At 39.9% G+C, this 62,073-nt stretch overlaps 1 protein-coding gene across 2 annotated transcripts; it reads left to right on the top strand.

Moving 5' to 3' along the window:
* Nucleotides 1–1,976: 1,976 nt before the first annotated feature.
* On the top strand, nucleotides 1,977–40,561 carry mtnr1aa (melatonin receptor 1A a). 2 transcript variants are annotated; one of them, XM_063476010.1, is made up of 3 exons: nucleotides 2,457–2,549; nucleotides 18,790–18,864; nucleotides 39,009–40,561. In XM_063476010.1, the coding sequence occupies exons 2-3, from the start codon at nucleotides 18,852–18,854 to the stop codon at nucleotides 39,875–39,877; spliced, it is 882 nt and encodes a 293-aa protein (XP_063332080.1). In that variant the 5' UTR covers nucleotides 2,457–2,549; nucleotides 18,790–18,851; the 3' UTR covers nucleotides 39,878–40,561. The 2 variants fall into 2 exon arrangements, with proteins under 2 accessions (XP_063332079.1, XP_063332080.1); XM_063476009.1 differs by lacking the exon at nucleotides 18,790–18,864 and having other exon boundaries at nucleotides 1,977–2,549.
* The last annotated feature ends 21,512 nt before the right edge of the window (nucleotides 40,562–62,073 follow it).

The following is a 62,073-nucleotide window of genomic DNA, read 5'->3' as shown; positions in this document are numbered from 1 at the left end:
TTCTTCAGCAAACCATGAGTTTCCTTCCAATTCCATCAGTCAGCTGCTCATTCACAGTTGATATCAAATCACAAGCAGGACCACTAATTCGCACAGATAGGTCTTTAAAAAACAGGAAATCCTGGTTATTAGCATGTTCTCAGTTGCCAATATAAGGATGGAGACAGTGAGAAGTGTGCATTATGGGCTTATTATCAGTTTAGATAAAAGTCTAAATGCTACATTGTTCTAAATCTGTGACTCTGTGGGCATTAGGGTAGCTGTCAGGTTGTCAGACAGTTCCTCTTCACTCAAACATTCATTATGCATTACTGAACTACTGTATGACAACATCTCCATGCTGTAATCAGTCACGGTTGGTAAAGCCATATTAAACGCAGTTTGACATAAAGTTTGGAATCCAGGCTGCAGATGTCACGAATGCATCTGGACCGCATTTTTGTGCTAAAATATGTTCACGTGTTAATTACAGTTAATATTCAAAGGCAAAATCTGGAAGGATTACAGATTTTGCCTGTTAAAGAAACTTCACGGTGGGTAAATGATGACTGATTCGTCCAAACTGACATGCTTTCATATTAATCGGTCCCCATGGATTAAAATGGAGGCTGTGCTCTTCATTTATCAGCTGCCACAGTGAATCAGGGTATGGCATCACGAGTTGGTTTCTCTACTCACGCACTTAACTCAGGATGAGCATGCTCAGAGTTGACTGAACCTACTGTGATCAGCTTTTCTGGGACTAAAAACTTAAAGTTTTCAACCCCAGATTTAACTCAAACTCAGAGTTTAGTATTAAACTGTGAGTTTGCTTGACTTTCTTTCTGGAACACGGCCCAGGACTCTTTATAGAGTTGGCCATCTGGTTAAACCAGGCGACCATCTCGGCAGAGTTCCATTAATCAGGCCTTTGAAAGACACACGACAGCCTGTATTTAAAGTGCCCAGGCGAAATATGAGAGCAGGAGAAAAAAAAACTGTGAGGATGAGGAGTATGAAGAGTAAAATTTAGCTGGGGGGTCTTGTGGTGCTATCGATTAATCTGCTGTTATTTTCTTAATTAGGCAGTCAAATCAATAGAGTAAATGTCAGAAACAAAATCTCAGATGTCTTACTTTGCATGACTTTGACTCTAAAACCTGATATATTAAACTTAAATTACAATTTTATATTTTTATATAAAAGTTTTTAAAAGTTTTATAAAGCTGTGTCTTTCTACTTGAAAACATCCCCCAAAAGATTAATAGATTATCTGAAAAGTTAACCCTTTTTCTCTGCTGTACTTCATACTGAAAAATCATCAGTGAGGAACAAGACTATGAATGTTTTTTTTTAAACATCCATTAAATATCCTCAAAATCAAAAACAAATATTTTTATTTATGTTTACTATTATTATTACTACTCTGACAACCCTTTTTAATGAGATAGCTCATGAAAAGGTACCAGGGCGTGCTTGTGTGTTTGGAACGGGGCTGACCCACTTATTTTCAATATCGTTAACAAACAATAGCATAATTGCTACTCTTTGTATAGAAAGCCGGCACTCTCTCAAACTATAGATGAGCGTGGACGCCAGGGGCAATCAGTATGTATGATCTAACAGAATACAAACAGAGAGAGGATTACTGCCTGCCTGTCTGTGTTATACTATTTTATATTAATTCACTGAGTTACAATCGTGTGTAAGTATTTACAGATTTTACAAAAATAAGAAGCATTATGGGAAATCTACATTTTGGATACATTAAACACTTTAAATCCAGTGCACTTTAGCATTCACGGAAAAAGTAGTAATTTTTCTGAAAGAGATCCAGGTAATATGAATGATTCTTCAAAAATAATCATGAATGGCTTCCCGAGATAAAACCAGCGAGCGACCGCAAAGGCATGAATGAACGCGCTCGATAACTAGGACGCTTCCTTAGCCGTGGAGTTGCTCTTCCACTGCTCGACCACGGAGCGACAGCATTTCTCCCTCGAAATAAAAGCGCTCCTCTGCGAACTGTTTGGTCACATGCTGCGATGGTTTGAAGTGGCGGCTTCATGTCACACATGCGTACCGACAAAGTGAATGGCACACGGACGCAGAAGTGACACCGAGGCGACCAGAGAGAGGGGGAGGCTGCCAGAGCTGATCCGCGGTAGTTGGGCAGAGCTCACTTTGGCGGAGAGGAGAAAGAAGAAGAGGAAGAAGAAGGAGCAGCAGCGGCGCGTGGAGGGGATGAAGATGAACCCCGCGGGAGGTTATAGGATCCCACCACCACCACCAGCAGCAGCAGCAGCAAAGACTCCGAGACCCGGGCTCTAGGAGTGCAGGGTGAATTTGGCTCAGTTTGAGAAAGTTCGGCGACTGTAGCTGTACAATGGTTATCAATGGGTCTCACCTGAACAGCTCCTCACCAGACCCAGCTGACACCGTCCTGAACCGCCCGCCGTGGGTTGCCACAACTTTGGGGTGTTTCCTCATCTTCACTACGGTCGTTGACATCCTGGGCAACCTCCTGGTCATCTTCTCCGTTTATCGAAACAAAAAGCTCAGGAACGCAGGTGAGCCCGGGGAAAGTATGCGCGCGAGGCGCCAGAGCGGCGCGCGCCTGATTACTCAGCTAGGTTTGGGGAGAAAATAAAATAAAGCGAAACAAAAACTCTGGTTAGCAATTTGCAAAGTGACAACGATAACAGTTTTAGCTAAAAATACGTGCTTATTAATTACAGCTCGTTTCCAAGTGTGTTATTGTCTTGTTTATAGCCACTAAATTATTTTAAGTGACAGAAACGTGTCGTTTTGTTTTGCGATTTTAACGGTTGTCATTTTCTTTTTTTGGTTTTGTTTGTTTTACCAGCGAGCTGATAATTAGAAATCCGAGCCAGCGTAAAGATGCTTGCGCTCGCGACAAGCTTGTCGCACAGTAGGCTAAAGACACAATCCATGTTTTTCTTCTTTCCCCCCACTTGTATTACTGACATGAGTACTTTTGCTTTGATATTTATTCCTTACAGAGGCCAGTTGTAGCAAATAGTCACACACATCAACTCGCCATAGCCTACTTTTGGAGCTGATATGATTTTACTGTCAAGTACGCGTCAGCTAAGCAGCCTCTGAGGAGAGCGAAGCGGAGAGAAACATTATAGCGATTATTGACAGTGTGAAGCGACGGGGAATGCCCATCACTCGTCCCAGAACTGCTCGCACTAATGCTTCCCAGGCTTCTCCTTTATCGCCGTTATTCCAGCCATATTTAACTCAGTTTAATAAACGATACTATCAGCCAAAATGTTATGATATTACCAGTCCGATGATGGAACTTTTGTCATATCTGTGTGGGCTTTTTATATACACGATCGACCGGGAATGCAATTATGATTTCGGCTGAGGATTAAATTGTGCGCCCCCGAGTTTGAAGGAGATTGACACAGCGGTGTTTGCCTTGCTCAGCGGAGGTGGTAAAACGCTCATAATTTAATAGTCGGAGGACAGAGCGCTGCTGAGAAAACCCAAGAGGCTCCTGTCATGCTCAGGTCTGCGCGCATTAGCTGGCAGATACGCGTACCAAGGTTGTCATCATTTGAAGGCTGTAGTTGGGTGATTTGCTAAACACACCCCTGACATTACAATTCCGCGTACTGCAGAAATGTTAGGGTCAGAATAGATTTCCATCATGTGGATCGAGACCCCCGGGAAGACCCTATGGGATGTACAAGGATATACAGGCTCTCCTTACTTTGAGAAAGCGCGCAGAAACCTCTGCTACAGCTGGATTAGAGCTGCTCACAACACAGTCGTTCTGAGGTGGATTTAGTCTCTCAGGCTGAAAATACATCTGTGCGATTTTGTAAGCCTCTCTGCTGCATGATATGTGGGACAAAGTGCGAGACAAGAGAGGAGATAAATTTAGGAAACAGCATCTTTTGAAGTTGCTCCATTAATTACAGCTAATTGCATGTAAGGAGGTCATAATGAACTTGCAGGAATTCGACCAAGCATGCAGCTGATTTATGTCATTTCAAAGCTTTAATGTTGCATACCAGCTTGAATGACACATATGTTTCAAAAATATGTTTTCCGTTTTCCATCCGTCATCCCTCCTCTAAGAAAGGTCTGACACGTGAATCTCCAGAGGAAGTTAGAGGAAGGATCATCAGCTTAATTGCGCTTCGCAAATCCTTCCCATGAATGCAAACAAGGCCTCTGGAAGCTAGTGACGTGGTTCCCCAAAGTTCATGCCTCTGAAGCCCCTTTGCTACTTTTCCATTCAACTTTCAAAGACGTGCATGACTAACTTAAGCTGCTTTCAATTTTATGTTCAAAGCCCATTGGCAAATTGTGTGCAAATTGGCAGACATATTGATTCAGACAAAAGCTTTTGCAGTCATACTTTAATCAGCATTTTTATTATCGGACCTTATCTGTGGGAATTTGAATCAGAAATGATTGTTTGACAACATATTCTACTGACCATCTCCTCTTAGGAAAGTGCTTTAATGACTTTAAAGTGCTTTAATCTCTCTCTCTCTCTCTCTCTCTCTCTCTCTATATATATATATATATATATATATATAGATAGATAGATAGATAGATAAGTGGGAATTATTTTTTTCTATGGCACAAACTAAATGTTGTTAGAAACTGCACAGCAGTTCGGCATCAGGGGGATAAATTAAATAACAAGTAATGAAATATACTCAGTGGAGAACCTGGCAGGCAATGCTGTCACATATTGCAGGCAGCAGCAGGACTGCTGCCTCTGCATGGCCAAACCCTCCGTCAGCGCATGAAATGGCCAGAGAGTGAGCGAACGTGAAGCCAGCAACACATGGTGAGCGCTTTGAGCTGCGTGGCTGGATGCAGAATCAATGCTGTTAGCTCTACTCAATGCCAATAAATCATCTTAACTGTACCTGTTTTCCAGTAGATGAAGGAAATTCTGAACAGGAAAATAAATAATGGCAACAAGGAAGTGTCTCAAATGACATTTTTGGCAGATTCTCACAAAACAGTGGAACATTAGCTCATGGAATATAATCTGTGATGGTTTTTATGTTGCTTTTTCTTTATAAGAACAAAAACAAAAACTTGACGCTGTGCCATGCAGTTCCTTTCCTTCCTAAATAATGTGGCACAAGACTCAGGGCTTCTCCGCAGTTTTTGAAGACGAGCCATGTACATTTTTTATTTTACAAAAGACAATGAGCTGGTTTGGCGTTCTGTGAAAACGGGTTCATACCCAAAGTTTTAAGCATAATGGAACAGTGGAAATAGAGCAGACCTCGTTGCCTCAGAGTGGCATCATGTGTTTTTAGTAAGCAGCTTCTTGAGTTTGTGAATGGAAATAAAAGATAAGTGTAGGGTCAGTTCTCAAAAGTGTCATTTATGTCCCAGTGTTTTCATACTGATCTCAAGACATAACAACAAGTTCAGCAAAACAGGCAAGTTAAGACAGTGATTTACTACTGTACCGTTCACAGTCTGAAGTGAGAAGTGTACTGATATCTTGGTGTGCTGGGATGTGCTGCTGCATAATAAACCGAAGAGCTCCACATTGGAGCAGGGCTGTCTGCGTTGGAGTGTGACGTAGTGTTTATCCTTTTTCAGCGTTGCGTGACTTGGCCGCGTGCCCGCAGAATGTTATTTCTGATCGTTTATTACCCCTCGAGTATCTGTTACAGTATTATTGGTCTCAGTGTAAAGAATATTTCCAGGAATTATGCAGAATTAGGGGTATTTGCAATTTCCTCAAATGAAAATGAATGTTTTAGGTTTCTAAATATCCATGGGCTTTGTTGGGAGATTCTAAATTGGCTCATCACTGTGGAGCTTAATAAAGAGATCATCCCCTTCTGTAGATGGTATACAGTAGATGTTGATTTCGCAGCTTCCTGTTTTGCTAAAGCCATTTGAAACACTTGTTTTATGAGAAGCTGAAGTCTTTTATACCTAGCTTTACTGGGGCTGCACACATCTCTGTACGATTACACAGAGGAATAACAACTGTCTTCTGTTTAAGTTGATATTTAAGAAGAAAGTTAATGAAATCATTTGCACATTCCTTTTGTATAATTGGAAAAAACTAACCTTTTTTTAATCATAAAAATTTGTCTAAGGATTTTTTTTAGAGAAATGAAACGAGATTGTTCTGCGAATCTAAAAGATGGATCTAGCTGATGTGAAGTTACCCCTTGATTTTTAAAGTCTTGATCTGTGGATTAATTTTTTAAAGTCTCACAAACAGGGGCTGGCCCAAAGCATGTTAACTTTTCAGTCACAATCGGATTCCAACCGATTTATCTCTAGGGTTCGTAACAAAGTAACAAAGTAACAAAGAGACGCAAGAAACACCCTTCAACAATGAGTGATGACATTGCATAATTTTTCCACCAGGGGGCATTCTGCAACACACGTGTTCGGAATGCCACAAGTAAAACAACCGGCTGATCCATACAGAGTGTAAACAAGTAAGCAAATAAGTACACACAGTTATCTGTTCATATTTTGCATTTCGGAAAGAAAAAAACTATCAGCTGACATGTCAGAATAATGTTTATTGGGCCATAGTTACAAAAATGAGTATTAGGACTGGGTAACGTAGCATCAAAATTATATCACAATATTTCAAGAAGATTTGCAACAATAATATTTATGACATTACCTAAAAAATACTTAATGTTTTATGGATGCCTGCAGCTTGCAGGTGACAACATTTATAAATGTAACTAAATGAAGGGTAATTTCAATCCTTCTTTTTCAGTAAGCTCCTGTCAGTGATAACACACTTCCTAATTCAAAGAGTGAATCTACTAAAGCAAGGTACCAGCTGCAGCATTATAGTGCAACAGTAGTGGCACAGCAGTATATCCAGTGATACAGCGTAAGTCAAGTCATGTAAGCTCAGAAGAAGCCAAGAAGTGTTAGTATTATTTCGCCTGGAAAATTTAAGCAATAGTAAAACATAACTGTTTAACAATTTGATTTAGCAATAATGTTAAATGAAAGTAACCTAACTCCCTAACTTTTTGGAAGTCTTTACATTATTGTCACATATTAAAAACGAAAAATGTTTTTAATCTTTGGTCACTAACTAATGAGTTGCATTGATGACATTAAATGTTGGATGTCTAGAATTTATTTTCTGAACTGAACAAAACGCAAGACAGACACATTGTTGGTCCAAAAAGTCCAAAAAGTTGTTTCATATTTAATATCTCTTTTTCTGATACACAGTAAGGATGTCAGATAACCTGGCATCATTTTCGACAGTATCTCTCGTAAAAACCACGTAAACAATCTATAAAAAGTTTGAAAATTCTTATCTCAAACTGAAAAATTGGTCTATGCCTTCAAGGGTGATTAGACTACTGCAACACTCTATTTGTTGGATTGTCCACCTCATCAGTGGGACAACTTCAGCTTTGAAGATATTCCATTTGAACATACTTTCTTAGTACTGAATAGAGCAGGGCGATATGACCAAAAATATTTATCACGATATACATTTGAAAATTTGCGATAACGATATAACTGACAATATAATTGACACTAGACAAAATACTTTACAACTCCACAACTTTATTAGTGCAAAAACCCCCATCAATGTATTTTCACTTAAACAAGCAGCTGTTTTTTATGTGCATTAAAGTTATATAAAAATTTAACAGTGCAAATGCAAATTCCTTGCTGACAGTTTAACCAAAAGGCATTTCCAGTGGAAATTGGCCGACATATCCTCAGCATAACCATGTATAATATCCACAAAACTTAAAAAGAGGTTATAAACATACCATACCTGTGTTATATGTTGAAGCACAGTACGTTTTACTCCGCGAGGCTCTGCCTACGATAGCCGTAATGCTCCGACAGTCCATCAAGCGGTGTGGGTTCGTAGCTTAGCAAAGTCGTACTAAAACATTTGACAGATTTTCGAGCGCCGTGTACCACATAAAATCGTTTCGAGGTCAGTAAACACAACCAGAATTCATACATAAGGCACACGGGATTATAAGGGGCACTGTCGATTTTCAGAAAAATCAAAGGATTGATTTTAAGTGAGCCGTATTTTCCAAACAACACGGTAATAACGACGGCCCGCTAGCATGCTCTACCAAAAATAGTGCTTTGTTGTGTATCTGACGGACGAAAGCTAAACCAGTTCCACACCACTGAAGTTGCAGCATTTTTACAAACCAATTCGGGTTCATCCGTTTCATTTAACGATCCACTTTCGCTCTTCTCATTCTGCGTCGCCGCCATGTGCGTATGTAAACATAAGCACTGCGCATGCGCGTTTTACCCATATTCTATCGCGATATTTCAGTTTCCTATCGTTGCCCAACATTACACCGGTATTACCGTGAACGGTATGATATAGCCCAGCCCTAGTACTGAAGTCAGTTTGGCTCACACTGGCTCCCCCCCCAGCACATCTCTGACTTGCTCTGTGTCTATAATCCGACTAGACTTCTCAGGTCATCAGGTGCAGCTCTTTTAACAGTTCCCAGAATTAAATCTAAGTGTGCTGAGGGGGCTTTCACTCACTATGGTCCTGTTCCTTGGAACAAACTGCCTGCTGACCTAAGGTCAGTTACATCCGTGCATACATTTATAAACAGGCTCAAAAGGTTTCTGTTCACACAGGTGTACCCTCAACAGCTGATTATGTATGTGTGTGTGTTAAATTATATTTTAATTATTTGTAAAGTTTTAATTTCCTATCTTAAGATTTTCTTTCCATAAAGTTCAGACATCCTCAGCATGACTCCAAACAATATCATCTTCTCATTTCATGCTGTGCTTTGGAACCATCTGCACCACCTCCTGCTTGAATGGCTGCGGTTACTATTTATTGTACATTCTGTAACTACACATTCTCTGCATGACCAAACACAGCCAGGCTAAAAAAAACCTGATGTGTAAAATCTAGATGTTGAGTTAAAAAAAAAACTGAAAAGATGTGCCTGAAAAGAGTCCAGGCCTTGTACAGCCACGCTGCATAATGCATCCACTCCCAGCAGCAGTAGACTATCGATATCGGTTGCCTGTATCATGTGTTCCCACCTCTGATGACAAGGCTGCCTCTTTGCAAACCCTGCTCAGCCCCCTTTTGGCTTACACAGTTTCAGTTTCACCCACAGTCACTGAAGGACAGGATCTAGGAAAACATTCTACTGTGGCTAGGAAGTTAAGCCGTTCATGTGCTGCTGGGTCCACACATTGTTTTGCTTCTTACTAACTCATCATCTAATGTTTTATCATAGAAACTGTAGGTTCAAATAGGAAACATTTTCAAGCAAAGTACTGTGAACTCCTTGTTTCAGTAGTAAAAGTTTTTAGTTCACATTACTTCTAATGAAAAGACTAAAGATTATCTCACCAGAAAGTTGTACTGCTGGTTTATGTGGTGTCAGATGAAAGCTTTTAATGTGAAGTAGCTGCCTTAGGATATTGTGTTTGTAATAGCATTAGTGTAACGTATTACTGCTCTGTAAGAACACTAAACAGGGAGGCTGATCATCAAGATAAAATTAAAAAGCATTGCTGCTGGATAGATGGAAAAACAAACTAAACCACACAAGCAGTAAACCACCACGTCGCTCCTTGTTTAGTGACTACTTACCTACAGGGGAGTGATTACTTACCTGAACAGTAAGGTAAACACAATTACTGAACATTCAGTATGCTTACCATTAAAAGTGTCTGATTTTTATGAAAATGTACTTTAAATCCCAAACATGTATGGAGGGAATCTCTGAAGTTTCACTTTAATCTGTCAGGGATTTGATGTTCTTTGAAGAGCAAAGCAGAGGTCAAGTGGGCTTCATAGTTTTAGTTATTAAAAGAGCCATAATAACTTGAAAGATCAGAGACTACGTGTGCTCCCAAGTCCTTGACATAAGAGGTATTTTATATCTTTTGCCAAGATGTAATCAGATTATATCCTATGAAAATAAACATGTTAGTCATTCACATCCTCCATGCTGCTCATATTAAATTAAACATTTGTTGTGAATTTAATACCGCCCCGACTATTCATCCCACAGATCGTTATCATTTGAAGAAAACCATGAACTAATGCAAATACTGCCTGTTTAGTTAAGGCCCATATTTGGCTGATAATTGGTCGATTGTGTAGAAGCCAGAGCTGCTTGCTGGGTTTGTTAGTTTCTGTGGTGATGGCTGTGATAAGCATCGGCACGGCACGCTACGGCGGAAAGTTTCAGCAGGTAAAAAACACAGATAAACCAGAGACACGTAACAGAGGGCAGGCTGCGACTTTGCAGTTAATTTATAGTTTTCCCAAGCTGAATAAGTGAACATTGAGTGGGAGAGGATAAAGATCTGCTCCTTTTACTCACGAGGCACTTAACTCGCAGGTATAGATTAGTTAATGTCCCTCCTGTCGGCCAAGACACGGAAATAAAGGAGCGCCTGCCAGCGCGCCCTGGGGCTGCTTTGCACTTGATAACTTCAGCACTGACTGCTCCTTTTAATCCTCCCGCGTGTCCTGAAACATGTAAAATACTTTATATGTTTTTCACTAATTAAGCAGATCTACTTTGTACAGATTTCCCACCAGAGAGCTTTTGCGCCTCTCATAAGGATTTAAACTCAAACATTAGATCACACGCAGATCTAATTAGGCAGCAGATATGTGCATGGGCTCTGGTTCCGGTGCTGGGATTGTGGGGATGATGCTATCATTGTTTGTGTTGCCAACCTTGTCTGGCTTGTTTGCGGCAGCTTTTCGTTGTTAGAAGAGGGTGAATGAGTGAGAGAGAGGAGTTCAACAGTGCATGATGGTAGAGTTAATGACGAGGAGTAAGGGCTGGTGCAAGGCTTTTGCACAAACCGGACGTACAGTGAAAGAGAAGGAGGTATATGTTAGTTTGCTGCTGGTGTGGGTTGGTTAATGCTCTCGTAACATTATTAGCAACAATCATGGGAAAATTGCTCTGTGACTCTCTTTTTTTTGTTTCAGTGTGACTGGATTATTTCAGTCTTAGTAGGTGCCACATTGTCCTGCTGGGCTTAAGCCTCCTTCCAGGCTCTGAGAAAGAAAACTTGACCCAGCAAGCACTCATATGACTTAGTCTGCTTTTTACGGGGGCCAGCATCTGCACGATTTAATCATTTTCTAATATGTCCTGGATTGCCTGACTGCACAAGCCCTGCCAGGAGAAATCTATTCTGAATATACAAGAAATGCATTTGCTGCGTGATCAGGACGTTAGCTTTTGTCCCCCCGCCCCCTTATTTTTTTCTTTAAGAAAGCTGTGGGTTTTTTTCTCTCTTTACTGGTTTACATTCTGCACAGCATTTCACATTCTCCTCACCAGGTTTTTGTGCCTGAGTCTCATCTGAGTCTCCCATCACTGTCTTTGTACTCCACCGCCACCACCACCTCCTCCTCCTCCTCCCAAGCGTACTCACCCTCAAACACGCACAGTACACTCATTTTTTTTTTCTTTTCACTTAAATTTCACCTTCCAGGCTTCATATTCCATGACACCCTGTCTGTTTGCATCACTTTGATCCAACACCCCCACCGTTCTCTAAGGACGCTATGTTGTCAGACCCCATACCTGTAGAGGAATTCTGCCAATAGCACTTTGCATCAAGCCAGTCAGGCAACAAGACGGTTATCACATAAACCCTGCAGATACCAGATTATGTAATGGCCAATGTTGTTATTGACGCGGTCGAATTTAACAAAAAATGGGCGTCCGGTGTGTGATCTCCTCTGTCACACTCTGTATGCATATACTCACAGGGGAAAGCACGTTTTAGCTTCAAAAGGAACAAATAATGAGTCTATAAATACATATAGAAGAGAGCTTATTTTCAGTCATCCACTCTACCCACCATTCACTGTTCCAGCTCTCCCTCTCTCCCTCTTTCCATGCTTCCCTGTGCTATTTTTAATCATTTACAATATTATACAGTGAAAAACGTCTCTCTGCTTGATAGAAGCCCAGCATGACACACATGGGAAGCTCGGGGCAGTGAGAAAGAAGTAAAATTTAATGCTCATCCAACGGGAACTCTGCATAACAAGTGCCATACTGTAGAGTGCCTACAGTAGAGCGTTAACTGTTTGATTACACACACACATTTGAGGTCCAGCAGGTTAGAAATGCAAGCTGGTATCAGGAAGGGTGCCAGTTTGAATCCCAGCTGAGAGAATCAGAAGAGGCGGAACAGGGAAGTGAGAGGCACTCTTATCTGTGCTCAAGGTGCCCTTGAATGAAGTACTTGGTCGAACGTTACTAGTCAGTGGACGACAGTGGAGGACTGTGGTTGAACTCAGCAGCTTCCAGCTGTGAATGCGTCAGACTGTATGACCATTAAAACAGAAAAAAAAAAGAAATCTGCAAGCTCAGCTTTTCTCGCATAAAATGTTTTAAAAAAAAAGGACAAATACAGAAACTGACCCCATTATCAGCGCCACCCTCTCGTCTCTCTCCCTTTTATCATTAAGGGCGCAGTTCACCCACTGGAGTAACAAGCAAAACAGCTCAATCAAAAAGCCTCATCAGTCTCTGTGAGCCAACAGAGTGATTCACTTGAATGACATGTTATGATGATTATTATGGCAGACACATGAATTCCATTTGATGCAGCCCTGTGAACACTGTCCCATTCAGATGTATCAGACCACAGTGTCTTGGTTCAGCAGCCTGGTTTATCACTCAGATGATAGCATCTTCTTGCATGCACACTGCAGATAAAGAGTTCAACAGTGCGCGCGCACACACACACACACACACACACACACACACACACACACACACACACACACGCATATATATAATTTTAGTAACAACAAAGAAGTGACAGAGTTAGTTCTAAAAATAATCCTGAGGTTAGCGGGTGCATGCTGTCAGATTAAATTAGTAACACCATTCAAACAAAGCCTCATCTAAAATAGAAAAAAACCCCAAAAACCCAGGTCTTCGGTTTGATATTTTCACTTAATTTTAAAGTAGAAGTGTCACTATTTACAGAGCACGTAGAAACTGGCGGAAAGTGTGTGCTACTTGGAAGACAGTTCAAGAAGATTTTCTTGTAAGCCACACAGAAACAGAGTCGCTTTTATGACCGCTGGAATCTGTGTTTTCTAAGACATTCATGAAGACGGCCGTTTGTTCTTTTTTATTCTGAAGAAGAGGAGATTCATCCTGAATGTTCTCAGAAGCACTCTGAGAACATTTGCTTTTGCCTGACAGACACAAACATAGTAGCAGTATTAATGTTTCCAAGAAAGGGACTCTTTCTCAATCCTAAAAAAACAAAACAAAGAATGAGATGTAACTGATATAGATGTAGGTCACTGTAAAGTCCCTCGAAGCTCACAGCCCATCAGATACTGGATGCTATAAACTTACAGGAATCTCATAAATGAAGTTATTAAAGCTATAGCAATGCACCAGTGTATCGATGGCCCTGCTCATGTGTCATATTAGTTTTTGACAACATAAATATTTAGAGATACTGGCATAAAGAGCTTAATGATTTTAATCACTGCTCTTTTCAACATCAGTATTGGTATTTAGACTGAGAAACCATCATTTTTGACTCCCTGCTGATCATTATCTTAATAATGGGTCAAATTGCTGTGTGTAAAAAGTGTAAAAATAGCCACAGAGATTCATAACCCAACTCAGCAGATCACCACAGCTGTATTGAGCAGCTGAAACCACTTTGTTCTGTTTTAAACCAGTTTGTTTGGTTTAGTTCACTCTTGTTTTTTTTGTTTTTTTACACATTAACATACATAGAGCTAGTAGACTTTGAAAATGCCAAGTTCTTTGGCATTTGGATTTCTTTGCTGCAGTTTGTCATGACCTGTCAGCCATCATGTAGCGCATGGTCAAACGTACCGTTAGCTCCATAGGTTTTTGCACAGTGACATAATCTTTGTACTTTTGCTTCTGTACACCACCACAGTGGATTTTAAATCAAACAGTCAAGATGTGATTGGGTTTCTGACTTTCAGTTTTAAATGAAGTGGTTTAACAAAAGTTGTGCATCAACTCTTTAGCAATTACAGCCATTTTATACATCGTTGCCCATTTTCAGAGGCTCAGGAGGAATTAGGCAACTGAATGACAAGCCGTTTAATTGCAGAGTGAGTCCTGTTACCTTGTTATTTCATGACAAATGAAGCTTATAAAAGACTGGGAGTTGATTCTGAGCGTTGAAGCTTGTCACTGGAACTCTCAATATAAGGTCCGGAAAACACGAAGGAAGGAAAAATTCAATGAGGCCATCATTTGGCTGAAAAACCAACATTAACCTACCAGAGAGACAGCAAAATAATTAGCAATGGCCAAACAACAATCTGGTTCAGTCTTAAAAAAATAAATATACTGACCAGCTCAGCAACACCAAAACGCATGAAAGACCATAGAAGTGGTCTCTGCTCAGATTCAGCCAAATGCTGCAAAACCGATCAGACAGTGCAAAAGGATAATGACCCAAAGCAAACTGCAAAAGCAACCCAAGAGTTTCTCAAGGCAAAGAAAAGAGATATTCTGCAATGAGGAAGTCAGTCACCTGATTTCAACTCAACAGATCATGCTTTTCAGTTACTGAACAATAAACTGAAGGCAGAAAGACTCAAAAACAAGCAGCGGCTGAAATTGGCTGCAAGTAACGGCCTTGCAAAATATCTCAAGGCAGGAAACAATATTTGGTAGTGTTCACAGGTTTTAAATATATGTCCTCTTCCAAAGTCTTATGGACCTAACTATATATGAGCATAAGCTAAGACTGTCTGTTCGTATATCCATTAAGGTTACCAGAAACACATGCTCTGTTAGCTCAGTGATCCACTTATTTAATACTTGAGGTTGCGTAATCATATTTTGCTATCCAAATACCACTGCTGTCATTGTCTGAGTAAGCACCCACTCAAGGGATTTAATTAATTATATTCACCAATGAATATTACTGTTTTTAGATCTCTAGCACTATAATGGACCTTTGTAATGAAACCAGAGTTGAACTTAGTTTCTCTTTTCTCTTTATATAACTGACACGGAGGACTGGAATCCATCTCAGTGACACCTATACCTTGTTTTGCCTGCAGAATTACGAGTGATTTTGAAATGGCCCTGTTCTGATAATTATAGCAGTGCAGAGGTGGACGCTAATTCTCAAGAGACAGATTATGACACATTCTTTGTGGCCCGTCACGTTCACAGAGTAATTAGTTGAGTCGTCCGCTTCCCTCTAATGAGCAGGAGCTTAGTGTGTGAGATTTCTTGGGCACAGTATGCTTTCCTTTAATGACCCATAAACATGCTCTCTGTGATTATTATCTAAATTAGTGTATTTTGTCACACTTTCAGACATGTTCACACATTGCTTGGGTTCATTCCAGCGTACTTTGGGTGTTGTCCAAAAGCAATAGGGAATTACGCAGTAGGAAGTTGGATGTTCACACTGCTAGTGCGCGCTGACCCAATCTAAGCCTCACTTTCTCTGGGAATATGAGAATGAACTCATATGGCCTGTTGAGGTACGAAGAAATAATCTAATACATTTTATGGAAAACGTTGCGCAGCAATGAAATTGAGAATGCAAATAGATGTGTGCGATATAATAGCGGGTTATGTTTATTAAGGGGGCATTTGCTGGCTTTGCAGTCAACATAATATCTTATGAGTTGTAATTTCATGTAGAAGCCATTCAGTGCCAGATTAGAAAGTTTACTTTTGCTGTGGAAGCTGTTCACCAATTATGGCTGAATGAGACGGGGAAGGTAGAACGGAGATGCAAAAATGGCACGTAGAAAGTGTATTACAGATTTGATTTTCGCTGTTTGTGTGTAGGTGTTAATAACGAATGACATTCGGACAGTTATAGAGATTAACCTGTGGTCCTCCCATTATACTGTGCAGCCAGGATCACCCTGTTTATCTGGACTAAGTGCTAATGAGAGGATGGTGTTTTTGCAGCTACTATAGCCGTGCACAGCGAGAGCATGTTAATGATGAGGTCATTAAGGTTGTGATTTGAGAATTTGGTACCATTTAGAGCTAGTGCCAAGTTGTCTTGTTCATGAGAATCGTTTAGCATTGAGTGTTATCGGCTCCTCTGTCGAGGCCTGTGCGAAATGAGGGATTTTGGTTCACTTGTGGGGGAGACTTCAAAACAGGAGAAGCATAAACACGGTCCCAAAGATAAGTGTGTTGGAAAACAATGTCTCACTTAAGCATGCGGCAGGCAAAAAGCAATATCCAGTCCAAAATCCTATTTCCGGACACCCAGTGAATTGAGATTCAAAGATCACTTGTCTGTTAGGTTGTTAGTTTCTTGACTTTATACCAGCGGTCCCCAACCCCCGGGCCACGGACCGCTCCGTGAGTCATTTGGTACTCGGCCGCGAGAGTTGAGGCTCAGGTGTGAAATTTATGGTTTTCAGGGGTTTTATTCGTTAACTTTGTCTTTTCCTGTGTTGTAGTTGTGTGTCTTTTTTTGAAATAAATATTTACGCGTTACCATAGCGACCAGAGAGCATTAAGTGGCGGACAGGAGGATGTTACTCTCAATGTTGTTGCCGCGTTTCAGGAGGACGCTGCTAATAAAGCTACACGTTTATTATTATATTTACAAAATACCACAGTTTTTGTCTCGGTCGTATCATTTTATTTTGTTGTATTTATCTGCGACACCTTAAAGGCCGGTCCGTGAAAGTATTGCCTGGCATTAAACCGGTTGAGGACCGCTGCTTTATACAGCAGCCAGTTGATTTGAGTTTTTGTTTGTTTGTTTGTTTGTTTTTTTGCCATGTGTCACTGGAAGGCAGCCTAGCAACAGACCAGACCCAAAAACCGAAGATGATAAAATTTATCTTACTATTTATCTGACTATGACTCTGTTAAGTCATAGTGGACTTACATGAACTAACATCTTTTTTTCACATTATTCAGGAGCAGTTTGTCTCTTGATTATTGTGAGAAATATAAGGCATGTATTGGAAGGTAGAGAGCTTGTGAGACAGAGCCCTAACAATTAAGACAACACCCTATGAGCAATCACTTGTTGACAGTGAGAAAGAAAAACTCTCTTTTAACAGGAAGAAAGCTCCAGGCTCAGGGAGTGGCAGCCATCTCTTGAGACTGGACTAAAGAAACACTGTGGAACTATAGTCTTGTATCACTGTAGCTGGCATAACAGATTCATCTTTTTAATTGATTGTAGATTAGTCTTATGCGCCACACATGTACTTTGCAGTATTTTCCTTAACTATTCAGCACTGAGACAGAGAGCAGAGGAAGAGATACTCTCACACTGAGCTGAAATTAAGAGTTCACAAACTTATAGTAAACAACAAAATTTGCAATCCTTTGTATTTGTTAAGCAACTTTATTTTGTTGTTTTTATATGGCAGCAAATCACAATATGAGTCATCTCGTGGCACTCTGTGAAAGCCATTCCTCAAAGGACTTCCCTCTGAGCATGCACTTTGTGCCAGTTACTGGAGACCGACAAATAATTCATACAGTGATACCACACAATAGGGAAGCAGAGGTAGATTCTTGTCTTAATAACAGATTCATTGTTTGAACTGTGGAACATAAAAATAAGTAATGATTTTTTTTTGTTCTCTAATAAGTGAAACATATATTTAGACTAAACGATATAAAACAAACACAACATCTAATCTAGTTTTGTCTCAGCTCAGCTCTCTCGTGTCGAATTCATCTTTGAATTTGAACGTGTGGACGACTTAACAATGGACCATGAAATTATTCCTGATTTTAGGGTCATTTAGGAAATGTTTAAAAAAAAACCTGGACTACATTTGATGGAATGGAGATTTTTGCCATGCAGATTTTGGCACATACTTTTCTTCTCTGATGGGAAAGTTACACAAACTTGGGATGCGTAATTGGTAAAACATCCGTAAAGGGAGGGTGATAATGTTGCCAGAGATGATGAGCTGCTTTTCTGCTGAGGGTGAAAAAATATTTAGAGAGTTGTCCATCAAATTGTTGTAAAAGCAGAATATGAGACTCAGTTATCCTCGTCTTTTCTAATCAGCTTTCACGTGCAGGAGTCAGTTATCCTGTGCTTAGTGTCGAACGCAGTAGCATCAGATCCTAAATGAGTAACTGATCATTCATTTATTATCTTTGTTGATTAATTCCACGTATACGTTTGCTGCTGTGGTTCAAACTGTAGTCATGAGAGTTGAGGTGAACATTAGGAATTAAACATCTGTGTCTATGCATAGATTTCTCACTCACTGAGGTCTGATCTGCATGAGTTCATTATTGAGGGGCTGAAATGTTGTGTAGTCAACATACACATGTTAGTACTGCATACATATATTTACATGCATGCATTTTTTTAAATAAATATTTTAGCCACTTAGGGACTGCAAAACTAGATGTTATGCAGTGTTTCAAGCTCTCTATAACTATAAGCTGAATGATGCTACAACAAGGAGGCTCAAGGGAACTGCAGAATCATGTGATGACTTGTGGATTTCTCTTTCCACTCAAATGCTTTTACATTACACATTATCTTAGCAGTTGTTACTATGAAAAGACAGTGAATGGTACAGCTGTTAACACTGTAAAAACCAAATAATTCAGAGTTTAATAACTTTTTCAAGCTATTTTCTCTCATCATATAGACTAAATAATTATTTCCATTGAGAGACTATATTATTTATTTGCTTATTTATAGTCAAAAGCACTAGGGCCATTTTTCCAACTATTTTAAAGGAATGATGTGTTCTGGTGGTACTAATTGTGTTTTGGTTCTTCTTTCTATCACCAGCTTGTTGTGGCTGAATAATTGTGTGTGTGTGAAACACACAGACTGGATGAGAGAGGGTTTAGATGACAAGAATGGGTGAGTGATTGATGTTTGTCTCCCAGCTGCTCTGTGTGTTTAAATGCAATGCTTATTTTTCTTATGTATTTACTGTTGGTTCGCAAAGCATCCTTCCACACACAGATACAGTTTCTGTGTGCATATGCTCCTGCGATTGTATACACACATAGACCCACACACAGACATTGCGAAGTATGATGGGAAAGGTTGAACAGGACAAAAGGTTGTGGGACACTTGAATATGGAAAATAATAATGACTTTTAAAAAAAAGACAGTGGCTTTTGATACTGGGATTAGTGAGAAGATGACCTTTTGGCTGCTCTGTATATGTCTTAACTTTTACATTAAGTAAGTGTTAGTAAGGCTATTAAAAGTTATTAACCGTAGCAATAACATAGTTAATCTTTTCAAAGGCTTTAAACTTCGTGGTATGCAAGTCTGCAAACAAGGTCAAAAGATGGGGTTCATAAAATGCAGGAAGAATGGCATAAGGAGATTACGTTACGCAGGTTCAGGTCAATTGGGGTCAGATGGAATGATGGAAATAAATGCTGCACAAACTAATCATATATAATACAGCTCAACAGATGCTGAAGCTCTGGTCTGACCTCGATTTTCCATGGGAACAGGCATGATATATCAAAATATACAAAAGATTTTTTTTGCTGTAGGACAGTTACATAACTCATTACGCTACCATTTCATCACCTAAAGCTGTCATACAGTCTTGTTTCCTGCATATTTTTCTGATGGGAGGCATAACATAAGACAAGGAGTACGTGCTTTGGATTTTCACTTTTCACGGTTTTAACTTCTTGCCTTTTATCCAGTGCTGCGTTTATAAGGTAGTTTCAGCAATGGGTTAACAGAAAGTAGTCAGTGTAATCTTTGAATCTCTGAGGCTTTAAATGCTATGTTTTTGGTGCTGCAAACAGGGCTTGTTAGAGCTTTTTGCTGAAAAGAGCTGCTAGAAAAGTGGACAGATAAAACGGCAATGCATCCTGACAAAACCAAAATAATGAGCTAAGAAGCTAAACTAACTGCAGACTTGTAGTGTTTCTCAGTTTGGACTCTGGTGCCATTAGTGCACTGCCATGTACTACATCATGTTTGCTATATAAGCATAAAGCCTTAATTTTAACAGGGCATCACTGCCTCAGTTCAAACACAGTAAGCTGTATACTTATCTGAAGTTTGACCTTGACATTTACAGCTTGTTGAGCATCTGAACAAACATCTTTTTATAACTCCCACAAACACCAAACAAGCCAGTGTGAGCGCTTTCGTACAGTCAAAATACCAAATGTAAGAGCTGAAGTTTTAACACGAGTGATCGTTTTCTGTGCGCTCACGACTGCAAATGACTTGCTTTACTGATATTGATCAGGGAAGCTGAACATGAAAGTCATCAGACACGTCAGTGCTGTTTGGTTGCATCAAGGTTGTGGAAACAGCCTTTGAAGTACTGGTTTAAAAAAAACCCACTAGATTCATGGTTTCTAATGGGCTACCAAGAGACGAGATCCTGAAATCGTTCAGCAGCAGCAGCTGTGAAAAAGGGGAGCAAACAGCACATACACACGGAGACAAACACACACAAGCACAAACACAGCCCAGCATCAGCTGTTCAGGATGATAAGCTCTGAACTTCCACCATGTATGACACTGCCTTCACAACAACTGTAAAATGCATTTAATAGAGAGCTAAAAATAACTTCATCCCCAGGCATAAATATTTACCACAGACTCGTACTGTACTTTATTTAATCACACAGGGAAAAAACGATTATAGTGGTTAGAATTAATACAATTATAATATAAAAAATATAAAGTGATTAACTGCAACTGCAGGTCATGCTTCCTACTTTGTATGCAGCTTTCCCAAATTTTACAGTGTTCATACAAATGTGTGTCCTTGGATGTAAGTATAGGTTTCTTTCCTTAATTGTTTCCTTGAAATATGAACTACAACTGAAAAATATTCCCTTTTTTTAAACCCCTGTTTTATGTATGACAGTTGGCAGTGCACCTATTCAGTTATAAATATTTTCAGTATTTGTGATTTTGTTTACAGCTTATTTTGAATTTTTATATCCCTGTGAAGCTTTAAAACAGTAACTATGCGGATTTACCTGAAGTTGTGCATGACCCCAATAACCTTGAAGCCTGATGAGTGTGCTCATTTCATAATGAGTGGCAGTAACTCCTCATTAAATACTTGCTTTCTAGGGACCTAAATGACATAAATGGGATCAATCCAATCTTCTGACAGGATCAAGCTGCTTGAAAATTGCAAATGGGAATGCAAGGCACCCTGTAATTGCTTGTGTGCATGTGTATGTGGGTGTGTGTGAATAGGTAAGAATTTTCAAAGGAGACTTCTGCAGACTTCTGACACTTAAGTTTTTCAGTTCTTATCGTTGCACTATATAGTTTGTGGAGTATACGCTGCTTCACAAAGTGGCATGTTTGCAGACACTTATGAGACAGGAGTTGAAAGGCATAAGCAAAGGGTGAAGTCGTCTTAACTGATGTTAGCCATTACTTAAAGCTTTTTTTCCTCTTTGTAGGGTTAAATGAACTCCACTATGTATATGAGAGCCTGTTCAGTCATAACGTCATTTCTCCAAAACTGACTATAAAATTATGTCGAGTAGCCCTCTATAAAAGGGACTGAACAGTACAAAACTCTTAAAAGGATGTTACACCTGCCTCTAGACAAGAAAGCCCAACTTATAACAACTCTAATAATGATTATATGTGCCATATTCCAAACTAAAAATAATAACATCCTAACTTTTTCTTACAAGTGAGATGATTTTTTCCTAGGCTTGTGCTAATGTACAAAATACGAATTGGTTAATTAAAGCTTCCTAATTGATTGTGACAGGACACTGTCATTGCTACATTAGAGGAGTGCCATGGTTGCACTTCACAGAACCAGTAAACACAGTTAACATCCATCTTCAGCCCAGTTTCTCCACATAACAAGAAAGATGCTTGCCATGAAAGTGTTTTACTTCCTCAGAGGGAGAATATATACTTGTTTTTTTACTCATAGTAGTTTATCTCATCTGCACAATGTTTAGTAGACAAATTAATATCACGTGGTAAGTTGTCACGTGTCTGGAAAACCTCTATTTAAGAATTCTCTCCTATAAAAAGCAATTAGCTTGCTATACAAATAGCAGTTAGCTTGCTATTGGTAAGAGTTTTGCAAAAGCCTGAAGTCACATCAAGGCCAAAGCAAGGTCTACCACACAGACAGATTGATTGTGAAGCAAAATTTGCTTAAAATTTCCTTTACATTTTCTGGTAAGACTCCGGCTTCATGCCAAAATCCAAAGATTGGTGTGAATATGAGTATGAATGATTGTCTCTAGGTGTTGGCCCTGTGATAGACTGCCTATCTGTCCAGGTTCTTCCCCACTTCTCACCTCTTACACCTAGAATAGACTCCAGCCTGTTATAGACTAAGATATTAGTGTAACTGCATTAACTTTAGTGTCACACAGTAATATAACACATCATACTAAATAAAGTAATTACACTAAAGTACCAACTTTGTTGTCACTTACAAAAGTTCTTCAATGATCTTCATGGGCGGACAGAAAAATGTGCACTTGCACTACAATCAATAGTGGAGCAGTCTTTAACTTTTGAGCAGTTAGGGTATGAACATTATTTTAATTTTTATTGCACAAAATGACAAGAAAAGCTCAGGTAAACTGCAAACTGCTCCCAGGTGCGCTGGTAAGAGATCATCGACACAATGCAAACATTAGCAAAGACAACATTCTAACACAAAGCAAGCAGCAAAGGACCCAGAGTCGTCTTAAAGCTAATTATATGCTGACCCTGGTTGAGCCCCCAGTCTAATCTTCAAAAGGCAACAAAAGCAGTGATGAGCAGTCGGGCTTGTAGCTGAAATTTCTACCCCCACCTGTTTCTGCTTCTCTATGGGGTGGTTTTCAACTTTCAACTTTCCAGCTTTGTGTTTGTACTTAACACAAAGCTAAAATAAACCTTGTGTATGTGTCTATTAAGAACTTGTGTTAGTTTGTGGTACTGTATCCTTGTGTTGACATTGTCAGTTAGTATTGTATGTGATAGCATACGTCAGGATGTGTTGTACAGAGAAACATAATGCATTACTCGTTTTCGGTATTTATGTTTATTCAGAATTATGTTGGTAAATCTATGCAGAGCTTCGGATAAGTGGCCAATGCTGTTGCCAGCATTTGTACCTGTGCTGGCTGCGTGGATGGTGACACGTGGTCACATTCATAGCAACATGCTCAGAGAAGCACACACACCTGCGTATATGCATTTTAAAATCAATGCATACATTGCTTTATAGCTATTTTCTGCTTCAACATTCTCCATTCACAGTGCCCTGGAAATTAGATGTCAGGTCCCATGAGGATAACAACTGAATCAAATGTAACATACAATAAGAATGTTAGTCTTCAGTTCTTCATTTTAGCTATCAAAACTGGCTCCATCTGATAGTCTAAAGCCCTGAGGCTCTTTTCATCACCTCTTGACTCGGAAGAGTTTAGGAGGAGAGTCGAATGTTTCAGCACCCTCCATGTGACCATCTGCAGACAGTACTTCTGTTCATCTATACAGTAGCCTTCTGTCTGCAGAGCTGGATGTGTACACTCCTTACATAAGTGACAGGACTTCTGTTCTCCTTTTTTTTAAAACAAATGTTCACTTTGAGGAAATAGAGCTTTATCTGGAAAGCGATGGATGGATTACATTCTGTTTCTGCTCCCAGTTTAGTTGCAGGTGATGAGCATATGAAAGACTGCAGTTTTTTTTTTTTTTTTAGGAGAGGTGGGCACTCAACTGGTTTTTGGATTTCGCTGTGAGTGAGTGAGCGTCTGAGAGAGATTCAGGGTCACTTAAGCAGTGGCCACTGTTTCATTGTATTCAAATCTTTTCCATGTGTCCTGGTTGAACTTTATGTCTGTTTCCCTCTGTCTGGGTCAACCCATCAGCCCCCTGCTGTGCTCTACACTGGTTTGCCTTTCAGACAGCTACTCTATTAGACTGAAATCACCTGTGAAATACTGAGGTATGACTGAGGGGGGATTAAAAGGTTTTATGTGGGTGGGATAAGTGAGAACAGTTTGAAAAATCACTTTTCCGCCAGATAATTTGTCTGCATTGTGTGTTCACATATGTGGCAAAGTATTCTTTGTTCATCTGAATGGAAAGGTAGAAAACAGATTCATACAGAACAGCTAGTCTTTATTTTGATGATTGTAATGCTGTGTTGCATGTTGGTATATGTGTTTCTATGTTGAAGGTCTGTTGTGCAAAAAGATTTTTTTTAATCTTGACTGTAATATTTTATTTTTCATTTTTAGAAATGGTGCTCTGTGCAGCATGCATTTTTACAAAGTCAGCAAACAGCTTTATCTTCATCGGGGTTATTTCCAGCCGTAGCTCTGAATCCAAAAGGACTCCTTGCATTACCTTTCAGATGGATTGATGATGATGATTTTCCTTTTAGTGAACACTCTTCTTTTTGGATTTGTAATGACAACAGTCACCTACCTGACTGTTTCCAACCAGTTTAACGAGTTCTTAGAATTTTCCAACTGAGCGCCTTAAATCGCTCAACTGGCAGTTTGCAAAGGTATGTGCGTATGTGAATGTGCATCACTGTCTTCTGCAAGACTATATAATGTAAATTGATGATTGCATCCTGGGTTAAGGCTGTGCGATGTGATATCCAAAAGATATCACGATATTTCAAGGAAATCTGTGATAATCATATTTAGTGTGTTATGGAAAAAACAACACTGAACATGTTGTTGTTGCAAAATTGCAGCTCACAGGTGGCATCATTTAAACAAAATGAAGGGTAAGTTACGTTCTTCTTTTGCAGTCATCTAATTTCATTGATGACCAACTACTGAGTTCAAAGTGCGAGCATAGTACTAACACTATACTAAATACAGTGATACAGGATAAGACAAATGTAAGCTCAAAAGTAGTATTTTCCCTGGAAATTTTAGGTAAAAGTATAACATAACAAGTATAACCTTATCAGTAATTAAACCTTGTAACTCTTTGGGACATTCACAATAGTGTCACAAAATAGAGTGTCTTGTACCTGGGTTGAATATTTTCTTTAACCAGTTACTCACAGTTCTGCTTTTCCACTGACTGCATCAGTGACTTCCATCCACTGTTTGCTCTTCTTGTCATGTGGAACCAACTAGCGAGAGCGATGTTCGGGTGAGTCATTTTTTTACTTTTGGAGTGTTTTCTCAAGTAGTGAAAAAAAAAAAAAACAGGTTTCTTGAATAATTTGCAAAGTGTTGCACTTTGGTGGAGGCGTGATCTCTTGTAGCCTAACTACTTCCACATTATTTATGTAGCTCCTTTTATGGGTTTCAAGTCATCATGAGAGGCGATTTAGCACCATTGTGTGTGCTAGGAAACATAAATACATAATGTTGCTGTATCATTGATATTTAAAGACACTTTTTATCATGCAAAAAGTGTTATTGGTGTAGTTGTGGACAGTATAACATGGCACAGCTCTTGTCTGCTTTTTTGTAGCCTGCAGAAATCTCTATGCACTGGACAAGAGTTTTGGTAGCATTCTAGTTTCTGTTTGTAGTCCATTTGTAATTCAAGCTTTATTAACCAGTCATTTTTTGTCAGGGTTCAAACAGTATCTTAACCCATCAAAATAGAACAAAGCACCACCTTATTGTTATATTCAGCAATACAGAGTGATGTAAACTGGCTGCATGCAGTCAACTTTACCTGTAGAGTGCAAAAGAGGTAGGGCATTTGCTGAAATGGAACATTGAAATTATTGGCTATTGTTTTGGATAGCTGGAATAAGTGAGTAGATGGATGGATGTTATGGATTCATAAAGTGAAGGACAAAGAAGGAATTATTGGCCTTAGAAGCCCTCAGAAACTCACTTTGGCAGTAAGTAGACACGCTTGTTGCTTCTACAGCATCTTGCATCCATCCATTTTCTTTGCAGAGTGGCTGGAGTCTATTCCAGCTGTCACAGGGTGAGAGGTGAGGTACACCCTGGACAGATCACCAGCCTCACACAGAGCTAACACAGATGACCCTTCACTCCCTCTTTCACACCTATGGGCAGTTTAGATTCACCAGTTAACCTAACCTCACAAACTGCATGTCTTTGGACTGTGGGAGGGAGAGAGCTGGAGAGAGCCCACGCAGAAATGGGGAAAACATACAACCTCCACACAAAAAGGGTGGAAATCCACCATTCGGATGTTGAACTTCCAGGACCTTGTTACAGTGAGGCAACCACCAGGCCACCATGATGGCTTCCTAGAGCATCTTAACCCATCAAAAAGAAATGTACTGTTAAACCTCAGCTGTTAATATTCCCCAGTCCAACTGCCAATTCCTGTTGTGGACAATATAATTTGGCACAGCTCAATTCCTGCTCTTCGACCCAGTTTTAGAGTTTGTTCTGGACTCTTTATTTATGAAACTTTATATTCAATTTTGGTACAGTATCATTTAGTCTTCAGTCCTCTATTGCATTAGTGTTCTTAGTTGTTATTTTATCTTTGTTTCCCGTCGTGTCCAGTCTGTCTCTGTCTTTTCTCGGTATCCTGTCATTAGTTTCCCTGTGTTTGTTTACCTCCTTTCTGTCCCTGTGTCTGTCTGGTCTGTCTGTGTTTTGTCTCTGTGAGTACGTTTGTTGTCCTGTCCTGTTGTTTTCTCCCTTCCTGTTTCCATGTTCATCTCCTTGAGTTTCATCCCTTTGTCTCCCCAGACTGTCAAGTCTCCATGTCTGTTTAGCCCCAGTCCCAATGCCAAGTTCACGTGTCTGAGCCTCAGTGTGTGTGTGTGTGTGTGTGTGTGTGTTATTTCCTGTTTTATTTTGATAGTCTTGTGTTTTATGTGTGTAATGTTCATTTCTGCTTGCCCATTCACATTAGTTATGATTTAGTTCAGCTGTGTGCCCATGTGTTTCCACTTCTCTTAATCAACCTCTTGTGTACATATTGTCTGCATCTCCCTCTGTTCGGTATTGCATTTTTACTTCATTGTGTGTATGACTTCTGTCTATCCAGCTAATTGTCAATCAGTAGTTGGTCAGCTAGTTCCTTCCATGCTCTGTTTTAAACTTTGTTTTCGTTGCATTTTGTGCCAGCAACAAAGCTAAATAGTTCTGAGTTTAATTTCTGTCTATTGAGTCCTGCATTCCAGGTCCACTTCCTGCCTGCCACTCGCCCCTCACTACAAGACATTATCTTTGTTTTGCCTTTGTAAACAACCTGAATTTATAAGAAATGTAGCAATCGAGATGTCACCGAGCTTAAATTTGTATTACCGCAAGTTCAAAGAGATTTTAGTCACACTGGAAGTGTCTGAAAAATGATAATGATAATGATGTAAGCTGCTCTAATATTGCCCTACTTTGTTTTCTTTTTGGAATCGTGGGATGAAAAGTCAACCAAATGCAGATATGATGTTGTAGCTAAAGGTCTTGCTCACTAGGGAGCAGCTGGACTACTGTAAATCTTAGCAGCACCAGAAGCTACAAGAGCTGTGGCCACATGGTCCACCCAACCTACAACTCCTAGGGGGTTTTCCAAGTACAGTATCTTGTTCACAGTGACCTGATATTCATCAAGATCATAGTTGTGGAATAATAAATACTAGCACATCTGTGACTAAAGATGACAGCATGTTGGTTCACACAGATACAAGTGTTGCAAATTTAGTTCATTTTCATGCCCAGTCTGGCAAACAGGTTAATTTTTTTTATATTCTGGATTTGCCACTAGTTCATGACACATGAAGACTATGTAATCAGATTGACAACATGACATTGGACAACTTGTCTTGGAGGCTTTATCTGGAAGACGTGACTGGACCTGTCAGGCTGTGTCAGGCCACCAGCTGTGGGGCCCTGGCTGACATCCAGTGTGACACCACCCGTGGTGTTTTGTCATCTCTGCTCCCTGAACAGGGAAAGTAAGTGTGGCAGACAGGTATTTTCACAACACATGAGCCTCAAAATTGTAGTGGTCGCTGTGGGAAAGAGGCCCAGCAATTTGAGATTGAGACTGCTTAGTTAGACGTTCTCACTAGATCTGAGATGTTGCTAAAGTGTCACTTAAGCCGCATCGCACCACTGAGACCCACCGGACATCCTAATTGTGCCATGGGAGAAAGGGAACTCATCAATCATTCCTTAAAAACAGCAAAAGACAAAAAACATTGACATGTATTATGTGTTGCTGTCAAGAGAGGAAGAAAGGTCTGCTGTTTTAAATTATTCCTGGACAAAGGACATTGTCTACTTACTCGAGAATTTTGCTAAGGAATTTCCTACCCTGTGGGAAAGCTAAGATAAACATTCTCGAATGCCGTGAGTCAGGAAATAACCTTGAATTAAAAACAGTCTGATAAAACCAAGGAAAAATGTGTTGAGGAAATTTTTGAACTTGCACTGCCTGTGTGTCAGTGTTAACTGCAGTGATTAACACTTTTATTCTGACATTTAAAAATAATCCTCAGGCTACTGCTTTGTAAAAACAGCCCTGGTGCTGGATGCAAAACAGAAATCAGGTTGGCAGTGCATCACGCTGCTTTCCACTCTGCTCTTTCGGTTTGGTACTCCTTTAGCAGAGAGGGCACTTGAGGTCAGTTTGCAAATCCCTTCTTTCCTTTGCCACACCAGGGTAGGAATAAACCTCTTCTACCTAAAAACCATGTAAAAAGGGCTTCTTTTTTCCTACTTTTCTCACAGCAGCTGAAAGCAAATACTTCATCACAGCAAAGGAGAAGACAACTGATAGACTACTGACTGTTTTGTCTTATATATTTCATTATTGATGCGCTTTGCTTTTTTGTGTGTTTCTGAACCAATCCTAGAGTCTTGAAATAGCATTGTAAGAGATGCGAGGGGATTAAAACGGCTGCAAGTCTCATCATCCACGGCTGTCAGCGGCTTCATTCATAAATACAATATTCACAAATGCAATAGTGACCCTGGGACATAATTACTCTGCTTCTTTAGAGGAGTGCCTCCATCTCCTCTCTGTTTCTACAGTTTTTTTTTCCAACACCTTTTTCTCTTGCGTTATTTTTAATGCAATTCAAGTAATTTTCCAACATCAAAGTTGTTGTTGTTTTTGTGTGCATTTTGTCACATTTCTGCGAGCAAACCCAGGAGCTGCCACTCTAAATCTGCCAGGACAGAGTACCATGATAATCCATTTCTTTTTTACCCTGCCATAGTGATAGATGCAAGAGGTTTTAAGCTAACACACACACTAGAACACATGGGATCCTGTGCTCTCCTGATATTTAGACTGTAGTATTGATATTTTAACCTTCGCATTTGAACACATGGGATCCTTTCTTTCATCTAGGTATCATCTTTATATAAGAGCTAGCAATCCAGTATTGGGATTGGCTATTTCACTACAGTTTACAGAATGCATTCTCGTTAATTTGCATTGTACCATATTCCATAATTGTGCTAAAAGTAAGTAAAGTGTTTGGCATACTTTGAATTGAGGAACAAACGCCACACACAAGTCCTCCACATTCTTGCTGTGAGCCAACAGTGCCACCACCCCACCACTGTGCCACTTCAACACCCTCACATGTATTTATTGTACGAACATGTTCTTCACACAGTATTACCTAAAGTAGACTAAAGGATGATGGCACAATTTTTTCTGTTGACCTCTCATTTATATTCTTATAAATGCCGATTGTTTTTGTGAGCTGCATTTCTTTAAAAAATGGCAACCAGCCAATCTGACATCAGCCGGCACTTCACTTCAGGTTTTTTAATCATCAAGAGATCAGAGAAGTGCTCAAATGCATTGTTCTTCTTTTTTATTGAACTTAATTGCTAGTAACAAAAGTAGGCATTTTTAACAATACAAAACAAAAAGGGGCAAAAAAAGGAGAAAAGAGCAAACAAAGAGAGGACAGAAACTAAAAACCAAAGTCAAATTTATGGTTTTATTCAACATACAGGTTTGCTACATACAGATGAACTAACAAACCTGTTATTACAGATGTTTGCAAAATACACCAAACTACATCTTTATCCAGGTAGATCATAGCAGGTGTCCATCCTATTATAAACAGAGGCAGTTTAAGATGTAGTACGGCAGTAATGTTGTCCATCGTTTCGACATGTTTAACTTTTGTAACCACTGAGCTATTGTAGGAGAGTTAGGCTTCACCCAGTTAATGGTAATCACTTTTTCTTGCAATCATAAATAAAACATGTAAAATTTAGCACATATATATATGGTAAAGTTTGCAGTTTTATAATGTTTGCAGTTCCAGGACATGTGGCTATGATCCGTAACCACACCGCATTTTCTTCAGAAATTGTTATTACCCATATTTTTAACAATGTTTGTCTTTGGAGGAGCCCTGAATAACCTAATTTTTACTTTCCAGTCAAATTCTTTTCATGGCTGGCTCCCAACCCCCCTGTAACATCCAGAACAAACATCCTAGTGTTTGGATGTCCAAGTGTATAGTTGTATATTAGTAACGTGCTCTAATTTCCCACTGACCTGTAACATGTAAGGTGTTTTCTTTATGTGACTTTCATTAACAATTTGTAAATATGAGATAATTGATTTGCTGTATTGTTACAAGTTGGGATGCATGTATCAAATGAGTCTCAATATGAGTTGGATTCCTTTAGATACTGTCCCTGCCTGTGTGTGTTTTTAATGCAATGTCTAATTTGTAGATATCTATACAAGCTTTTTGTTTCTTGGAGCTGTGAAAATCATTTTAAAAAATTTGCATCAAAGAGTTGATCAACTGAATAACTCTGAGCTAACCAGCTGTAACAGCCTGTTGCAGGTATTCTATTACTCCGCAATACTGCGTGTAATCTACACAGTGCTGCAGTCCACATACTAATATGACTCTGCAAGTCAAATGGTAATTTGTGCTGTTATACTTTCAGATAACCACAGTCCTTATCTCATACCATTTTGCCTGCTGTGTTAGTTATATTGTTGCACAAATGGATAAGTGTAACTGGAGCCTTTTTCATTCTTAAAAATCTCAATGTGGTGAGATGTATTTACGTAACACTACAGATAAGCTTTTGTATCGCGGAGATTCTGTGGTCACTGAGTGTGAAATGAAGAGTTTATTACCCCTTTTGCCACTGTTTCATAATTGCTTTTTATTTCTACCGCAGAAGTATTAAGTTTGTCTGCTGGGAGATGCACATTATTAAGAACTAAGTGAGGCTGCACTAAACCGGACTCAGTTTTCAGCCAAATAAAAATACATCATACACTGTGCTGCCCTGTGTTCTCAGGAACTGCCATTCCTGTTTTCGCAGTTTTTGTGAGATTGAAATCTTTTGTGTGTTTGTTGGTCAGGAAAATACAACTTTGTTATACAAATAAAAAAGCTTTCACACGTCGCACTGTTGTGAAAATACAGTCATTTATAATTGAAATTCATAGTGCAAGATGTGTTTATATACGCATTTATATGTTGTTTACATAAAAACCCACCCTATATTCACATTTCTATACTAACATGATACATTAACAAATATGTTATGATTCTCAGCTCATTTATTCTGACCTCAGTCACAACATCAGTCGATGAAATGCCTGGTTTGGTTGTGCAGTTTGGACAGAATGACACATAATATACAGCTTGCATATTCAGACCGACTCCCCCTGCTGCTGACCTTCAGCACATACACATTATTTTATAAGGAGGCTCTTATTGGAGTAAAGTCGCTGCACTCTATAGCAAAATCTGTAACTGGGACATGGCTTGTAGTGACCGTGGCTGTAGTATCTATGACAAAGAAGCACATAACTATCTATGGCAATAGTGCATGACATGTTTAAAGTGGAAACTCACCTCCAAATTAAATTTACACATTTTTCTTCTTACGCGGAGTCCTGATTTTGTAGGTCTAAAGCTATTTCTCCATCTAGATTGTTTTAGTGAGTTTTTTATGACAGCTATGTAGCTAACATTACAGCTCAGCTGAAGGTCCTTTAATGCTTAGAAATGAAATACTTACTACACGAAGTTACTCAAAACAAGGTTTGTGGATTTATTTTTATTTTTATAGTAACTTGATCATGATTTCTGAATATATGAATGACATTGCTCGTGATTTTCTCGAGAAACTTCTGGATCTGGAAAAAGGCAGACATCTCTGCGACTGATGTCTTGAATGCTGAGCAGCTCCTACCTAAACAATTTAGATAAATAAGACTTTAGGCCAGAGGAAAACAAATCTGGGGAGAAATGTCACTTTAATTAACAAAATGCAGTTTTCTCCCATCATGTTATCATAGGGCTAAAGGTAATTCTTCTTTTGGTCTGTTATTCATTGATGTCTTTGTTGAATACTAAAATGTTTTTCTTTTAGTTGAAGATAAAAATGGGCAAATTAACAAACTCCAAACAGAGAGAAAACGAGCTGCTGTTTTTTGTATTATTATTATTAAGACAGCCAAATTTATTGCTTCTTTCATTTGCATAACAGTTTTTAGCTTTCTAGCATAATGGTAATTCTAATGATCAGTAAGCCTTTTTATATAACAAACATGCCTTAGGTAACACAGTGCTCTATTGGAACAAAGCAGTTTTGATGCTGAAAACAGGCCCCCCACTCTGAATAAAACCTCAGTTTAAAAAAATATGTATAAAATGTAAATAAAAACACAATTTTCTTAAACAGATATTTAATTGAAAATAAAATGTAGAAAACATCTAGTGTTTAAACTGGGATTTTTACTGTTTCATTAAGACTATTTGCATTTTGAGTTTGTTGGCAGCAACAAATCTCAAAAACATTGCAACAGGCTTGTAAAGTAACTGCTACTACAAATAAACAGCTGGAGGAACATTTCACAGCTAATTAGGTCCACTGGCAACAGGTCAGTCACATGACTGGCTATAAAAACAGCATCTTGGAGAGGCAAAGTTTCTCAGAAGTAGTTTTGAAAACAAAAAATCCCTACAAATTGTGAAACAGTTTCAGAACATTTTTCCACAGCGTACAGTTGTGAAAACTTTGAATTTCTCATCATCTACATTACATATCACCAAAGATGGGCAAATTCTCTGGATGGTCTGGAGAAATCTCTGTGCGCAACCTACCAGGCCACAAATCAATAGTGAACAACTGTGATGTTCAGGGCCTCAGGCAGCAGTGCATTACAAACAGACATAACTCTGTAATGAAAATTACTGCATGAGCTCAGGAACACTTCCAGAAATCGATGTCTGTGAACACAGTTCGCTGAGCCATCCTCAAATGCTAGCTAAAGCTCTTTTATGAACATGATCCAGAAACACAACCATTTCTTCTGGGCCAAAGTTCATTTAAGAAAGACTGAGGCAAAGACTAAGGCCAGCAGAATCAAAGTCTGAAATTACATGACATGAAATTACAATAACATGGCTTCATAGCAGACGGGTCCATGTGCTGAACTGGCCTGCCTGCAGTCCAGAACTTTCACAAACTGAAAACATCTAGCCCAGTTTAAACAACTGATATGTTTGTGATGTTCTATTCTATAAAACTTTTAATTAGAATTTTACAAAGCATCTACAAGCACCCAAATATGAAGCCTTATGTTGTGCTGTTCGCTAGCAGACGGGACACAGAGTCAGCTCACTCAAGAGAAGTGATGCTTCTGAAAAAGTCCTGTTGATTAAAAGTTGATGAGTTCTTGGCTTAGACTTAATTCAGTGCTAATGCCCAATTATGGGCAATAACCGTGTAATTGGTCTTCCCTCTGACTTGGCCAGAGTTTATGTTGGTGTCTGCCTGAGAGTTCATCATTGTGTGGTAGGACCCACTGTAATGCCCTAGTAGCCGATTAGGGTAAACAATCACATACTGATTAGTACATAGTTATAATGAGTCTAAGGTTTTAGGCCTGTTTGAATTAATAACATCAACTAGGATGGATAATTTGAGCTGATAGGAGGGTAAATCTTTCATATCACTGCAATGGCTTCAGGAGAAAAAAGTGAACGCCCTTGTATGACCCAGTAGAATCCAGCTCTTCAATCCCTTTGGAAAATTACTAAACTAACTGCTCAGAAAAATTGGATAAAATCCAAATTCAGATGTTTCAGGGTAAGGGAGTCATTGCTACGAAAATTAGCATTGACTTAGATTATTGAAAAAGTAATTTAGATGGTATGCCATGTCTGGGGAACAGTTCAAAAATCACCATATTCGCTTCTGAGATTATGCTGTGACACCGTAACATGTGGGAAAAGTCAAGCTGACATTAAATGAACTGTGTATCTTCTCAGCTTAGCAGACTGTGCCAAAATTCATTGCAAGCTACATTGGCAAAAAAAAAAAAAAAATGCTCAGATGGGCTTCACTTGTGCCTAAGTCCTAATAGAAACTGGTTTAAAGTGTGGGATTGCAGAAATGGAAAAGGGACACAGCACCAGGCCATATCTCTCCTCGAGCCAAATGAAAACTCAGAGTGATGCGTCAATCACAGGACTAGTCACAGTGACAGAGTCAGTGAGTGAGAGAGTCCAACAGCCAAAAGAGCCACCTGCCTGTAAGCATTTCACCTTGTCAAGGTCAAGGCTGTTAATACTGAGTGACTTGACTTTAAAACCCTGTAACAGGGTTGTTACAGTAAAGAATAGCCGTAGAAGAGAGGGGGAGGCCACTAAAGTTGACGGTTAGCACGTTGTCTTGACACTTTCTCTGAATGTGGAAACGTGTTTTCATTTGGTGGTACACACAGTTTTACTAACTGCACCCTTTTCTCCACACACACACATGCACCCAGTGCTAGCTGTGACACACATTTATGTGTTTGTACTTTAAGGCAGTAGAGTAAATATGAACTGATCAAGTGTTTTGTTTTTTGTTCTGTTTTTTAACAAAGTGAAAGGGGTCACTTTTTAGCCAACCTACAAAATTACAATCTCACTCTGTTTTTTTTTTTATCTTTCTGTTCTAATTCTGTTCAATTTAACACTCCGTGCTATTTGCATGCTATCCTGTCCGGCACTGAGAGGTAGACAGACAAAGTTAGCTGCCAGCTGGTGAGCACTATGAAGCATTAAGCTGCTAAAAAGGCACATATTTCCCTGAGGAGTGGGTGGAGGCTGAAACATGGCTAAAGGGAGGGTGAATATTGGACATATATTTATCACATTAACATGATTATTGATAATAATAGTGAGTGCTGGATGTGTTAAGTGTAAAGAAGAAACCATTTCTTTCAGATAGGGCCATGAAGGTTTGGATTTTTTCCCCTTACTAATAAACACTTTCATTTAGAAACTGGATTTTGTGTTTACTTCTGTTATCTTTGTCTCATATTTAAATTTGTTTGATGATCTGAAACCATTAAGTGTGACAAACATATAAAAAATGCAATTAAAGTGCTGTTTGTTTTGCATAACCTTTTTTTATTGGTTTAGTGGATGAAGTAAAATGTGAAATGCTGTTGAACTATATGAAAGAGACAAAACAATAGATACACTGGACAATATAACACAATAAAGTTTAATAATAATAATACAAATCTGGACTCTATAAAACATTACATGATTAATTCTACATTTCTATAAGTCAATTTTTAGGTGAATTAGACTTCAATAACTTTAGCTACTTGTGCCAAAACCCTGACAACTGCTTGTATTTGTGATAGCTATTTATTTGTACTTTTTTTGTGGCAACTTCTCAACAAAAAAAAGTTGCGTGTGTTACCATGAAATTGGGTCAAAATACTTCTTTAACTCATTGAACAGGTCAAAACTCTGGTAATACAAGTCTGAGTACACAGGGAAGATGTTGTGGGGCCGTTTGTTCACAACTGTGTACGAAACAAATTAGTTGTCACTGTTAAAAAACAAAAAACCCCAATCAGATGGATTTAATTCCATCATTGTGATAATCTATATTTGTCACTCTGTAAAACAGTCTAACCAGACCTTTAGCTAAACCTGGTTCCAATAATGGTAAACACATTTTCTCTTATGGACTGTTTGATTACTTAAATGTACAATGTGGAGAATTTTAATCATGAATTATTTGTATATTGTTCACCATACTCACCCATGTTGTTGTACAGAAAAATACTACACGAAAGTCTACAGGTGCCTCTGGGGAAAAAAGAAAAAAAACTTTTTTTCTCAAGGTCCTCACAAAGATAGATGAACAAAAAGCACACCACACACGTACATATATAGTAAAGCTCTCTTGCAGCCATGGGATCTTGTGACAACAGCAGGTGCATTTAATTCCGTATAGAGGGCAGCTCAATGAGAAATACAAAAGGACAAAACTTAATTAATAGCCACATGCGATTCCTGGCAGTAGAATAGCATGGTTTATCGGAGATAACAGTGCCACTGAGCACCAATGTGCTTCTAATGCTTTGAGACTGACAGGTCTGTCTACAGGTTTAGGGAGTGTGTCTGTAACTGGCTGCACAAATGTCCGTGCAAACATTTAATTGCTTTGCACACTGCAGTGATTGCAGAGATACATGTGATGCATCTTAGCTTCTATGCGACATAGAATCCATCTTATCATATGTGACAAGCTGTCAATACATCTGCAAATCCGGGCTCGTCATTAGGCCTACGTTCATAAGCGGAACGCATTCCACTGAGACCAGTGAAAGCTAGGGAGAATGCCATGTGGCTCGATCTTAGGGTCCTCCAACATCGTCATCACAGAGGGTTCAAGCCAAAATTCAGACGTGTGTGTCTGCACACACAAGTGAGTCTGTTCCTGCAAGGTGTGATCAGATATTTATGCTTTTGTCTCTTTTGCTCATCATTGGAAAGAGGCTGAGAATTACAGTCATTTTCTGTCAGCTGTCATTGTGCAAAAGTGTGTTCCTCTTTAACAGGGTATATAATTTTCCCGTCAGTTCTGGGGCAAAGAAAACATTTGCATCCCATTGATTACTACCCAGTCTGCTGATCAGGGGTGTCAAACTTATTTTAGTTCATGGGCCATATACACCTCCAAAATGTTTCCCTCCCTTTTATTACTGCTGGGTTTTAAGACTTTACTTTGGTGTGGTATGACAGGCCATCTGTACTGACTTGCCATACAACTTTCCTATGGTAATAGGAAATGGGCTGGTAGCACTTTATAGTTAATTTTGAGCACTGAAAGCACTTTGTATTAATTCTCATTCCCCCAATCACACATACAGTGATTTTATCTGTATCTTTTTTCTTCTTTTTTTTTATCTCACACACACACACTCTCTGATGAATGTATCAGGGGCAACTTGGGGTTCAGTATCATGCCCAGCATCCTTCAGAACTCTGGTAATATAATTCTGTGTATGAAGTGGGGATCGATCCACCCACATTTCGATTCATAGATGACCCTCTCTACCACTGGAACCACAGATGCTCCAAAACTAAGATATATATGAAGTGGCCCTGAGAGCTCAAATACACTGCACCTTACAAAAAAAACCCACTAGCAAATAGAAAAATGCTTCAAAAGCACACAAAACACAATAGAAATGATATACAGCTCAACAGAATTAGGAGAAAGATTTCACAAAAGAGGATGGAAGTGTTTTTACGGAGACAATAACGTGATGGAACAGCTGCAGAAGTCACAACATAACAGCTGCATAGCTAATAGCAAACATGTATCTACAGTGTTATATGAATCATGTGATTCATATAATTACCTAGTATCTTTCTCTCCCTCACAAAAGCGATGAATCCTCCTTGTTTTAAGTGTGCCTTCCTGTGCAATCCTCTCACAGCTGTTCTGTCACATTAATGTCTCCCAAAATACACTTCCTTTGTGTTTTGAGAGATGTTATTTTTTTTCTCCTTCCGCTGTTTTATTCACTTTGCTGTTTCACCCCTTAGCTGTAAAAGACTGATATTGTTGTCACCTCACCAGGCGGGCGGCGTGGGCATCTAAGTTTGTGAATGCGGTACTCGAGAAGGAGGTCAGCTAGGATTTTTAAATTCATACCATAGGTGTTTTACTGGTGTTTTCTTAAGTTACAGCGCAATTGACTGTTCAGGGCCTACATAGAATGATATATTTTAGACAACCACTCCCATGGCAACATCATCATACCAACTTCCACAATTCTGCCTGATGCAAAATTATGCCCTTATTCTTTGCAATTTTGACACTCTCAAAGCCATCCGGTGGGACAGACTCAATCCTTTGGTGGCTTGGTGTTTCCTGCAGACTGTATCTTTATAATCCCCACTTTAGATCATGCTTACTTTCCATGCGCACTGTAGAGTCTTTCCTGACAATTAGAAATATGTATTATTTAGCGAGAGGGACCTCCCCGTCTTGGATTATTCACCAACATCAAAAGGTAACAGCTGAATGTACGCTGATGTTCACACATGCCAAATTGTCGAGGGAAACTACCAAATGTGTTTATGCATTCACACAAGCGCACATGTGCATACGCACACATACAATACCAAAGTGCAGATGCATTCCCTCTCAACATCCAGCCTTGAGGCACTTTTCCTCTGGCTTAAGTTACAAAATTGAGAAACAAGAGAAACAAATGGATGTCTCTAAAGTATTGTGTTAGTCACACATTTGATTACATCTATTTTAATTATGGCCAGCTATCTTAGCAAGCATGCAATGGGCTCAGATTTTCAAAAGGATTGTAATTTCCACTGGGCAGATTTTGCCTTTAATGCTGTAAGAAATGAGGAGCCTTGCATCTTGAGTCATATGATCACATAGAAGATCTTCTCACTGATATTTATACTCGTAATGTGAAATAATCAAATTGTAATTCTGTGTTCTTGCTCAATGTAAAAGATTCTGACTCAGGGGAAAGATGGGAATTAGCAGCAGAGCTTTATCCATGTCTTGAATGATCCAATCCAAAGTCCACAGGGGTGACATCAACAATACCTTATTAACGATGTGGTTTTCATGCCGTCATATTTGTTCTGTACTCGTTATCTTTCTTCATAATAAGTCACAAGGCTCCCAGAAAGGAGGGAAAAAGAAATATGTTAAAGCAAAGAACATTTGGCAGTCTGTGGATATAATGACTCCATGTCTCCTTTAATTGAATGTTCAGTCTGCTCTCAGTTGGTCATCCATGTCTCTGCTGTTTGTGTTTTCAACAGGGAACATCTTTGTGGTGAGCCTGGCAGTGGCAGACCTTGTGGTGGCCATCTACCCATACCCTCTGGTCCTCACCTCCATCTTCCACAATGGCTGGAACCTGGGTTACGTCCACTGCCAAATCAGCGGCTTCCTCATGGGTGTCAGCGTCATCGGCTCCATCTTCAACATCACCGGCATCGCCATCAACCGATACTGTTATATCTGCCACAGCCTCAAATACGATAAACTGTACAGCGACAAAAACTCTGTCTGCTATGTGTTGTTAATCTGGGCGCTGACTGTTGTTGCCATCGTGCCCAACCTGTTTGTGGGCTCGCTTCAGTACGACCCGCGGGTTTATTCCTGCACATTTGTTCAGTCGGCCAGCTCCGCGTACACCATCGCCGTGGTCTTCTTCCACTTCATTTTACCCATCATGATTGTCACCTACTGCTACCTGCGCATTTGGATATTGGTCATACAGGTAAGGAGACGGGTCAAGCCAGACAATCGACCCAAGTTGACGCCACATGACGTTAGGAACTTTGTTACCATGTTTGTGGTGTTTGTGCTCTTTGCCGTGTGCTGGGCACCGCTAAACTTCATCGGACTGGCTGTAGCGATCAAACCGGAGGTTGTGATTCCCCTCATCCCTGAGTGGTTGTTCGTGGCCAGCTACTTCATGGCCTACTTCAACAGCTGCCTTAATGCCATTGTGTATGGCGTGCTGAACCAGAACTTCCGGCGCGAGTACAAGCGTATTGTAGTGTCAGTGTGCACGGCTCGCATCTTCTTCCAGGACAGCTCGAATGATGCAGGGGAGCGGCTCAAGAGTAAACCGTCACCGCTAATGACCAACAACAACCAGGTCAAAGTGGACTCTGTCTGAAACAGAACTCAGAGACATAAAACCAGTAGGCGGTTACTGAGAGTATGAGGAAGAAAAGGAAAAAAAAAGCTGAGTAAGAAAAATACCAAATATAAACCACAAACAGCTTCTGTCGGGACTCATACGGTGCTATCTGATATCTGAACAATCACAGCAAGAACAGGGGTGCGTAATATCTTTGTCTCTTATCGAGCACTTTTGTTTGACTCTGCAGTCCCTGTAGTACAAAACAATATATGATGTCTGTTTTGTTTTCATGTTTACAATGATGATATAAATGTATCATTAAATATATAAGTATTTATTTTGTATGAAATGCCATGTAAATACACAATATATCAGGTTCCGGTTTCAAAAGAATAAAAAGAACATTTTATGAGGCCACTAAAATAAGATTTCTACAAAGCTTGGTTGAAAAGATACTTGCAAGTTTGTAAATGGAGTTAACCAATTTTAATAACCTCATTCGTGACACTGTAACGCTAACTGAGTGCAAGCAGTGTGGCTTGCTGCTGTGTTAGTGTAACCTACAGTACCGTCCATTACATTAGGTGGAATATATTCTTTAGTAAAGACAATATCTCTCGCTCTCTCTCTGTCTCTACCACATTGTGCGCTCATTATACTGTATGCATGGATATCGGAAATTATTCATATGCAAAATAAAATCTGATATTGAAGGAGTTTTGCATTAGCCCTGTGTTCAGTGTACTTACAGATGCTCGTTTTACTACAATTCTGGTTTATTGGGAGTGTTTTCTTCTTTCCTTTGGGCATCACGTGTTACAGTTATAAATGCTATAAACAGTAAGTCTTAGCCTGGTGGGCCTAATAAACTCTCAAATGAACATATTTTGCCCAGACCAGTTTGTTTCAGGACACTGCATTGGCCTGTAAATGATGTTGTTTGGTTTGTCCTCTATTCATATTTTTTTTTTTGCCAGTGTGACAGCTCTGCTACAAATCTGCCTGGGTAATGGGATTTCACACACAGTGGAACACAGTCATCATTACCTGTAAAAGCATCCAATGGATATGATATGGCAAGGTTATATAGCAAATGCCTAGTTTCTTCTGCATTGTCTGAATGATATGAGTGGCGGTTAAACGCATAAGCTCATAAGGTTCTGTCTGCAAAAAAATTTCAAGGTTAAAGTATGAATATTGTTGGTAGGCACTTGTGTCCTTCACAGTGTGAAGAATTCTGCAATGCGTAAGAGGCCGGGACAGTTTAGGCTACTATGCATCAGCACTTGCATGCATGTTGCATAGTGTGCGTGGGCTACCCGGTTAGTGGAGCACAAAGAAATAATGCACCGCAGAGGAGAGTGGCCCAACCATGCATTTGAAATCCACTTGGCTTACATAACAGCAGCTGACCATCATCCTCAAAGCAAGAGCTAAAAGAGCCAGCACCCACAGGACTCCCTGCCCCCTTCTCAATCCGTTTAATCCCAAGAGCTGTGTGCAGTAGGAAGGAATGAATGGGTTGGGGATGAGCAAATGTAAAAATCCCAGGGATTTACACTGCCCCCAAACAGAGTCATACAGTAATCTGAGGCCAGTGATTTTTATAGCAAAGGATGCAACAAAATGGAAAAGGAAAATCAGGTGTTTCATGTCACTGATTTAGGCTTGTCTTTATTTACTGATTCAGTGTCCAAAAAAAGACCATAAAATGTGGTGTTTACTATGGCGAGGCCATGAAAAGCTCAAACAAAGCACTCAAAGTTCTGCAGTCTGTCCAAACTTTAGATGGAAAAAAAAGTAAATCACTGCAAATTGATGTTGTTTGGGGAAAAAATATGAATACATTGAACATGTCTTAAAAAAAAGAGAGGAACAAAAGAGAATAAATCAAATTAGAGAGAAAACAGTTCATCCTAAAATACACCAACAAAAACACGGCATATGTTCTTAATGTCTGTCTCTGCACATTTGGATTCAAGCCTACCTTGAAAAACCTTTGAAATGTTTACTATTGTAAGTATGACTAAAACAAAATAATAGTTAAGCCTTATAGACTTGAAGTCAATCATGTAAAGAAATATCCCAACATCCCATGTAAACTGTTGACTTGTTTGATATATTTGGATGAGCAAACATTAAAAACAGCCTAAAAATATGTAAGATACTCAAACAAGTAAAATTCAACAAAGCAAAATGCAAAGGGACATTTGATGGAAAAAAAAAGCAAATAAACCTACATTTATTGGGCTTCAAAATAATATAAGCAATGTGGTGTGACACTTGCTGGCACCAGTTCTTAGGTACAGTTGTTTAACTGCTCATTAACATATTTAACTAATCAGCTACTCACATGGTAGCAACTCAGTGCATTTAGACATGTCAAGACAACCTGCTGAAGTTCAAAGCTAGCATAAGAATGGAGAAGAAAGTTGATTTAGGTATGCAGAAGAGTATTTCTGAACCCATAAGTTCATGTTGAACCTTAAAGTAAATGAGCTACAGCAGCTGAAGAGCACAATATGTGCCATTCCTGTCAGAGCAGGAAAGTGAGAGAACAGTGGACAAAAATGAACAACAAAGTCTTGATGAGTCTCAGTTTCTCACATTCGGATGGTAGAGACGGAATTTGTGTCAATGATTCAGGCTGGCATTTGGGGAAATGTTGTGTGTGTGTGTGTGTGTGTGTGTGAGGGGGGGGGGGGGGTAAATGTTATTGGCACATTTTGGGCCCCTTCGTACCAGCTGAGTATCATTTAAATACCACATCCATCTCTGGGGTTTAGAAAATGATCTGAGAAAGAGAAAATATCTTGTGAGTGGCAGTTCTCTGAGAACTGTCAGAAGGCAATGGCAGCTGCTTCAAGCTGATGGGATGGCAACTTCCTGCAACCAAGGTATGCAGAAGAGCATCTCTGAACACATCAGACCTGGAGATACCCTACAACGGTAGAAGGCTGCACCAGTTGCCACTTTTGACAGCTAAGAATAGGAAATTGGCATACAGGCTAATGTAAACTGGAAAACAAAAGATTAGAAAAATGCTGCCTGGTTTGATGAGTTTTGATTTCTGCTGGGACTTTTGGATGGTTGGGTCAGAATTTGGCATAGACAACACAAAAGAATGAATCTAAACTGCCTTGTATCAGTGGTTCAGGCTGTTGGTGGTGTAATGGTGTGGGGGATATTTTCTTGGCGCTCTTTGGGCCTCTTTGTACCAACTGAATCATTTAAACACCAAATCTTGTTGAGTATTGTTGCTGACCATGTTCATCTTTTTAGGACCAAAGTTTCTGATGGTGACTGCTTCAAGCAGAATAACAAACAATGTCAAAAAAGCTCAAATCATCTTGAACTTGCTTCTTGAACATGACAATGACTTCACTGTACTCAAATGGCCTCCATAGTCACCAGATCTCAATCCAACAGAGCACCTTTAGGATGCGGTGGAACAAGAGGCTTGCATTGTACAGGGTGGGCCATTTATATGGATACACCGTAATAAAATGGGAATGGTTGGTGATATTAAAGTCCTGTTTGTGGCACATTAGTATATGTGAGGGGGCAAACTCCTCAAGATGGGTGGTGACCATGGTGGCCGTTTAGAAGTCGGCCATCTTGGATACAACTTTTGTTTTTTCAATAGGAAGAGGGCCATGTGACACATCAAACTTATTGGTAATGTCACAAGAAAAACAATGGTGTGCTTGGTTTCAACGTAACTTTATTCTTTCATGAGTTATTTACAAGTTTCTGACCACTTATAAAATGTGTTCAATGTGCTGCCCATTGTGTTGGATTGTCAATGCAACCCTCTTCTCCCACTCTTCACACACTGATAGCAACACCGCAGGAGAAATGCCAGCACAGGCATCCAGTATCTGTAGTTTCAGGTGCTGCACATCTCGTATCTTCACACCATAGACAATTGCCTTCAGATGACCCCAAAGATAAAAGTCTAAGGGGGTCAGATCGGGAGGCCTTGGGGGCCATTCAACTGGCCCACGACGACCAATCCACTTTCCATATAACTGTTCATCTAGGAATGCTCGGACCTGGCACCCATAATGTGGTGGTGCACCATCTTGCTGGAAAAACTCAGGGAATGTGCCAGCTTCAGTGCATAAAGAGGGAAACACATCATCATGTAGCAATTTCAAATATCCAGTGGCCTTGAGGTTTCCATTGATGAAGAATGGACCCACTATCGTTGTACCCCATATACCACACCAAACCATCACTTTTGTTGTTCCAACAGTCTTGGAGGGATCCATCCAATGTGGGTTAGTGTCAGACCAATAGCGGTGGTTTTGTTTGTTAACTTCACCATTCACATAAAAGTTTGCCTCATCACTGAACAAAATCTTCTGCGTGAACTGAGGGTCCTGTTCTAATTTTTGTTTTGCCCATTCTGCAAATTCTGTGCGCCGATCTGGGTCATCCTCGTTGAGATGCTGCAGTATCTGGAGTTTGTAAGGGTGCCATTTGTGAGTAGCTGATATCCGCCAAAGGGATGTTCGACTAATGCCACTCTCCAGTGACATGCGGCAAGTGCTACGCTGTGGGCTCTTGCTGAATGAAGCTAGGACAGCCAATGATGTTTCTTCATATGTGACAGTTTTCTTGCGTCCACATTTTGGCAAATCCAACACTGAACCAGTTTCACGAAACTTAGCAAGCAGTTTGCTAACTGTAGCATGGGAGATGGGTGGTCTCGTAGGGTGTCTTGCATTGAAATCTGCTGCAATGACCCAGTTACTGCGTTCACCAGATATCAACACAATTTTGATCCGCTCCTCACGTGTTAACCTCTTCGACATGTCAATGGCTGTGAACAAAGAGAAACTTGTAAATAACTCATGAAAGAATAAAGTTACGTTGAAACCAAGCACACCATTGTTTTTCTTGTGACATTACCAATAAGTTTGATGTGTCACATGGCCCTCTTCCTATTGAAAAAACAAAAGTTGTATCCAAGATGGCCGACTTCTAAATGGCCACCATGGTCACCACCCATCTTGAGGAGTTTGCCCCCTCACATATACTAATGTGCCACAAACAGGACTTTAATATCACCAACCATTCCTATTTTATTATGGTGTATCCATATAAATGGCCCATCCTGTAGATTTACAACTGACAAATTTGCAGCAACTGTGCATTGCTATGATGCTTTGATATGGATCAAAATCTCTGAGGAATGTTTACAACACTTTACTGAATCTGTGCCACAAAGAATTTAGGCAGTTTTGAAGGAAAAAGAGGGGCCCAACCCAGTGTGACTGGTCAGTAAGTCTCAATCCCAATAATTAGACCCTCCATACAGACTGACGGGTACAGCCTAAAGCCTCTAAAACCCGGAGTCCTGTATTTTCCTTGTTATTGAAAGGTGTGGTTATTATGTTGAAGAGCTCTCCAAATTCTGCAGAAATAAATCACTCCTTTGTAAATTTAATCATATACAAGTGGCTTAAATTTCAAACAGCTGTGTATTCTAGTATTATTCACACCAAGAGCAGAAATCGACAGCAATCACAGATTTGTTACATCCCCAGCAGGTAGCTCTTGCAGCTGTGTGTGCCAAAGTGGCATTCCTGTAAAAAGCTGTTACAGTCCAAAAAGGAAATGACAGTTTACAAATAAACATATAAGCAAAGACTTGGACTTTTAGAAGAACGTGCTCTGGACAGACCTGCTCGGCCACAGAAACAGTTTGATTCAGACCAAAGACTAGAAAAGAACTTCACACTGTGAGGCACGGTGGTGGAAATGTTATGATATGCTGTTGCTTCACGGTCTCAGGGGCAGCCTCAGATGAAGTAAGACATTCATAAAACAATGATCCTTGGCACACTAACAAATCCACCAAAAAGAGCATTTAAAGTTTACGGACGAGTCACGTCCAAGTATGGCACCAGTAGGCTCTGTATAAAAAAGGCTTGTCTAAACATTTCAAAGGTTTGTAAGCTATGCAGGGAGACCAGCACATGAGATATTTGATGAAGAGTGGATGCAATATTAGTTGAAGGCTCCAGGAAAGCAGGTAAGGGAAATGAACGTTTTTTTCTTTCTTTTCATTGTTTTGTTACTTCAGTGGATTTATTTTTTAAAATGTCTTTTTTTTCCAACAGCAGAATATTTGACTCTTTATCATATACTGCTTGGCACTTCTAAAAGTGTACAAAGGATTTATGACAGAGGCTCATGACCCGATGCAGCATCCTCAGGCTTAGGTGCTGTCTGTAGTGGAGCCTGCAGGGTCCATTTGGTCACTGGGTTGCAGATGGACACCCAGAACCAGAACTCATCAACAATCATGGTCTTTGACGTGAAAGTTTGGTCAATTTAACTTAAATTGAATTACAGTTTTATATCACCAAATCAAAGTTGCTTTGAGGTGCTTCTTATTTTGAGTTAAAGACCCAATAATACAAAAAATACTGAGAATTTCACTGAAAAAAAGCCTCAAATAGTAGATGATTCCCTGATCAATGACAGGGGTGTCAAACACAAGGCCCAGGGGTCAGGTGAGATTTCAATACAGCCCACTGGATAGCATTGGAAAATGTGAAGGAAGGAATAAACTTTTGACTTTACTGTATTTTCGTTTATAACTTTGACTTTATAAGGTTTACAACCTTTCCTTTTGATAAAGATCTCCTCCATGTCTATTCATCCTACACCAACGTAATTCAGCAGTAAATCAACAATTAGATGACAGGCAGTTGTTTTTTCCCCCCACTATCTACAATATAAATTTTTGTAGTTCAACTTTTTTTTTTTTTTTTAGAAAGTTTGGCCTAAGATCAAAGTGGGTTGTGTCTGGTCTTCGATGTAAAATGAGTTTGACATCCCTGCCCTATGATCAACCTATTGGCAGTCAGATTGAAGATTGAGGACTCTCTTTTCACAGGAGCCCTCCAGCAGAACCAGAGGGTGACTGTTCCTTGAACCCAGACTGGTTGCTGGTTCAGCAAAAGTGGGAGCTGATAGCTGCAGACTCTCCAAAAATAGAATAGGAGTCAAACTTTAACCCTGCACTCTGCGAGTATTGTTCTCTACTAGGATAAAATGGTGCTATAAGGTCGTTAAAACATGTTGGGGCCTGATAATTAAGGACATTGTATCTGACTTTAAATCCAATCCAGGATTAAGCAGGGAGCCAATGAAGAGAACCCAATAACACAGAAGTGGATGTTTGTTCAGTGAAACTGTAGATGCACACATGCAAGTGGTCAGAACAGGACGTCAACACAGCTAAAAATAGCAGCAGCATTGGTAGAGCTCCAGAGGTCCACGAGGAGATGACCTTCAAACTTATTTTTAATCAGGTATTGTTATTTCTGTTCATCAGAGGAGTAGCAGAATGTTTGGATTGCACTTGTGTATTTAGTTCTTCTGCTTTTGCTTCGTTTTCTCTGTGGCCTGAATATCCTGTGGGGCTGCTGCTGAAGCCTGGTATATAAAAAAATTCACTCTGCATTCTGGTAATTCCACAACTTATGAGATAATAACACTGTACGGTACATCGTTGCTTCTCTGTCACATATACCTTTTTGGCCTTATACTCAATTATAATGCATTACTTTACAAAATTACAGCTTAAATTAATTTTCACAAACAATCTGTTTGCACGGTGGTTAGCACTGTTGCCTTACAGCAAGAAGGTCACCTAAGGTAGCTTCTAGGCTAAGGTTCACCAAGATTTGAACCAATTTTCCAGGAGGAGTCTGGGAACAAACCTGCAGACATATATTCGCTGTGATCATTATAGTATGACGACAATGATGACGATGATGATGGTTATGTAGATCACACCTGATTCTGACCTGCATAAACTGCTATGATAATGCCATGTTGTAAGTAAAGACTGTTAGAGGGGCTTGGATGATGCAAAAACTTCATGCAAAAGAGTCACAAAAGTTCTACAAAACATAGCTCTGGGTAAATTTTCATATTGGACTTTGACCACGCATCAGTCCTCCAATATTGGCAAAGAGTTAAGTATGTTGAGCAGCATTACAATGACCCACTTAAAAGGCATTTGTCTTCTTTGAAAAACTATAAGGAAGCCCTTTCACTTCATATTCTACTCTGTTTCTTGCTTCATTCACTCATTTTCTCTCCGTTTTTTCTCAGATCTCCCTGCTTTCATCCACTAATGGAAGTCATTTTCACATACCTTTTACCCCATTTCCCAGAAGGGCATGTCAGCTCTGGTTTCTGCTTGAGCACAAGAATGATATGGACCTCATCAGAGCGAAGAGAGGGGGGGGGGGGGGGGGGATGAACCCAGAATAATAATAGAAAAGTAGAGTTGGGATGCATGCTGGAGAAGATGTCAGAACCTGTAACATAATGTGGACATTAGCTTCTCTTTTTTCCCCTGAAATCCTAGGGGAAACAAAGTAGCATTATGCATCTTGACCATAATGGTGATGCATATGTTCCTTCTGTTCTTCATCACTTTGTAGTACTAATGTAGTGGAACACTTTCCAGCACAGGCTTTCAGCAGTTTGAGGCAGCCTCTTTCACATGAAGTTTTTTCTTCCATAAAATTAAATTGTGAAGTTGTTGCATATTGTTGCAACGTACATTAAACACGAGATGCAGTCCGTCCCCACCTACTGTACTCTTTATGATTATGAAGGCACTGAGACCAGCTTCAGAAAACACATGCAAACAGACGAAACAGTGTAGGCAAAATTAAGAAAACATACTTTATTCTGTATTTTTTGCCACTTACATATGTGATTATGTGTATGCAGCTTGTTTTGGTAGTGGCCTGTGTTTTGCAGTATTTTTTTTATTTCTTTAGTAAATGTTGTGACTGTGTTGCTAAATTAATAAAGATGCTTTCCTGATTCATTTCTGATTTGTTTGACTTCATTTGTTTTCTCAGGGTTACCACAAAAACAAAACATTCTGGATATCTTGTCATTTCTGAACAGCCCTTCAGCAGCATTTTCAGCTGGTTGCTGTTTGTGTTATTCTCAGTGCTAACTGATTATTTGGGCCACTTATCCTGGTTGGAGAAGTGGTTAAGAAAATGGACAGATGGATTGTTTTGTGACTGTACAGATGAAGCCAAAGAGCTTTTCAACAAACAATGCAAGGATTAATCAGACATTCTTGGCATAGTGAAGTACTTCTTTTGCATAAATTTGCATCATAGATGTAGCTGTTTTTTGTGCACAACATTTTTACACCAACTAACCTGATGTGAATGTTTTTGGGCTGTGGGAGGAGGCTGGGAAGAGCAAAGGGAGAACATACAAACTCCACACACAGAAGGCCTCTTGATGGCCAGCGGATTCACGCCCAGGCCCTTCTTGCTCTGAGGTGATGGTGCTAACCACACCACCATTGTGGCTGCGTGGGTTCTCTCACCCTGGCTGCACTCCGGCTTCCTCCCACAGTCCAACAAATTGAACGATAGCTTAACTGGTGCTGAGTGTGAGTGAGAATGGTGGTCTGCCGCTCTGTCATGGCCCTGGGATGTGCTGGCGACCTGTCTAGGGTGTGCCTTGCCTCTTGCCATATGACTGCTGGGATAGGCTGAATTGGATAAGCAGAAAAAAATAGATGGACTGAGGGATGGATGATTTTGATTCATTTGTAGATGCCCTCCAACAGTGGATGCCTTTTAATAGGTTATTTATGCATTTTATAACACTTTTTATTGGTGGCAACTTTGGGCAATGATTGATGTGTTGAGATTCAATGGTTATGACTCCAGGACATCAACTACTGAGAAGAAGAGAAGGCTTAAAAACCTGAGGAAAAGCTATACCTGAGGTCTGCTTCACTAAGCTGGATTATGTACCTGGTCAATTTAAGAGCTGCAGGACTCTTACATTTGATGAAAGTCCTCATTTTATTCAGAAGATTCTACCTTTAGTGAGCTTGAAAAAGCTGCAAATATACAGCACAAACAAATGCTGAAGTTAAGTGAAATTGCACATAACACATGCTGTCATCTATTGTAGCTCGCCTTTGTCCCTCTTTTACTTGCGTCTCTTGTCACGTGAGTGAAAGAGATCCACCCACCCACTGGAAAACTTTCTCTCTGTTCCAAGTCATCTGACAGCCACACCCACCTTTCCTGTTCCCCGTTTCGATCAGGCCCAGTGTATCAATACCTGCTGTCTATCTGTTGTTTCTTGGCAGAGTGTCACTCAAACATTCACGAGCAATCTTGTTTCCAGATTGCTGGTCCAGTTCTTAATTGTTTCGATCTTCTGTTACCTGATTACTTGCCAACCTGCCTGTGAGACACTGGCCCACTTTCTGCTCTCGCTGCACAAGTGACACACGGACACAGCTCGAACGCGCTTGCTCCTGCAAGAGTTCATGACTCACGAAAGTCAGTTCAGTCAATGGTGTTGGAAAATAAGAACATTCACTTCAAAGTGAATGTTCAAGCACTTCAAGAAAGCAAAAAAACCCAATTTTTTTTAAAAAAATGTGGAAACTGTGTTGTCACGTGTGAAGGTGTTTTGTCTGTTTGCATGCATTTTGTCTGTGTCGAGCTCTCAGCGCCTCCTTAAAAATCCAATGAAGGGCAATAAAAAGAGACTTGGCAAATCAATGATATATAAGAAGCATGTGACCCAAATGTCTGCTGAAGCTTCTGCTCCATAAGTGAGAGGAAAAACAGCGGCAGACAAAAGCATCCATCTGTGCAGGAAGATAAGGTGACTGTGAAGTTACACAAATGAATACAGGAAACAAAGGGTGAATTACTTTTTTCCATTCTTTATTACATGACCTTGTTCTGCAGTGGTTTGCAGTGGCATGCTGGAAAAACAAAGAGAAGTTTATCTCAAACCAATATGAACTCCTAACTTTTGATTTTTGATGACTGTGGATGCAACCATGCATTTATCAGCATAATTGGTACTAGGTCTACATGTGTTTGAACATAATTTTCCCTCTGTTCACCACTGCTGTGGATTTTAAATCAAAAAATCAATATATTATTAAGGGGCAGGCTTTCAGCTATGATCCAACGTTTAGGAATTACAGCCATTTTTAGGTGTAGTGCCTCATTTTCATAGGCTCAGATGTAGCTGATTTATTATCCACTGCGGTACTGTCGGTTGGCCTCCGGAGATGAACTGTTTTGGACTCCCGAGTTGTCAGCCTCCGGGCCGGCCTCCTGGACTATGTTTTGGGACCCTGGGCTCCAGTGTGTGTGTTTGTGTTATGGACATTTCGTTTGGATCACTGGAGCTTCTGTTTGTTTGGTTTCGGTCCCTCCGTCCTGGACCGCCCTCTGCCCGCCCGGGGTTGGTCGTCTGTTTTTGTTTTGGGCTGTCTGGAGCCAGCCCTTGGAGGGGGGGTACTGTCATGGTGCTGGGTTGTTGACCCAGCGTTTTTTGTTTAGTGTGATTATTGTCTTCTGCTCTAGTTTATTCTGATTTTGGTGTCCTGTGTCCTCCCCTTGTGCCCTGTTTGTGTTGTGGATTTCCTGTTTTATTTTGAAGGTCTGTGTCTGTTGTCACTGTGTTCAGTTTGTATCCTCCAGTCGTCTTGTGTATTAGGATCAGCTGTGCTTCCCTCCTGTGTGTGATTACCTGGGTTCCTTGTGTGTGTGTATATATAGTGGGTGTCGGTCTGTGCTCTTTGTCGGCTCATCTGCGTTTCATGGTGTTCTGTTCCTTAGTCTGCGTCTCTCTGCCCTTCACCCTGTTTCGCTATGATCTCAGGTTTGCTATTTAGTTTTCCCAGTTTAGGTTTGTTCAGTAGCTTCTCTCTTCTCATTTCCTGTTTTTGTCACTCTGCCACTTATAAATAAACTATCACTCATATCATCAGTCATTGCCTGCATTTTGGGTCCTTTTCCTCCAACACCACACGGCTCGCCCTGGCAGCCATGACAGGTAGGTATTTGAACAATGTTGCTTTTTAAAAATTATTTTATACACTATGTGCCTGAGTGTATCCAATTAGGGTGAATTACATGGTAGATAATTGTCCTTATCATCTCCAAGAAAATGATGTGCCTCAGAGATAATCAAAAAGTTAAATTACACATTTCCATCACAAATTCATGTGTGAGTTCACATAGTCTTTAAAAATGATTCATTTGCATTAAATAAAAGGTTGAAAAAATTTAATTAAAAATTACTTTTAAATTTGTAACGGGATTGACAGACCCAACCTCATACTTGCACTTTAGACACTTTATTTCAGTTGCTTTTTACTCTAATCCCGGCTGCAGCTTTTAACAACAACAACCCCTCAGGTCAGGGGTTCTCTTAGCTCAGACTCTTGGTAAACTCCTTTAAACAGGGGAGGCGTGATGAGCTGATGGAGCTCCAGTGTGTCTCAGCCTCCCCTCCAGCTGCGCCCAAGCCACACCCTGCCACATTTTTATTTATTTATTTGTTAAATTAAAAAATCTATGTAAACTACGGTTATAATGGTAAAAATGTGTAAGGGCTAACATGACTGTGGCATTGAGGGTCAGAACCAGCAGGGATGCATGCAGCCGCAAAATAATCTTATGTGCACATGATCCAAGAGCTAGTAATGGTTTTTGGCCTTTCCATGGACAGTGAGAGACATTATCAGTTACTTTGTTTGATTTGGACTTGTTTCTGTTGTGCAAGCATGTTTTAAGGTTTTTTTGACGCTAGCGTGAGGGACTTTGAAAAAGTGTTGTAAACCGTAATGTCTTCTCTGACAAAGAGTAAGGGAAGGATAAAAATAAATCTTCAAAGACATCTGATTGATGCATAGCCAATATTCAATTTGGAACAGTATAAATACACATAATTCTGCCAGAATTTTAACGTCTAGCTACCATTTTTGTTTTTTTTTCTTGCAAATAAAACATTAAACTGACATCAATTCAGACTGAGACATTTATCACTGAGAAACATGTGACAGAGCAGAGTAGGTATAATGCAGGCTTTGAAGGCCTGTTATAAGAGAGTCTGAAGTCCAAGTGCAGTCACTTTAAGTGGTATGTCTGTCCTACATACATACATAATATTAGTCTGACATAATCTGAATTGGGTTTTTTTTTTTTGTTTTGTTTTGTTTTTTTAAACAGTGTCTGTAACATGACGGCTGTTTAAATGTGTATTTGGTGTCTTCACTTGTGGCATCACTGATGACATTTATAAGAGCATAAAAGCAGGAACTGTTTTGTTTCCAGACCCTTTAACACCTGGTAAAGCGTAAATTTATATCTCATTCATCTATTTCCTAATCACTTATCACCTAATCCGGCCTGATATCATGACAAAGCATGTAATAGACACACCGGTCCACAGTGTCGGTTTCACGCTTTGCCTCTCCAAAACGTGAAATGTACACACCTGCAGAATTTGCAGTAACAGCAGAGGAAGATATTTTATTCCAAGCCAACGTGAAAATAATCACAGGAAAGCCTTTAAGTAGACATTATTAACATATTTACATGTATATACATATTAGCCGCCTAGCTTAAACGTTTCTGATGATTAAGGATGCTGTAATGTACTCAATGTCTTTTGCTCACTATAGACTTTGTGGCTTTACATACATTTTCTCCCCCTGCTGCTAATGCAATTTCTGTGTGCGTGTCCATTTCACGTTTTGGAGAGGCAAAGCGTGAAATGGACACGGTAGACCAGGGTGTCCATTACACACTTTAGGGTAGTTGGAGGACTGAAGCCCATTGATGGCACAGATATGCACATTTAATTTTATTGTATTTTAAAGAACCTGATTAATTTCAAACTGTTTTACATTAAAAGAGTATGGCAGATTGACAAGAACATCCTGTTTTGGAACAGCATGACACCAAATATTTTTCCACAATCTCTTGTGAAATAATGAAGGGAGGGGAAAATCAATCATAGCATCCACTGAAACACCCACTGAAGCCTCTGTTCCACTTGAGACAAGGAAAAACAAGGCAGATAAAAATATCAGAGGCCTGAAGTATAAACAGAGTGTACACCTTTCCACAGACATAAACTGCTACTTATGAAAGGAACAGTGTGTAGTGGACTGTAAAGACTTCTCCTAACCCCATGCCTGAGTGACTCAAGCCTAATATGGTGAAGTAAAGACGAAGAATAAGTTGGAAGATAGAATTTAAAATGAAGCAAAACAGCTTTAACTTTTTTTTTCACAGAACAAAGCAAATAATTATGTCTGTAATGAATCTTTTCTGCCTAGTTTTGCTTCTGAAGTTTTATCTTCTGTTCCTTTTGACAAAAGTGAGATCATCAACTAAAACACAACACTGTTCTTTGTGTCTCCTTTGAGGATCTTGTTTTCACATTAGGTACAGTAAATCATACAGTGACATAGTGGCTGTGGTGTTCAGGATTAGGTTACATGACGATGCTTAGAGTCACCTACCTACCAACTTTATTCTGTCTAATATGAAGTATAAAAAGTATCCTGTCAGTGCAGGAAATGGAAATCAGCCAAGACAGCCTGTGAAACATTGCTAACATTTTACTCTATGAAACAAATTGTATTCCACAACAGAAAAGCCAGCTGTTTCCAACAAAACTCTAATGTGTATTTTAGGATAACGAGAGAGAGAGTACTTCTACAGTCGCGTCCTACTGCCTTTTTTTTCAGTAAGTGGTTGTGGAGCTTTCACAGCAGCTGTGTGTTTTCTAACGTGCTTGTGAATGTCCTCCTTTTTTTGGTGAATTCCATCTGAAGTCATGAAATCTGGATTTCTGAGTTCCCAATCTGAATTTTCAATTGGAAGGCCCACTCAAGGTAGACGTCCAACAGGGAAAGTTGGAGCAGCCCCAATAACCCAGCATTAACAGGCCAAGATAGCCACAGTGCACGTAAACATTAGCAGAACTCTAAATCTTGTCATCTGTATCGCAACAGTTGTGTATTTGTAACTGGCTAAATAAGCCCTGTATTGCTACGGATACACAGATGGTTCTACCTTGCTAAGGAGCAAAAGAAAAACAAAACTCCTGCCATCTCCTCATCTTGGGAGTGACATCACTCCCAAGTTTGTCATCTGGCACAATGCTACGTTTTTCTTCTTCTTCAGCATCTAAAGATGGTCGAGAGCTCTTTTTGGTTTTTCAGAATTTAAAATATTAAATTTAACTAAGCACAGTTATGACTTTGTGCATAAACACAGTGTTAGCTTGCTTTAGTAGGAGGACGCATAAGGACATTGTACAACTGGCAAATTAACACACCGGACAAAGATGAATGTCGTATTTGCTCGACTGCCTCTTTTGTGGTCATTGCTGTAATGTCTCTTCTGCACTGGCACCCAACTGAAAAATAAGCTCCACCTGCTGTTATCCTCAGTCCAAGTAAATCAGATTTTAGGGAAGGGGGGGGGGGGAGGAAAAAATAACCCTCTGAGTTTAGTAACTACTGGGTACCTATAGGGTACAGTGCTAGAGAGAACCTAAAATCAGAATGAACTGGTGCTAATAACTTTTAAAGAATAAAAATAACTACTTTATATTTGGCTGTTGTCAATTTTTTTTACACTTTTGTTCTACACTGGAACAAAGTGGAACCACACAAGCATCAGTGACTCAATGAAAAAAGAAAATGATCGCCTAAAGCTGCGACTTTGTGAACCACGTGGTGATCTGGATTTCTGTCTTTAACATCTTATTGCATTATTTACATTGAAGTGCAGTCACATTTAATTAAATGTAAGCAGCTATTTTTAGACCTCATGTGTAGGCATGCAAGGTTATCTGGGCCACATGTAATTTTGTGCACGTGCATATGTGTGTTTTACAATGATTTTTCTGAAGCAGCAAAAAGCAAACAGTGGCAATACAGAGAATATATAGATATAATATAAAAACTTAACTTTTGGTGAATGTCGTAGCCTTCTTATTTAGATGGATAAGATACCAACTGATGCTAGAACTAGCAGGTTTCTTTGGTGTCATATAATTTACAGCTCACATATCCATTTTATATAATTGGAAGGTGTAACACCATAATTTTGACATATTTTATCCAATTCATGTGGACATCAGTCACTGGTAAATGTGAACCAGACACTGCAGACACTAAGGATGGTTGTATAGATACAGTAAATTATTATAGCAGATTTGATTAGTTTTGCAATATTTGTTAAAGTGAAATGCATTTGCATTAAGGTGGCATCTCTCTGTATCAGCTGTTCTTACTGAATGTGTCTAAACTTGCAGTTCACTAGCGTGCACTTCAGGCATACTGCTTGTGCATTTTGTCGGCTGCATTCGGGAGTGTATTTTTGTAATGGTTGGTTAGAGCTGACAGTATCTTACCACAGCGAAATCAATGAATGAGATAGTACAGTTGCTCTGATTAAACAGGTCAGTGATCATCGGCTGAGGGACTCACAGACTAAAATGAAAACTAACAAACATATTGGAATTCCAAACCTACAAATAGTAGAAATTAGCAAAACCAGTGATTAATTGGGTGGTTGATTTTTGAGGGACTTCAGAATCAGGAAAAAAACACATAACGCCTAAATGTTTATGCAGAATTTAGCAGTGGCAGCTAATATGCTCAAAGATGGCTTTTGTGTTTGGGGGAAAAAAAAAAAAGACAAAATCTAGAAAATCCTGTCGATAGACAAAATAACATATTAAGCACATATAAATATTGATGTTCTCTTCACTATCAGCACCAAAATATGTATGTGCTTATATATATGTGTATATATGTTTTGTTTTTGCTTTCTATTAATTACATCAGTAATAATGACAGCATTGTCTCTCTCCATGTGTCGACAGTCCACACTTTAAACAGACAAAAACTGCACAAATGCATTGGCGTCTCAGAGTAATTAAGGAAGTCTTGATGGTTTTTCAAAAGGATAAATCACTGTAATAAAAATGTGTGGACAGCTATTTTTAGCTCTTCATTACAACATGGCATATTCAGACCATCCAATCTATCCCTTTGACAGACAGATGATGCCTTCTGAATGTGGAATTAGTGAGTGCCTCCACTACGTCTTTGTGAGATTTTTTTTCTCTTTTACTTTTAATGACAGTTCCAATTAGGAAGTCCTCCTCGGGTCGTGGATAAAACCGAAAAAAGCAATGATGGAAGGGTTTAGAGACAAAGAAAGAGAGGGAGTCCAGAAAGAGACACGCAAAGGCAGCCCCAGTAGGAGATGGCTGTCTGCTCTCTGTTTCACTTCACCGTAGGGGTCCCTTTTAGCAATGGACCGGGCACTGACACTTTCTCCTAATGAGGGAGCAAGACGTCTTTTGGACAAGCTAGCAAGCCATTAATAGTGTTAACTGGGCTTGCTGGAGGAGAATATATCCTCCATGACTTGGCGTGTCTCTCTTTGTGGTGAACGTACGCATGCAAGCACACACTTATACCTTTTGTATCTCAAGGAGCACATTTTTCTCTTCTCTTTCAGAGCTTGAATTATTTTTGCACCTGCAAAGATAAAATGAACAGATGTGCAGTTATCTTCTTGCTGTGACTTAACAATGTCAAAAATGCCCTACTTGAAAATAGTTGACCAGAAGCTGGCGTATGAATGTGGAATAACAATTTGCAGCAGCTGAATTAAATATAACCAATTAAAAGCCATTATGCCTTCATTGTCAGCCATCATGGTATCCCTGGGAAGGATGTAGCTGTTCATTTCAGAAAGAATACAATTGTTATGTCTTGATGCATTCTCAATCATCCAGGTAAGTAAATCTCCAAAAGTTGATTCTGTTCATCTGGACGTAGCGTTTTGCGGGAGAAACGTTTCGTCACTCATCCAAGTGACTTCTTCAGTCTCAGTTGACTGCAGGTTTCCCCAAACCTTATAAACAGTACATTTGCATAATGACTGAAACCAGCCCACTGAAGGGACAATGGGCTGGGAGGTCAGTTCCTTAATCATAATTATGCAAATTCTCATGACCATTGATCAACAACCACTGACCAAAACCCACTGATTAAAGCCCACTGATCAATGGCCATGAGTACCATTCACAGAGAGTTGGGGAATGGCTGCAATCACAGCATTGTAAGATGGTGACAGATGTATCCTTAGGCCCCCTCCTCGATTCAGAGATGGTCTTTCCCTTTTCACCTAAATGGCCTCCTTGACTCCGCGCTCAAACCAGCGTTCTTCCCTGTCCAGGATGTGTACATCCTCATCATTGAAAGAGTGTCCACTGGCCAGTAGGTGTGAATAGACTGCAGAGTCCTGGCCTGACGAGGTCGCTCTTCTGTGTTGTGCCATCCGCTTCGCCAGAGGTTGTTTGGTTTCCCCGATGTATAAATCCTGGCAATCCTCCTGGCACTTAACAACGTACACTATGTTACTCTGTTTGTGTCGGGGGACCCGATCCTTGGGGTGGACCAATTTTTGGCGCAGCGTGTTTTGGGGTTTAAAGGCCACAGAGACCCGGTGTTTAGAAAAAATGCGTCTCAACTGTTCCGATACTCCTGACACATATGGGATCACTACAGGTTTTCGCTTGGGCAGCGGTTGTCCTGCTCTCCTGGATCGGCTGGAGATTTCTTTATGTAACACTAATGTGTCTCTAATACTCTAAGACCAAAAGGTACTTCACCCAAATTTGATGCAAAAGAGCTCACTGCTTTGGACCAGTAGGTTCGGCTACGTACAGGAGAGGCAAACTGAATGAAACTCAGGCAACTGTGAGTTTTGGAAACGCCGGCTTTGTATTTTTACTCATCCAGAAACAAAAGAAAGAAAATTACAAACATACAAAAACATTATAAATAAAAGTCTCTCTTTTTGGTACCAGTATCTTCCTCATTGACAACCCTGTGGCACAATCACAGTAATCACTTTAAAAAAAGAAACCTTACCTGGGTGCACCCTTCTAAATGTACAAAGTTCACTTTCAAAATGAACCACAATATCAATTAGCAAAATCCAAATGGCAACATTTATTTGTAACTTCATAGACTTTGTTAACAAAGTGCAACAACCATTAAGCTGGAAAAATGGATCCAACCGCCCACACCCACTTCCCTTCCTGTTCGTGGGATGTATAGAGTCCGTAAAAAGTCCTTAAAATAAACTGTCCGTAAGTCCAGGGGGATGTGTGTGCAGAAGGGGAACAGTAAGTTCAAAGTGGCGTGGTGTGTTTTTGTTTTGTCGCAGCTGGCCTACCACACTCTGCTGTGCAGCACAGAACAAAGTCAATTGGTCCTTCAACGGGGTTGGCTCGTCATCGATTACAGGATCCGTTGCAATGCATCAAAAGGGAGATACAAAGGGAAACAAAAAAAAACCCGATCTCAGAAAAGAAAGAAGGAGCAGCGCGAGATGGCACAGGAATGATGAAATGGCGTCGTCTCTAACTCCCGACCTCGTCTCAGTAAATCGCCGTGTCTTTTTTTTTCCTCGCTAGCGTGCTCATGGAGGGTTCTCGAGAGAGAGGAGGAAAAGCCTGTGCTCTCTCAGACGGAGATGGCGGGCGGGGCCCTGCACCACGTTTCAGCAGCTCATTGGCTTAGAGCAACTCACGTCTACTCCACAGCAGTTAACCCTTTAACTGCTGCACCTATGGCTTAATTCACTATAAACAGAATGTACCGCTAAGATTAATGGTCCTTTTTTTCATTTTGGTATATTTTATCCAAGCCATCCTTAAATATGGGTTACATTTAGGTGCCTTTCCAGCTTTGACAAAAGTCCAGCTGGGATAACCACATTTACTCAGGGCCTTCTTGATGTGCTTCCATGTACAAATTGACCACGATGGGTGAAACTGGGGAGCCCATGGCACACCCATGTTTCTGCCTGTAGAACTGACCCTTGTATGTGAAGTAGGTGGAATGAAGACACAGTTCCAAAAGCAAACACACTTGGTCGATGCTGAGAGTGGTCCTGTTGCTGACGTTGGTGTCATCCTGTAATTTCTTACGGACTACCTCCAACGCTTCCGTGACTGGGATGCAAGTGAAGAGAGATGTAATGTCGTACAAGACCATGGTTCCAAGACCTGCCTCCATAATGACATCTCTCACCTTCTCAACAAAATCCAGGGTGTTCTGGATGTGGTGTTCAGAGCTGCCCACCAGCGGGTTGTCAAAGCTGGAAAGGCACCTAAAGAAATCTCCAGCCGATCCAGGAGAGAAGGACAACCGCTGCCCAAGTGAAAACCTGTAGTGATCCCATATGTGTCAGGAGTATCGGAACAGTTGAGACGCATTTTTTCTAAACACCGGGTCTCTGTGGCCTTTAAACCCCAAAACACGCTGCGCCAAAAATTGGTCCACCCCAAGGATCGGGTCCCCCGACACAAACAGAGTAACATAGTGTACGTTGTTAAGTGCCAGGAGGATTGCCAGGATTTATACATCGGGGAAACCAAACAACCTCTGGCGAAGCGGATGGCACAACACAGAAGAGCGACCTCGTCAGGCCAGGACTCTGCAGTCTATTCACACCTACAGGCCAGTGGACACTCTTTCAATGATGAGGATGTACACATCCTGGACAGGGAGGAACGCTGGTTTGAGCGCGGAGTCAAGGAGGCCATTTACGTGAAAAGGGAAAGACCATCTCTGAATTGAGGAGGGGGCCTAAGGGTACATCTGTCGCCATCTTACAATGCTGTGATTGCAGCCATTCCCCAACTCTCTGTGAATGGTACTCATGGCCATTGATCATTGGTCTTTGATCAGTGGTTGTTGATCAATGGTCATGAGAATTTGCATAATTATGATTAAGGAACTGACCTCCCAGCCCATTGTTCCTTCAGTGGGCTGGTTTCAGTCATTATGCAAATGTACTGTTTATAAGATTGGGGAAACCTGCAGTCAGCTGAGACTGAAGAAGTCACTTGGATGAGTGATGAAACGTTTCTCCCACAAAACGCTACGTCCAGATGAACAGAATCAACTTTTTGGAGGAATACAATTGTTAGTGTATTTTTTTTAATTTAAATATTCCTAATACACAAATGTATTATTATTACTATTATTATTACTGCTATTTTTTCCTTGTATGCTGGGTGACTTTAACGCTTTCTGTGTAACTTCTATAATTCATAGCATGACGTGTATTGAGTGGAGTGACTACAGGACTACTCCTATAATATAATGATTATAACATTGACATTGTTTTATAATTAGCTGCTAATGACTACTTTAATGATAAGTTTTCTTACTTTTTGGATATTTGCCAATTGTTAAACAACTAACATTGACATTAACACAGATACATGTCATTGTTGGTGCCCTCACAAAGTTCTTCATAAAGACCAGGCTGTCTGTCTTTAAAAGGCTTCGCCAAGTTTGTTGTGCTACCGTCCATGTGTTCAGCTGGGGCCGTGTGCCTGCTGGAACTGGTGCTGTGTGAGCTTGTGTCATCTGGATGAGGCAAAGTAAGCAATATTGTTTCAAATGAAGAGCTAATCCCAGAGTAATATTTAGTATTGATTAGTATCCGGGTATTGCTTTTTGACAACCCTGCTCAGTACATTTGCTGCCTATGGTATCTAAGGTACTGAACAACAATGACAAGTAATCATGTTTTCATTATTTTGATACCAAAATTGATAAATATCAGTTTTGGTGACATCCCCATGAGTGGGCTGTAGCCTTTCCATGTGCACCTCTTTTCTTCCTGTGGGTTCTCTCCAGCTGCTCTGACAGTTGTTCTATGACGTAAACTCTCTTTCAATAATATCAGATCACAGGCTAAATTCATAGCAAATGAAATTAAAAAGTGTACCACATCAACCCATGTTCACACGGGGCATGATGATCTTCTATGATCAATTACAGGACAACTGAGGAAAGTGACACAAACCATGTTAGGCAAAGACAAATGACTGAAAAAGTCAAGGAAATGTATTAGAGGGTTGTAGCCCTGCCAGGCTCACATACTGCACACTCTTGCACAAGAGTCATTTCCCATGAGAGCAAAGCTGCCAAACACGAAGTCACCTTGTCTCAACTTAGCTAAGGGTTAGGTGATAGACTGCTGTGTGATGGGCCTTCTATAGCTTGAGCACCACATTGTTTCTGTCATGTCCACTACTAGCCAGTTATCTGTCATGCTCAAGAATAAAATGACTTCACTGTATGCTGTCTCTTCCAGTCGCACCATTACCTGATTGAGATCTGAGTATAAAGAATATGCCTTAAACAGTTCATCTTCAAGTTCGTTCCAAAGCTGAGCAAGCACATCAGTCACTTGAATTTCTTCTCAGGTCTCTCTGTTCATCCCTCACGCATCAATATGCCATTTCATCTCACTTAACTTGTCAGGATT

Source organism: Pelmatolapia mariae, linkage group LG6 (genome assembly GCF_036321145.2).
Source record: "Pelmatolapia mariae isolate MD_Pm_ZW linkage group LG6, Pm_UMD_F_2, whole genome shotgun sequence".
Taxonomy (NCBI): Eukaryota; Metazoa; Chordata; class Actinopteri; order Cichliformes; family Cichlidae; genus Pelmatolapia; species Pelmatolapia mariae.
This window is presented reverse-complemented; position numbering and strand designations above follow the sequence as displayed.

Coding starts and splice junctions, on each gene's coding strand:
- mtnr1aa (XM_063476009.1), top strand. CDS start 2,366: ATGGTTATCAATGGGTCTCACCTGAACAGCTCCTCACCAGACCCAGCT. Junction 2,550..39,008: donor CAAAAAGCTCAGGAACGCAG/GTGAGCCCGGGG, acceptor TGTTTTCAACAG/GGAACATCTTTGTGGTGAGC.